Source organism: Pelmatolapia mariae, linkage group LG6, assembly GCF_036321145.2.
Source record: "Pelmatolapia mariae isolate MD_Pm_ZW linkage group LG6, Pm_UMD_F_2, whole genome shotgun sequence".
Taxonomy (NCBI): domain Eukaryota; kingdom Metazoa; phylum Chordata; class Actinopteri; order Cichliformes; family Cichlidae; genus Pelmatolapia; species Pelmatolapia mariae.
The window spans coordinates 9962283-10034371 of record NC_086232.1 but is presented as its reverse complement, the minus strand read 5'-3'; the positions used below and the strand labels follow the sequence as shown (position 1 = coordinate 10034371).

Below are 72089 nucleotides of genomic sequence, written 5' to 3'. Positions count from 1 at the left end.
CCTAGACTACCAGAAAACGACATGGATGAACTAGAGCTTAATATAACAGTAGAAGAAATTACTAATGCTATAAGGAACATCAAAGGGGGTAAAACTCCTGGACCTGACGCAATACCAATAGAAATATTCAAAATATTTAAAGATAAATTAATCCGACCCTTATTGGATATGTATCAGGAATCATTTGAATCTGGGTCTCTCCCCCCTTCACTTAATGTTGCAACAATTACTTTGCTACTGAAACCTAATAAGCCAGCAACAAATTGTAGTTCTTATAGGACCAATTTCACTGCTGAATTATGGCTACAAGATAGTTTGCAAACTATTAGCTATGAGATTAGAGACACTTTTGCCTAAATTGATTCATTCAGACCAGAATGGCTTTATCCAGGGGAGGCAGGGGTTTCACAATATACGGAGGGTCATGAATATCATTTATGAGAAAAAAGAGACCAGAGACAATGCGTTAATCTCAATGGATGCGGAAAAAGCCTTCGACAGGATCGAATGGCCATTCTTATTTGAAGTTTTGAAAAAGTTTGGTATTGGAAATAGATTTTTTAAATGGATTCAATTGATATACTCCAACCCCCAAGCAGAGATTTTAACTAATGGTCTTTTTTCCGCACCATTCAGATTATACCGTGGAACTAGACAAGGGTGCCCCTAGTCGCCTCTCTTGTTCACTTTGGCAATTGAGCCTCTTGCAATGGCAATCCGGAATCATAAAAACATATCAGGAATTAAAGTAGGCAATGTTGACCACCGTATTGCCCTATATGCAGATGATGTGATCCTGTTTTGTACTAATTTAAACAAATCAATACCATCCATATTAAGTCTCATCAACACATTTAGTACATTTTCGGGGTATAAAATAAATTTTGATAAATCCGAAATATTATTTTTGAATAAAAATGAACGACAAAATCCTCCAATCAATACTCCCTTTCTGCTATCTGAACATGGGTTTACTTATCTGGGTGTGAAATTAACTCACTCAATTGAAAATATTCTGGCATCCAATTATAATTCCTTAACGACGTCAGTTACTACACTTCTAAACAGATGGATGAAACTACCTATATCTTTAATTGGTCGTATTAATATACTAAAAATGTCAATTTTGCCAAAATATCTTTACCTTTTTCAATCAATACCTCTCTCTCCACCAAACTCTTTCTTCTTAGATTTGCAAAAACTATTCCGAAATAACAGAAGACCAAGACTCAGAATCTCATTATTATACCTTCCTTATGAAAGAGGGGGTTTACAACTTCCAAATTTAAAGTGGTACTTCTGGGCTGCTCAAATCAGAGCAGCAATGTTTTATTTTGTTAATGAGCAAATTCCAGTGTGGGTTTCTATGGAGTCTACAGAAATCAAAATTCCCCCTAACTTATATCTTTACTCAGCCGACAGAAAGACATTAAATAAGCACTAAGAACCCCTTTTTAAAAAACACTATAATGATCTGGTTTGAAATACATAACTACTTGGGAGAAATGATACAACTGTCTAGGTTTACTCAATCTCCGAGAGCCCTCCTCATAATATCAGGGGACTTCAATCATGCCTCACTGGACTCCACACTGCCCACCTTCACCCAGTATGTGACCTGCCCAACCAGAGACAATAAAACACTGGACTTACTGTATGCCAATGCTGAAGAGGCATACAGTTCATCACCTCTCCCTCCACTGGGAAGATCTGATCACAACCTGGTGCACCTTGTCCCTGTGTATGAGCCCTTAGTGCGCAGGGAGCCACCAGCCACCCGCACAGTGCAGAGATGGTCGGAGGAGAGCGAGGAGGCTCTTAAGGATTGTTTTGAGTCGACTGTGTGGGAGGTGATCTGTGACGACCACGGAGAGGACATCGACAGCCTTACCACATGCATTACTGACTATATTAATTTCTGTGTGGATAACACCGTACCTACCAGGACTGTACGGTGTTTCTCCAACAACAAACCTTGGATTACCCCAGAAATTAAAGCCGTCCTCAAGCAGAAGAGGAGGGCCTTCAAATCCAAAGACAAAGAGGAGTTGAAAAGGGTGCAGAGAGAGTTGAGGGGACTGATAAGGAATGGGAAGGACAGCTACAGGCAGAAGATGGAGAACCAGCTTCAGCAAAACAACGTTGGTGAAGTCTGGAGAGGCCTCAGAACCATCTCAGGCCACAAACATCAGAACTCTCTGCCTGGGAGGGATGTGAGGTGGGCAAATGAACTGAATCATTTCTTCAACAGATTTGATTCAGCCATGAGGCAGTCTCCAACATCGGCTGCAGACTCACCCACCCCCACTGCTGCTGTTCCACCTCTGACACCTCAGACACCTCACACCTCCTCTATTCACCCTGCTCACTCCTCCCCACCCCCAACAATAGCATCCAATACACAATCAACACAAGGCTCCAACCTGACTCTCTCAACCACCCAGGTTAGGAGGGAACTGAGGAGGATTAATGGCAAGAAGGCAGCGGGCCCAGATGGCATCAGCTCGAGGGTCATCAGGTCCTGCACGGACCAACTGTGTGGGGTGATGGAGCACCTCTTCAACCTGAGCCTGAGGCTGGGAAGAGTCCCACAGCTCTGGAAAACCTCCTGTGTTGTACCAGTGCCAAAGACTTCACGCCCCAAGGACCTCAACAGCTACAGGCCGGTGGCTCTGACATCCCACCTGATGAAGACCCTGGAGCGGCTGGTCCTGGCTCAGCTTCGGCGCCTTGTGAGCTCATCACTGGACCCACTTCAGTTTGCCTACCAGCCTGGCATTGGAGCGGATGATGCCGTCATTCACCTCCTACATCGCTCCCTCGCTCACCTGGAGACCGCTGGGAGCACTGTGAGAATCATGTTCTTTGATTTCTCCAGTGCCTTCAACACTATTCTTCCCTCGGTTCTGAAGGACAAGCTGGAGAACTCAGGAGTGGACCATCACCTCACTACCTGGATTTTGGACTACCTCACCGACCGACCACAGTATGTGAGGACTCAGGGCTGTGTGTCGGACAGGGTCGTCTGCAGTACGGGAGCCCCACAGGGAACGGTTCTGGCTCCTTTCCTCTTCACCATCTACACTGCAGACTTCTCCCACAACTCCACCCAGTGCTTCCTGCAGAAGTTCTCTGATGACTCTGCTATAGTCGGCCTCATCACTGATGGGGACGACAAGGAGTACAGAGGACTGACTCAGGACTTTGTGGACTGGTGCCAGCTGAACTACCTCCAGATCAATGCCAGTAAAACAAAGGAGCTGGTGGTAGACTTCCGCAGGCACAAACATCCTCCACTGCAACCACTGAACATCCAAGGTATGGACATTGAGGCTGTGGACAGCTACAGGTACCTTGGTGTTCGTCTGAACAGCAAACTGGACTGGACTCATAACTCAGACGCCCTCTACAGGAAAGGGCAGAGCAGGCTGTACCTGCTGCGGAGACTCAGGTCGTTTGGAGTGGAGGGCCCACTCCTGAAGACCTTCTATGACTCTGTGGTGGCCTCAGCCATCTTTTATGGTGTGGTCTGCTGGGGCGGCAGCATCTCTTCTGGGGACAGGAAGAGACTGAACAGGCTGATCCGAAGGGCCAGCTCTGTTCTAGGATGCCCTCTGGACCCAGTGGAGGTGGTGAGTGACAGGAGAATGGTGGCTAAGCTGTCATCCCTGTTGGACAACATCTCCCACCCCATGCATGAGACTGTGACAGCACTGAGCAGCTCCTTCAGTGGGAGACTGCGGCACCCACGGTGTGGGACGGAGAGATTTCGCAGGTCTTTCCTCCCCACTGCTGTCAGACTCCACAACAAAGACTTTAACTGATCAAACACACACATCCACAAATGTGCAATAACACTAAGTCCAATAATCTTTCTGGCACCGTTGTATTTTTACTCAGTTGTATATAGCATTTGTATTCTATTTTTATCCTATTGTATATTTTATTCTATTTTATTCTACTGTATATAGTATTCTATTTTTATTCTATTCTGTACAGTTGTGTACTGTATTTATTCTTATTTTATTTTATTCTAATTGTCCTTCATAACTTTTGCACTGTCCACTTCCTGCTGTGACAAAACAAATTTCCCACATGTGGGACTAATAAAGGTTATCTTATCTTATCTTATCTTATCTTAGACTTCCGCAGGCACAAACATCCTCCACTGCAACCACTGAACATCCAAGGTATGGACATTGAGACTGTGGACAGCTACAGGTACCTTGGTGTTCATCTGAACAGCAAACTGGACTGGACTCATAACTCAGACGCCCTCTACAGGAAAGGGCAGAGCAGACTGTACCTGCTGCGGAGACTCAGGTCGTTTGGAGTGGAGGGCCCACTCCTGAAGACCTTCTATGACTCTGTGGTGGCCTCAGCCATCTTTTATGGTGTGGTCTGCTGGGGCGGCAGCATCTCTTCTGGGGACAGGAAGAGACTGAACAGGCTGATCCGAAGGGCCAGCTCTGTTCTAGGATGCCCTCTGGACCCAGTGGAGGTGGTGAGTGACAGGAGAATGGTGGCTAAGCTGTCATCCCTGTTGGACAACATCTCCCACCCCATGCATGAGACTGTGACAACACTGAGCAGCTCCTTCAGTGGGAGACTGCGGCACCCACGGTGTGGGACGGAGAGATTTCGCAGGTCTTTCCTCCCCACTGCTGTCAGACTCCACAACAAAGACTTTAACTGATCAAACACACACATCCACAAATGTGCAATAACACTAAGTGCAATAATCTTTTCTGGCATCGTTGTATTTTTACTCAGTTGTATATAGCATTTTTATCTTATTGTATATAGTATTCTATTTTATTCTATTCTGTACAGTTGTGTACTGTATTTATTCTTATTTTATTTTATTCTAATTTTTGCTTCATAACTTTTGCACTGTCCACTTCCTGCTGTGACAAAACAAATTTCCCACGTGTGGGACTAATAAAGGTTATCTTATCTTATCTTATCTTAACAGCTTAGAAATCCCCACCTACTCCTCTCTAGAGAACACAGTTATAAAGCATCTAAATGGGAGAAGAAGTTTCTGCACTGTACAAATTATTTATGGAAAATTCCAAAGAATCAACACAGTCTATTTTAGAGGCTTGGAGGAATGATTTGCAAACGGATATATCTGATGATGAGTGGTATAAATCATGCTCCTTGGCCCAGAGTCAGACAATTAATGTGCAATCTCAACTTCTTCAATATAAATGGTTAACAAGACAATATCTTACTCCGTCAAAAATGCATTATTTTAATTCAAACATCCCAGACACCTGTATTAAGTGTGGAGTGGACAGGGGCACTTTATTTCACTGTATATGGGAGTGTCCACATGTGAAAATCTTTTGGGAAAAGGTAATAAATCTGTTGAGTCAAATTGTTGGTGGTGTGATTCCACTTCATCCTAAAATATGTATTTTAAATATATACCCGAATAATTTTGTACCTGCTGCAAACAATAGAGCTCTGTTAACGATTGGACTTTTGGAAGCCAAGCGCTGTATTGCTATGTGTTGGAAAAATCAAAAAATATGTGGACTATCTCAATGGCTCAATGGACTGACATCTATACTATCTATGGAGAAAATAACTTATGCATTAAGAAATAAACTGGACAAGTTTTGGGCTATATGGTCAAAATTCTACAACTTTCTGGAGAACTGCAACGTATATACTGTGGACTTAACAGCCTGAAACTCTAACTTGATTTGTACATCTGTCCTTCCCTTTTGTTATGGTTTGTGTTGTTTTGTTTTTGTTTCTATTACTATGTTGTTTCTGTTGTTGTTGTGGTCTTGTTTTTATTTATTTATTTTACTTTTATTATTATTATTATTATTATTATTATTATTATTATTATTTATTTATTTATTTTTATTTTTATTTTTATTTTTTTTTAATGCTCACGGTGCACCATGTAAAGCTGGTTAAAACCAATAAATAAATGTTATAAAAAAAAAAAGAAGAAGGGGGAATTATGTTAAAATGCTCTTCATCGACTACAGCTCTGCATTTAATACCATAATTCCTTCCACACTCACCACCAAGCTGGAGCACCTGGGACTCAGCTCATCTATATGTCAGTGGATCTCAAACTTCCTAACTGGCAGACCACAGGCAGTAAGGATGGGCGGAGATGTCTCAGCCTCCACCACTCTCAGCACTGGAGCCCCCCAGGGGTGTGTTCTGAGCCCCCTGCTGTACTCTTTGTACACATATGACTGTGTGGCCACTACCAGCTCCACCACCATCATTAAGTTTGCTGATGACACCGTCGTGGTGGGCCTGATCTCTGACAACAACGAGACGGCCTACCTGAAGGAGATTAGGAATCTGGAGAACTGGTGCCAGAGGAACAACCTCCTTCTAAACGTCAGTAAGACAAAGGAGTTGATAGTGGACTTCAGCACTAAGTAGGAGAGGAACTACCAGACCCCCGTCAACAACGAGTGCCCAGTGGAGAGAGTGGACAGCTTCAAATTACTCTTTTTAAATCGCATCTTAAAACATATTTTTTTACTCTGGCTTTCGAAACTGTAGGAGAGTTACCGATTCTTTTATCCTAATCTGCTTTTAATTTTTATCTGTTGTTGTTGTTAATGTCACTGTTTAATTGTTATGTTGTACAGCACATTGGTCAACGCCCTGTTGTTATTAAATGTGCTTTATAAATGAATAAATGAAATGAAATGAAATACCTCGGAGTTCACATCACGCAGGACCTGTCATGGTCCTGTCACATCAACACCGTGGTGAAAAAGGCCCAACAGCGTCTCTACCACCTCAGACGCTTGAGAGACTTCCAACTGCCCTCCAAGGTGCTCAGGAACTTTTACTCGTGCACCATAGAGAGCATCCTGACGGGAAACATCTTAACCTGGTTCGGGAACAGCACCATGCAGGACAGACAAGCTCTACAGAGGGTTGTGCGATCAGCTGAGCGCACCATCCGCTCCGAGCTCCCTGACCTGCACTCAATCTACAGCAGGCGGTGCTGGACCAAGGCCAGGAAGATCGTGAAGGACCTCAGCCATCCCAACAATGGACTGTTCTCTCTGTTGAGGTCAGGAAAGCGATTCCGCTCCCTGTAGACCAACACAGAGAGACTGAGGAGGAGCTTCTTCCCGCAGGCGATACGGTCTCTCACTCACACCACCACATAGTACTGACCCACACATATGGTTCTTACACACACACTGGACATTCTGGACATTGTTTTCTCTTCATCACTTAAATCACTTTAAGCATATTTGCACTGCACAAGACACTTACAAATGTGGATTGCACAACACTGGACATTATATTTCTTCATTTCCATTTAATACTTGTACAGCTGCTGTTATTGTATATATATATTTATATTTCTTCATACATTCTTATATATTTCTATACTGTGTATTGTGTATTTTGCTGTACAGTTATTTTATTTTCAACTTTAATTTATATATTTTATTTTATTCTTTCCCAGTTAAATTTACCCTTCATTCTAATTTGTGTTGTACAGTTATTTCATTTTTAACTTTAATTTTTATATTTTATTTTATTTTATTTTATTTTATTCCTTCCTAGTTAAATTTACCCTTTTTAATTTTCATATTTATTTCCTATCTTATTCATAGCCTTTTCTTTTTTCTTTAGGTCACGAGCAGTTGTGTAAGCATTTCACTGCATATCGTACTGTGTATGACTGTGTATGACTGTGTATGTGACAAATAAAATTTGAATTTGAATTTGAAAAGAGCTGATGGTGTTTCAGGTGGGAGTGGAGGAAACTTATTCTCCTCCTTTTTCCTTCTGTCCTCTTTCTATAATTTTTCTTGTGCCATCTTTATATCTTTTCTAAATTCATCTCATGTCTCTGTTATCTACCTAATTTCTTACTGACTCATCTCACATCTACCCTCTGTACTCCGCATTATCCCAATTTATATTTTTCTTTCCTTTTCCCCATGTCCTTCTCTATTCCTTTTTCATTTTCCTTTTCCGATTCCATCTTATAATATTCTCAGTCACAGCGTCTCAGAATAAACAGTCAATATGATCTGTCATCAAATTTAAAGCCTGAACGTTAATATTACAACAACTTCTGAAATACCTTATATAATATTTTTAATGATTCATTAATGATGAATTAAAGACATTTTTAAAAAATGATAAAAACAAAGTGGGCTAAATTAAATGTTTAAATGTTTGTGGTCAAAGTAAATTATTGTGTTTGTGTGCAAAATCTCAGTCATAAAGAGAGCAGCCTACAATAGTCCATTGTTAGTATAACATTTCCTTCATCAAACACACACTGAGTATAAGTTAATGCATAATGCCAGCTTGCCTCTGTTTGATAAGCTAACTGTAGGTGAAGCCCTTTCACTAATAGAGATAAACGTAAGCACCTGCCAACCATCTGCAGGCAGACTAGATGTAAAAAAGCTGCTGCAAACTGAAATTATGGTCAATGATCACAAAATATACTGACACTGAAAATTGAGCACAGGTGCCTCCTGTTTCCACTGATCATCTGTCAGATGTTTCTACAACGTTTTTGCATAAAGTCCCATGGTTGACAGTGCATGCAAGAGTACAAACCAGGCCATGAAGTTCAAGGAATTGTTTGCAGATCTCTGAGACATGATTGTACTGATGTAGACATCTGAGAAAGGGTACAGAAACATTTCTGCACTATTTAAGGTCTCAATGAGCAAAACTCCCTTCATCATATGTAAATGGAAGAACTTTTGGATCCACCAGGACTTCTCCTAGAACTGACTGCCAGGCCTGATATTGTTATATAGGTGTCCAAGTATCCAATCAATTCAATTCAAATAAATTTTATTTATATAGCACTTTAAAAACAACAACTGTTGACCCAAGCACTGTAAAATAGAATAATCAGAAAAAATTTAAAAGCAAAGTAAAATCAAAGGATAAGAAAATAATAAGAATAAAATAATTACAGTGTCACGACTCTTGGTCATTTTGACCCAGCTTCTTCAGTTTCTTATATTTTGGTATTTTTCTGTATTATGATTTATGTTCTGATTCTTTAGTTGTGCTGTTTTGATTATTATTCTAGGTTGAGCTCAGTGTCAAGTTTGTGTCTTTGTGATTTGCTTTTTGTTTCCTGTTTTACTTTGAAGGTCCATGTCTTATGTCAGTGTATTGAGTTTTATTTACCCTGTCTCGTTAGCCCTAATTTCTCCCAGCTGTGTCTCCCTCCTGTTCCCCATTCCCTGATTAGGTCTCTGTGTATTTAAGCCCTGTGTTTTCCTTTGCTCTCTGTCATGTCGTTTGTTTGTCGTGTTCTAGTGTTCCTGTTCTGAGTTTTGCTTTTGTGATAGTTATTTATAAGGAGATTTTTCTAGCATTAAAACTGCGTTTTGAGCTCCAGTCCCGTTTTTGAGAGTCCTGCATTTTGGGTCCTTTTTCCTGCCTGCCACACAGCCTATGACGACAGACAGACTCGTACTGACTTGAAAGCCAAGGAGTACAAATGGGTCTTTAAACGAGTTTTAAAGTATCCAGTGTTGGAGAGGTCCTGATATGTAAAGGCAGTTTATTATTAAAATAGTGTTTTCCAAAGCGATTTTAACAAAATGAACGAACATGTGTAGATTGAGTCCAAACGGTTCTCATGTTTTCTCATTTTTCCGATGTCATCATTTAGGAACGTGTTGGGGAAGGGGAAAAGCGGATCATTGAGTGAACCAGAATTGGTTTGTAAAAATGGTGCAACTTCAGTGATGTGGAACTGGTTTGGTATTTGTCCGTCAGATACCTACCAAAGCACTTTTTTTTTTTTTTTTTTTTTTTTTTTTTTTTGTAGAACATGCAGACGGGCTGTCATTATTGCCTTTGTCTCACTGTCCCCAACATGGTAACCCCTCTTGAACAATTCATCACACAAGGCGTAAGATGTGAAAAAATTGTCACACACTCAGAAAAATAAAGGTGCTAACTGGAACCAAAAGTGGTTCTCTAGACTGATGCCATATAAGAACTTTTTTTAGAACCTTTCAAGCAATGGTTCTTTGAAGAACCATTTTTTTAAAAAGTGTGTGTGTGTGTGTGTGTGTGTGTGTGTGTGTGTGTGTTACACACACACACACACACACACACACACACACACACACACACACACACACACACACACACACACACACACACACACACACACACACCATCAAACCTGGATAGCTAAGGATGAAGAACCTTTTGTTATTTAAGCAACCATTTGTAATAGCTGAAGAACCATCCACAAAATAAAAAGGTTATTTGATGTATGATAGTTCTTTAAAGAACCATAAAGTCATCTGAAGAACCATTTAAGAACCATAATTTTTCTGAGAGCATGTGATATTATGCCCATGTCAAGCACCACTCTTTTGCCCTGATTTGTTTCTGGTGCTTCACCAGAGGATTTGCCTGTGTAAACTTGCATATTCCAGGCAAAGCTGGACTGTACATCACATGCTCCCAATATTTTGATGCCACATTTGGCAGGTTTACTTTGCATATATTGCAGAAATAGACAGCAGCCACGAAACGCAACCAAGCACTCATCAACAGTCACATGGAAGCCTGGATTGTACAGCAGGGGTAAACGCTGTACCCACTTGTCCCACAAATCCCTTATCGCCCCATGTTTGCCACATTCTTGTCGGTTCTGCCTTGTTTCCCTGTGATCGAAACACGGGGTAAAACTTGGAAGGTCTTGAGAGACACAGTGGCTAAAAATATTGCCCTTCCACTCTTAGGATTCCAAAGGCTTGCTGTTGCTTCACCTTTTGACTTGTAAACTCTTACAGTATATTAGAATACTGTGGTCTACTGTGTCAAAGGCAGCAGTTAGGTCAAGCAAGACCAGAACAAAGAGGTTACCAGAATCACCTACCAGAAGGATGTCATTAAAAACTCTGCAGATTCTGTGCTATAAAGGGTTTTAAACCCTGATTGAAAAACCTCAAGGATGCCATCATCATCTAGAAAATATTTCAGTTGACGAAAGACAATTTTCTCTAAAGCCTCGGAAAGTAAAGGCAGCTTGGAAATAGACCAATAATTAGCTAAAACTGTGTGATCAAGGCCAGGTTTCTTAAGCAGTGGCTGCACTACTGCATATTTGAAATTTGAGGAAGCACACCAGAGTACAGACTGCGTTAAATAATGTGAAGAATTGACTGCGCTATACTAGGAAAAATTTCTTTAAAAAAATGTGGAGGGAAAGGATCCTGGGGTGAACCTGTGGGCTTAATATGGCAAACCACATCCTCTTAAGTGGAGAGAGTCACAAGTTCAAACTGAGTAAAAACAGCAGTGCAAGGGACAAAGACAGAGGGGTCAGAGTCAGCAGCTGTGATAAGAGCCCTGGTGGTGACAACCTTTTCAATGGAAAAAGTTCAGAAAATTCTTGCACATATCAGGAGAAACTTCCAAACAGACACTCGCTGGAGTATTAAGAACATAATCAATGGTCTTAAATAACACACGTGGGTTGTGACAGTTGGAAGAAATAATATTTGCAAAATATTCCCTTTTTGCGTCTTCGACAGTGTTCTGGTAGCGATGCCAGCAGTCTTTTAGAATTTGAAATGACACCTGCATTTTATCCTTCTTCCATCTGCCTTCTGCTTGATGACATTCCCTCTTAACAGCACGAGTTCTGTCATTAAACCAAGGCTGATTAAACATTAAACTGTAAATCTGAAAGTGTGGTTTGAGTCTGCACATGTTCAACATACCACCAGGAAAAACATGCTGTTCTGTATATATAAAAAGTATAAAATATATAAATAAGGATAGAGTATAGATGATATCAGCAGCTGTGTCAAAATGAGAATTTTATATCCCCCATAATTCAGTATCAGCATTCACTCCAAAAGGTCACATGTTGTGGAGAAATAATGTGAATCTTTTACGCAATGAAATGTTTTATTTTTTATTTTAATAATAGCACAACAAATAATACATTTGTTAATAAATCTTATTCAGACACAAGTTTGCTTGTTGCTTGCTTCCTCACATAAAACGACCATTTCTGCTCCTTACATTCATCACCCTGAAAACAGTGAACAAATCATACTGAAACACTGTGTTTATTTCAGTTACAAATGTTATTTTTATTTGAGGTTTCACAAAACACATATATATTGTTGGCAGTACTTTAGATGAAGGCAGCATGCTGCTCTCAGACTTACACTTAAACTCAAAGGGTAAATCTATAATCTCTAAACTGGTATATTTTACAAAGAAACTCTGTCTGCTGCAGCATCTGGATTTGGACTTAAGAGCTTGTTGGCATTTCTATAACAATAGTAAACCTGCACACCGTACATTTTGTTTTTTGTTTTGTTTAAAGTTGTAGATATACATTAGAGACATGGCAGAATTTGCATATATTCTTCAGGGTCTGCAGTCCTTTTCTCTTCTTCTGTACTCCTGTGAGAATCTAAAACAAAGGTCACATAAATCATGGGGTTAAATTGATGCCTGTGGGACAAAATTACTCCAACAATATTTAGGACAAATTGATTTTTCCTCTGCAAAAAAGTGAAATTGAGTACAAAGAAGATGAAACATTTTCTCTTCTGTCTTGTGTTGTGTTCATTTATATCTTTTCTTTTCTCTTTATTGTCTCTGTCCAATGTATGTGTAAGGACAAACTTCTGAATCACCTCTTAGTGATAAGTGTCTACAACAGCTTCACACTTATGATCAAGGAAAAGAAAATAAGCCCTCAAACCTCTACTCTCCTTTATGTGTTCATTTAATGTTAACTTTGTTTCTCTCTTCTCTCAAATGTCTAATCTCTCTCCCTCCTCTTCCTCTGTGTTTTCTTCAGTCGTACCGTTTACAGCAGCGAGCAGGGCTTCTTCTTGACCTTGGCGGGCTGAGGGCAGAGGACGGCGCGAATGGCCTCATCAAACACAGTCTTCAGACCACGCTGGGTCAAGGCTGAGCACTCCAGGTATTTAACTGCATCTATACATGCAAAGACACATATACGTTAATAAAAGAAGACAAAGTAAGAGAAGAAAGGTTGGCTGAGTTCAACTTTCAAACAGCATGAATGAGTCAACTACAGGTACTATACTGTTACTGTGATACCAGGAAACGAGGGGAATAACAAAAAATTCAGTCAGGCTACAAAGTTCTCTAGCATCTTCATCTGCTAGTTTCATATCATCACTGGTGAGGAGAGCTTCAAATTGCTTTTCAAGCAAATAAAGTAAGAATGACTGACCTATCTCCTTAGCCAGAGCTAGGCCCTGTGGATAGGTGATAGGCGCCAGCTTCTTGTCCTTCAGTTTCTCAATGGTGTCCTTTTCATCCCTCAGATCCAGCTTAGTGCCTACCAGGATGATGGGCGTGGAGGGGCAGTGGTGACGGACCTCAGGGTACCACTGGCAGAATACAGAGTAAAGGAAGACTAAATAAGAGGTGAGAAAGGGGAACACGCAAAATCAAGGAACGTGTTAGAGGCGAAAAACAGAATCGAAGGTGAAGGGAGATGAAGCTCTGACGCCAGGTGTTAGAAAGGTGGATGAAGACTTAACACGAAAAACAAATGATATGCTGTAGCTGTGAAATGAGAGAAATACATCATCCAACTTTCACCCACAGCATCAATCATTCATTCACATTTATTTTCAGACCTATTTTAGCTTTTCTTCCATTTTTCATCCAAGTAACTATTATTTTTCTCTATAATAAATTACTGTTTTTCTCTATTCTCTTATTTTCTCAATTAATCCACAAGCCAGTGATTGTTGTAGGCTAAGACTGGTAAATCTAAGCTGCGTTGTGGAGTAGCTTGCTCACAAAGCAGCTATTTCCATGGGGTTTATGGGTATTACCTGACGAGATCTACTGCTGTTTCTTTCAGTCACTTTATTTTCAAAGTCTTACCATGCTCATATTTAACCCACTGTGGAAGTTTTGATAAAGCACAATTAGAAATTTGCATATTTTTGTTCCATTTGTTCCTTTTTACATTTTGTTCTTTGGCAGCTGAGAGACAAGCGTCATACAAAAACGGCCAAAACTCACCTTAGCTCTGACGTTCTCATAGGATGCCGGGCTAACCAGAGAGAAGCAGATTAGGAAAACATCCTGGATGGAGAGACAAGGAGACAAAGAATTAGAATAGATGCTGGGTTTTAGGTGCTGCAGTTTTAATTAGCTGACAAATTATACAAGTTCTGTCTCTGCAACTTTAAGTCCATTACTTCTTGCCAAGGTCTAGAAGTTGAGTTCTCACACAACTGAAATGCTTTCCACATTACATCTGGAAGGAAGAATATCTTGCTTGCGTTTTTTTTTATATTTATTCTAACATTTCTAACATTTATATTTACAATAAATAACGTGTTTTTCATTTATTTTCTTGATTTTTTCTACTGTTTCTTCTTTTCCGACAACTGGGCAGATATCAGACTGAGCAGCACTCATCACTTTGGCAAGTTTTGTAATACTGACAGAAGGTCTATATTAACCTAAAACTAATCAATTAGTCATGATGCCTAAACCCAAATAAACAGAAACATGCAAAACTAAACTGCAACCCATAAAGTCATAAACTTAACTAGTAACTAATGATAACTAATAAAGAAACTAATAAAAATGATTCAAACCCCTGTGTCCTTACTGAAAACTAAGTCTAACTCCTACTTTGGACTTTTGTGGTCTAATAAAGTCGGCTTTTTTTATTAGGGACAAAGTTGTTGTTTTTTTTGAAATGTCCTTGAGAATGCAGTTTCATTTCATCATAACTTTTAAGACAAAGTGCTGACTTAAAATATTTCTTTCGAAAGGAAGAAATGTTATGTTTCGTTTCTACTGTGGAGAAGATCAGGTTAAATGTACAACAACTACTTCAGCTACTTTACCACATGTTGTGTGTTAATCGTAGTTATCTCATGGCTAAAAGCATGACAGTAAGTGTTACATATGATACACATCATGTAAAACACATAATGTTAAAGCCCCCTTGTTCTAATGAGCTGTACGAGTGCTTTGTGTGTGTATGTGTGATTCTGTACCGTCTGTGGGTAGGACAGTGGGCGGAGCCTGTCATAATCTTCCTGTCCAGCTGTATCCCAGAGGCCCAGATTGACCGGCTTGCTGTCCACCATCACATTAGCTGAATAGTTGTCGAATCTGTGGGGTGAGAAGTGAAGGTCAACGATCAGTCGACCAGTCAACCAGTCATAGGCAGCCTTCATTTCATTGGTTATTCATTAATTAAACAATCCTTCAGTTCACTGATTGTTTAACCAGTGAAACTCCTGTAATGGGGGGGTGGGGGGAAACAGGACCATACTTGAAATACCACTGTTCACGAAAACACTAACCAGCAACATTACTTTGGTTAGTTTGACACAGAAGTCATACTAACCGTGTCTAGTATGAGAGCATAACACATAATGAGGCAGGGCTGCCCTCGTGTGGTCACAAAGAAGCATAACAGTGTAATTTCTCAGTGTTGGTGTTTATATTTCTGGGCTTCCAGTTGCACCTGAAGAAGTAAATGTGGTGACTCATAGTCATTTTTATGAAGTTCTGGTCCTTCATGTTGCAGAGTGCAGCATTACATCATTGAAGATCTGAGGTTTATCATAACCTGTGTAATAATCATTTATTATGCTTCCCTAGATCTTGTATTGCCTTCATTCTAATATGGCTTACATGTAATATTTGTGGACTGTGTTCCTTTATAAGGTTTTATTTTTTCCATTTAGACACCAGCACCCACTGGTGGAAGAAGCATTCAATTTTTTGCTGAGGTAAAAGTGCTGATACTGCATTCATTTTATGTCTTTCAACATTTATTTCAATATTCAAATGTCCTGCATATTCTGTGTAGGGCTTAAATTTCTGACTGTTTACATTAGAGATTGTGCTAATTATTAATTTGCCAATTAAACCTTTTAATTTTTTTATTTGGGGGGGGGGGTAATAGAACTGTAGAAATAGCAAGCAAAGTGATTAATGAGAATTAATGGACAAAAATGGCCAGAAAGGTTGTATAGTGTTTTAAACCAATTGCCCAAACCTCAAGAGTATTTACAATAAACAGGAAATATTCAATAAATAAATACAAATGAATAAATGTATACAGGAAAAGGGATCAGATTGGATTTGGAAAACAGTTGCTAATGGAGTAATATTGTTATCTTATTTTTAAACATTTACTATAGAGAAGGTTAGTTTATATAAAAACAATACATTTAAAAATACTTCACATATTAGATTCATATTTAGCTGAATTTTACATTATGCTGTTCAAATTTCCATTCAAAATGTAGCGAAAGTATTGTGTTGCATGGACCTACAGCACTCTAGTATTTGACTTGTTCAGTTCCAGCGCTGTCAGGACCTCAGGTGCACAGCAATATTTATTGTTAAAAAAAAAAAAAGCCCATCTTGCTTCTTTCCTCTTTTCTTTCACCGTGTGCAGGAACAAGCTGACTTTTGATCAAACATGCTTTGAAGCACAAATATGTTTTAATAACCTGCAGGCTGCTGCCAGCCCAAACCTGCCTGTGTTACAGTCGGATATCTCCAGATGGACTGCAGCACATGTGTGCATTTTCTCTATAATATTTGTCTGTGTGTCCTAACACACTGCACGACTGATCATGTGTACCATGAAGACACGCGCATGTACCTGTAGGTGCCTCACAGAGAGACCACGAGAGTGTTTATGTCTGTATTTCTGTGTGTGTAGATGTGTGTTTGTAGTACTCACACAGTAGGAATGTACTCTCCAGGGAAGGCATTGGTTGTGTAACTGATGAGAAGACATGTTTTACCCACAGCTCTGAATAACACAAGTAAAAAGACAGAGGGAGAGGTCAGGAAAGAGACATAGACACAGTAAATGTTACTCTACTATTTATATATTTTAAAACACACACACACACACACACACACACACACACACACACATACATATATATATATATATATATATATATATATATATATATATATATATATATATATAATGTACTGGCAGGAGATGATGCAACATGCACGCCTATACACATCAGTCACACTCCAAGTTTAAAGTTGTTTTCTGGAAGTGCAGTATATTTACTCTGTGAGCAACTCTCCCAGTTCCTTTGTTGACGTCATTGTTCGAAAATACTCACGGTCAAAAACAACACATTCAACAAATACAGATTTCATGGGCACACTGACATCTGTAAACAGTGTTTTTGTGTTTCTAATTTGCAGAAATTCAGTGATCTGTGTTCAGCTTGTCCCAACATCCACAGTGATGAAACTGCATGGCTGCCTGCAAGGTGATCCAGCAAGTATCAACTAGCCTGCTTCTTAGTTTCCACAGATTTGCTGCCAGCATTTTCAACATCAGCACACAGAACTCGAGCCCTGGTTTCACCGCAGCACTCATATTTCATGTTGATTACACTCTGGATGCATCTGATTGGGCATAAGCTAGGAGGAGTGGCTTCAGCCTTTTTGTTTCATCAAACAGAATTCTGTAGAGTCTCTTATCTGACAGACGGAGATCAGAATCCCTGATTGGATCAGTCTTTATCACACTTATTGATAAATAACCTTTTTTTTTCTTTTGCTTACATAAATAACCAAGCAAATCCAGTCTGCAAGGAACCCATCAGCTCGTCCTTTTTTCTCAGTCTGGCTGTGACTCTGTGCCATAAAATACATTTGTGACGTACAAGCGTTTATCAAATAAAGCAGGTTTGTACTGGTGTTCTCGATGGTTTTGCTCGAAACTCTCACATACTCCCACCTTTTACTCAAACCACATTAACACAATAGAAATATTTTAAAATCCCACAATAAGATTAATAATTTTGTGGAGCTTTGAACTCTTATCCAGAAGAAATTGAGCTTCCCCCATTCTCTCCCCCCAAAAACCTTTTTATGTTTAATATGTAAATCAAATAAAAATGTTGGCATATTTCTCTTCTACAAAATAATTTTTGGTTTTCATCCTTAATTCTTTTAAGTATTATTATTATATTGTATATTATTAAAAGTAGTTATACAAAAATATGAAAGGGATGACACATCATTATTATCAACTGACGCTTCCATTGAGAGATCTGTGGGTACACTTGTTAGCAAGTTTCTTTACTTTCCTGGCTGCTTAGTACACTTGTACTATAACACTGAGTATATATTTTAGTGTTTTTCAGCACCAACATTAATAACAACAACAACAACAACAACAACAAACTTTTACAATATGTGGCTGGTGAATTAAATTTTGTAGTAATTATAAAATCCAAATATGTTCTGACTAGAAAAAAAAGCATGACACAGAAACTACAAAATGGCAATCATTCCATAAGTTAGCATTTTAAAAAGACCAGCCCTGCTGACGAGATGACTCAGTAGTGATATGAGCAACGCAGATAACAGCTATAAAAGCTGTCAGAGTGTGTGTGAGCATTTCTGTCTTTGTGAGGACAAGTCTGAGTTTTAGAGGTCGAGTCTGATGACATGTTGTCAGTTTATAACTTTTTCCAAAGGCTCATGTGGGTTTAAGATTTAGTCTCACTGTTAAGGTTAAAACAGGGTTTAGGTCGAATGCAGAGGTTGAGTCAGGGATGTGGGTCACACATTAAATAATGCCATTAAAAGCTCTCATAAGTATAGCATTACATGCGTGTGCCTTGTGGTTGTGTGTGAGTCAAAAAGGAACCGCGCTGTTTCAGAAGCATCGGTTTGAGCTGAAAACAGGAACTAGCCACACCGAGCTTTCAAAAAAAAGAAAGAGAAAAAGATTTCTGCCTCACGTCTCTCTATCTGCTTCATAATCTGCTTTTCCATAAACATGTTTTATCCTATCGTTTTCACCTATTGTGACATTTCAATTATTTTGGTCCCGTCTAAAAAGACTAAAAAGTGAATATATGGTGATGAATGGATTCAACCAGACTGAGGCCAAATGGTGTCAGTTAGCTAGCTGCATAGCTCTACAGCTGCATGTAAGAAAAAATAAAACTGAGTAAAGTTTAATTTCTCAAAGGGGGCTTAACTTTTTTGTTACTCATTATGTTTACTTTATTTTAAAAAATTATATCTGTAGCTGTATAACTGTTGTGCTTTAGTTGTCATATAACTGCTAACTCAGCACTCACTTTAGCAGGAGAAGTGAATTAAATTAAATTTTATTTATACAACATGAAATCACAACAACAGTCGCTTCAAGATGCTTTATATTGTAAGGTAGATCCTACAATAATACATACAGAGAAAAACCCAGCAATCATATGACCCCCTATGGGCAAGCACTTTGGTGACAGTGGGAAGGAAAAACTCCCTTTTTAACAGGAAGAAACCTCCAGCAGAACCAGGCTCAGGGAGGGGCGGGGCCATCTGCTGCGACCGGTTGAGGTGAGAGAAGGAAGACAGGATAGAAGACATGCAAGAGACTGTCTAATATAACAAGAAGTACAAATCTGGGCTTCCACCTTCATCGGGATGCTCACAAGTCCTTAAAAATGTTGTATGTGCAGCAACCAGTGGTAAATTACCTTTCTCTGAGTTTTAGGAATGTGACAGCACCACGAGCCACTTTCTAACATCTGACATTTTGACTTCAGGCATGAAAACAGCAGCAGCAGACAATTTCCTGACAGAGGTCAGCTTCAACCACCACAACCAGCTACTGCTTATACACCCCTGTAAGTTTCAGAAATGTTTATATACACTTGCACACGGACGTGTTTCTGGTTTTAAGTCCTTAACTGACCTGCCAGCAGATAGCAACAGAATGCTAGCTTTTTACGAGAAAAAGCAACTTCGCTATAAGAAACACAATAGACAGAAACTTCATTTTATTTCAGTTCAGGCACATTAATGATGCTTTCTTTGAAAAACAGCAAGTTAGCTGCCTTCATCTCTACTTTTCAAGGACTATCTTGCAAACCTGTCAAATTATGTACAATACAATTAGCTGTGGTGTGGCTCTCCAAATTTATTTTCTTTCTAGTGTTATATTTAATTTAACATTTATAACCCGCTGCCCCATTTGCCTTTAAATTATTTATTATTATTTCAAATAATTATTTCTTATTTATGGAGTAAAATGGGTTAAAGAAAATGGATTTTGCAACACAGCTGATGAGCTCTAATTGCATCCTCAGCTCTAAATTCTCTACTTATGCCAAAGATCATCACAAGTGTCAAGACAGCTTGCAAATTTCTTATTTCATAAAGTTATTTTACTTTTTGCTGAAATTTTAGAGCACTGTTTTTATACTTGAGAAAGACTGATTGTCTGCTATAATGTCACATGAAGATTTGCCAGTTATTGTTGAGCCAGTGAAGATTTTAAAAGCCTTTTAAATGCTTGTGCTGTTAAACTGTAAATACCACGACTCTCGCAGCGGACTTCCCTACAACATGAAACCGACTTCCTCTTCTCCATCAGCAGTTAAGTTTAACTACTGTGCGTATGTATCTATATATACACTGTTAGCGCCTAGCAGAGGTGATCAAAAATGAGAAATAAATGTGGAAATTACCACCACCATCATTAGCTTTCTGGCTGTCACATGAAACAATACAGACTTTCAAAAAGGCTGGCTGGGTTATTTGCAATGTATCTTTCAAATATTTTAAAAGGCAACATTTTGAAAACCTTTTCACAATATTTCCTTTTATTCATGTGGCCACAGGTGTAAAACTGGGCACATCTCCAAGCTCTTCTCAATTTTTCTTTTAAACAGAAAGAATGACTTCCTCCTGCTTGTGTAACCCACTGAAGTGAACCGATTGCCTTTGTCTTAGTGTTGTGTTTTTAATAGAGGTGAGCGAATTAATCCAAATATTGATACCAACACAGATATTGGTATCAGATTGATTCAGTGCTTTAAGTTCAGTCTGTAGTCCATTGAATTTGTTAAATAAATTATTTCTTTTGCATATAGCATATTATTCCTTAAACAACCTATTAAAAAACGTCTAAACCTTTTTGTGTTGTCTGCAAGTCTGTTTTATTTGTACCCTATAGAACATTTAAACAACAGAAGCTGACCCAAAGTGCTTTTGAGACATGAACATTAAATTCTGGATCTCCAAAAAATCTAGTTTGAAAATTCACGAGAAACTAAAAGGTGTGTTTTATTGTTTTATCTAATTATTGTGGAAAGTAAAAATCATTAAAATGTGTTCAGAATTTGCAAATTAGTAATGACATGTCATGACATGAAGTCATGACACATTGCACTTCCCTATATAGGCTTTCCTTATAGGTTAAAACTATAAGTATTGGTATGCGCAGTACTGGCTCTGTATTTACTTGGTAACTGGATCGTCAGATGTGCAGTACTAGTTTGTACACAGCACTAGTTTGTAAAGAAACAAGTAATAAAGGCGGAACTGAAATCTAGGTCAAGTTCTGGAGCGAAGTCAAAAGTAATAAAATAAGATCTACAAAAAGTTCAGCTTGTTTACCTCTGCAGTGTTTATTGTAGCAGCGTATTTTCACGTCAGAAACTGTGACTTATTATTACTATTGCTTTTTTTTTTGTTTGTTTTACACGTTTTGTCACTTATTTTTAGTGAACTGTCTTTATTTACTTTAGCACTCTTGAATTACATAAAGCCTTTTTTAATGGAAGCTTTTGATTGGCAGCTACTAAAAAACAACTTCTTAAGAAAAACAACAAAACAAGTTATTTAAACAAAACAAGAAATGTATCAAAGTATGAATACGTTGGTTAACATAAAACCTGACTACTGTTGGTTTCCTGTTGACAGCCAACAATTGATGCTTTTTTTGATTAATTATGACTGTTATTTAATTATCTATTTATTCCAAATACTGTAGTAGTAACACTTGTCACTGTAACCATAATGATGAAGGTGCCTTCATGAATTCATATATATATATATATATATATGTGGGTGTATATATATGTATATATATATACATTTGCTCCTTTCATACAGTTCTCAAGCTGAAGCATATTTGAACGCTACAAAAAATGTTAGAGAAAACACACAATTAATTCTTTTTGAATGTCAATATTTAAATCATGTTTTGGATTTGTTTAAATCACTTGAACTGTTATTTTTCATGCAAGGTCTTTTTTATTAGCTGACAATCAAAGGCTTTCAATTAAAAAAAAAAAAGGTTTTATGTAAATGTAGCGTGCTAAATGAAATAGAGCCAACACCACATGATTCCCTTTCCAAATATTTACACGCGTCACTGTTACGGCTTCTCTCTCTGCATTTTTTTAAATCAGTGTCACACACCAGGAAGCTCTGCACACACGCTGCAGTACCTGTGTGCTACCTCTGGATGGTTAACTGTCTGTGTTAAAGTGTTTACTGAACTATTTTTGAGAAACAACTGTAGAACTTCCGCTTTACAATTTCCTTCACTTTGACAGCCAGCCATTTTGCCCCACCTTCAACGATAAACGCATTTGATGGCAGACGGTGGCTCATCCAAACTTCTTACACGAGCACATTTCATCCTTTAGGGCAGATATTCAACAACTTTTCAGATGTCAAAAACACAATGAGGTTAATCATTTACACATTTGAGCTTCTGCTTCTTTATTGCCTCTTCTTTTTTTAGTCACTTTTTCCCCACCTTGTTTGTATTTTCTGAACTGATCTTTGTGGCATCTATCGGATTTTCATCTTTGAAGAGGAGTTCTGCTGCTTTAAAGCATTTTCCTGCATGTTGTGGCCTGCATGGCTCATCCAGCGCGCTCAGTGTGAATCACCGCTGTCAAATACACACCTTAAGATCTACATGTTAACACTGGACATAAAACACAAGTACAGAAGTTTCTTTTACACTTTTACGCTGAACCGCACAGCAATCTCGCTGAAGTGGGTCAAACTGTTGCTCCTACCATGTGACAACCTTTGACAGCTCTATCTGATTACCCTGAAATTCAGAGCCTGGGGCCAATTCCCATTTACGCGTCAGCTGGGCGACCACTGTGTAATTCAAAGCTTGAAGGCCTCTTTAATTTATAACACACTGGTTAAAATTAGTAAAATAATAGCATACCCATCTCCCACGACCACACATTTGATAGCCTGCATCCTGTTCCGCTCAGCTTCGTCTGTGCTCTTCACTCTGAAAGAAACAGACTCAGAGAGGAAGGCTGCGAGACGCTGAAGAGCATGCAACTACAGGAAATTGTTGCACACCTCCCTCCCCCTTCGTTTGCTGCCTCTTTTTTTTCTTACTCAGCCTCTCTCCCTTCATTTTTGCACTCATCTCCTTCTTCCTGTTTTGTTTTTTTCTTCTTTCAAACAACAGACCTTAAGCTGAAAAGCTACCAATACCAATAAGACACCCATAAAAAAAATTCATGTGAAGGGTGTTGAAAAGCAGTCTCTGTTGCAACAGAGAAGAAACTGTGAAATGGCTACAAAGAGGAAGGTTCTGTTAACAATAAGAGCTTTATTTAAAACTTCCTCTTCTGTTGGGCATTTACCATTCAGTAAATACAGACCAGCATGTCCGGAACATATGGAAGCTAAAATTAATTTACCTCAAATTTCATTTTGCTATAAAAAATTGAATTCCATAAACCTCATTAATTAAAGACATGCACTCACACGCGCTGTTACATTTCCCTTGGTTTACACAACCTAACACTGACTCACATTCACTTCCTGGTGTTTTCTGCAGTATGTGTCTAATGGCTATCTTCATCTTAAAACAACATTAAATCTTGTTATCCCTCCTGGTGCACTCCTGATACTATAAAACATGTCCCCACAGTGTGAGTGATACAAGTACCCACCTGCAAATAAATGTTTATTGTCGGTTAACTTCAAGTTATGTGTCTGTAAATTTAAAAGGAACAGCATGGTGGTGCAGTGGTCAGCACTATTGTGTGACAGCAATAAGATCCTGGATTTCCTAGTGGTATTGTGATGCTAACCCAGCATCCTAAATGCTCTCCTAATGTATGCATGGGCACTCCCACCTCCTCACAGTCCAAAGACATGCATCTAGTCAAGTTCAAATTTACTTTTATAAAGATTTAAAACAACAAGTAATGCACATGAATGCTATACAAAATATACATAAGATAAGATAAGATAACCTTTATTAGTCCCACACGTGGGAAATTTGTTTTGTTAAAGCAGAAAGTGGACAGTGCAAAGTTACATAGCAAAAATTAGAAAAACACTGGAATAGAATAAGATAATTTCACTAGCTGGGCCCACGTCCTCATCTTTAGGTTTGACAGCGTTTTAGTAGGTAAAGGTGAATGCTTTGACATGAATTGAGCTGCGGTTTGGGGAAGGCCTCGAAAAGGGACTGGTGATGGCTCCTGGGCCTGGCAGATCCCCATGAACTAAATAGAAGCGAAGAAGTTAAAGAATGGAGAACAAGGAGGGAGGGAGGGGCACGTAAACGAGAATGAACAGCTTGCAGAACTGGGGGAACCTATATAGATGACAGCCAGAAGGAGCGTATTTGGAGGTGTGGTCCCTCTCCTGAAATTCCGATACATAATCTCCAAAAGAATGAGAATAAAAATACTGTACACAATAGAATTGAATAGAATAAAATACTATATAATAGAATACAAATAGAATACAAATACCATATACAACTGAGTAAAATACAATGTTGTCAGAAAAAGAGAATTGCACTTAGTGTTATTGCACATGTGTGGATGTGTGTGTTTGGTCAGTTGAAGTCTTTGTTGTGGAGTCTGACAGCAGATGGAAGAAAAGACCTGCGGTATCTCTCTGTCCCGCATCGTGGGTGCCGCAGCCTGACACTGAAGGAGCTGCTCAGTGCTGTCAGAGTCTCCTCCATGGGGTGGGAGATGTTGTCTAACAGGGATGACAGCTTGGCAACCATTCTTCTATCGCTCACCACCTCCACTGGGTCCAGAGGGCATCCTAGAACAGAGCTGGCTCTCCAGATCAGCCTGTTCAGTTTCTTTCTGTCCCCAGCAGAGATGTTGCCAGCCCAGCAGACCACCCTGTAAAAGTCATAGAAGGTCTTCAGGAGTGGGCCCTCCACTCCAAACGACCTGAGTCTCCGCAGCAGGTACAGTCTGCTCTGCCCTTTCCTGTAGAGGGCGTCTGAATTATGAGTCCAGTCCAGTTTATTGTTCAGATAAACACCAAGGTACCTGTAGCTGTCCACAGCCTCAATGTCCATACCTTGAATGTTTAGTGGTTGCAGTGGAGGATGTTTGTGCCTGCGGAAGTCTACCACCAGCTCCTTGGTTTCAGTAGTGTTGTTCTGGAGGTAGTTCTGCTGGCAACAGTCCACAAAGTCGTGGGTCAGTTCTCTGTACTCCTTGTCGTCCCCATCAGAGATGAGGCCGACTATTGCAGAGTCAACAGAGAACTTCTGCAGGAAGCACTGGGTGGAGTTGTGGGAGAAGTCTGCAGTGTAGATGATGAAGAGGAACAGAGCCAGAACAGTTCCCTGTGGGGCCCCCGTACTGCAGACGACCCTGTTCGACACACAGCCCTGATTTCTCACATACTGTGGTCGGTCGGTGAGGTAGTCCAGTATCCATGTAGTGGGGTGATGGTCCATTCCTGAGTTCTCCAGCTTGTAACAATACAAATCAACAATAAACATGCCCTGAAATACACAATAAATCATGAACTCTAATAAATTTAAAAAATGCCATCAAATAAAACAATAATAGAAAAAAACAAGACCGTGCTTGCACAATAAAGGCCAGGATGTACTGTACCAACAAGAATAAGTAGGTTTTTATAGGCGTTTTAAAATAATTGGGTGACTGGGCATCTCTTATGTGAAAAGGTAGGTTGATCCAAAGATTAGGGGCCACCACCAAAAAGGCTTTCTCACCTCCCATTTTTAAGCCTACATTTAAGAATGTACAAGAGCAGTTGGTTCATAGGCATCATTGATGTAGTTGGGGTGTATGGCTATAAAAGTTCAGTAGTAAAAAATGGCAATTTGAGGTGGGACTTGTGATGGTGCAATGCTGTTGTAATCATCCTGTTTCTTTCCTCTCAAAAGACAAGCTGCTGCGTTGTGTACAGTTTGCAGGTGATGAAGCAACGTGGTTTGTATAGGCAGATATAGTTGTAGATCATCTGCAAGGCAAAGAAAGGAGAAGTTGTGCTTTTTAAAAATTGACCCGAAGGCAATCATATACAGAGAGAGCCCTCAGTTACCCCAAACAGTTAAAAGCCTGTCATTAAAACCTCTTGAAAGGGCTTTTTTCTGTGTAATACTCTGCTTGAAAGCAGTCTAGATTTTTTCAGAGATACGACCTAAATCCAATTATATATATTTGGATCTATTTGAATCCAATTATATATTTCTATGCTCTTTTGCCAAAGTCTGAGAGAAGGACTCTTTGAGATGAGTCTGTCCTAAATGTTTATAAGCTTTAGATCAACAATACCTGGCCTAAAGATACTGTTTCCAGGAAGCTGTAAGATGACGGCAAATCTTGAACTGTTTCCATTAAGCAAGACAAAAATACATCTTCATACAACCACGCAAGAAAAACAGCATTTGTGATGTTCATCTACAACCACTAGATGGCACTTTAGCAACAGTTTTTGCTATTGACTCACTTTTAAAACTCTGAGCTTGTACAGCACTGTTGCTCTTCCTTTATCTATCACAGTTATTTAAACTATTGTTTTTCTTAAATTTGTTTGACTTCTTACTTCTCACTTTTTTTGAGAATAAACATTTTTCAGAATATACATTAACACCTCGCTTTTATAATAGTTATAATGTCAGGTTTAATTATGAAGACTTTATATTCATATGCTATTTTCTCCTTCTGCTAATGTTCCTTGGATTATTTTACTTCCGTTTCCAGAGTGTGTTTAAACTACTGTAAAACCTCAGTTTGTGTATGGTTGCCTTGGCAGGATGCAACATGCAAAATTCAACCCGTTAACTACTCGTTGGTTTTTCAACAGTGCAAACTTTCAGCTGTACACTACGTTAAGCAGAGCAGGAAAGCCACACAGCCTTCAAAATAAAAGTATCACATTTTAGTTAAATAAAGTCACCTGTAATTGTGGTCACATTTTCCCGCTGAAGGGTAAAGATATCTCTATCAAGGCTTCGTGGCTCACCTCATCATATGATAACATGATAGTAATGCTTTCCAAACTCGTCTCCTAGCTAGTTTTTTTTTTTTTCAGCTTTGACGTACAGAAAACACTCAAAGATTCAACTACATAACAGTGGAAGATATCTGCAGCTATCTAAGGCCCACAAAGCTGTGCAACAAAAGGACTTTTTTTCTTTTCTTTTCTTTCTTTTTTTTTTTACATCTGTGTTTTACCCCGACTGTTTATGTTAATATGCGTTTAAAAACAAAAATGGAAAAGTTGACTTCTTGTATCCTGAAAGGAAACATGAAAAAAGACCCTCTTTGATCAAATTAAATCTCTGACAAATTCGTTTATTAACCGTTTTATTTTGAAGGGTGACCTGTTTGCGGACTCATGTATGAGCGGTATTGTGACAGATGGGGAAGAGGTGGGGTTGAAAGACAGCATCCACTTCATTCAGCTGTTAATTCACTGTGTGCCAAGGCAGCCTGCGTACCTTGATACATCGACTTTGTTTAGCTGTTTTTGTACTGATTTTTTTCCCCTCTATCCTTGGATATAAATGACTGATTGCCAAATGGGTAAGACTTGGTTTAGTTGCCTTTTTATTACTGATTTTAATATGTATTTATTTAGTTAATATTTACAGAGAACGGAATCGTTTAAATTATTGGTATTTCAATGTAGGTGTGATTTTCAGAGACTGTCACTGGATATTTAAAATTAAAAGGCTCTTTCATGCAATTTACCTTCATAATTTTCTTTTAGTATACTCCTGATGTGTGATACTCTTATTATAAAGACGCTTGACCTTATGACATGAATTGGATCTTAAAAAGTTGCCCAGCTGTTTTATAGGGAAGCTTCAAGTTTCACACTGTCATGTTTCGAACTAAACAGCTGTTATTTGAAGACAAATCATTAGAAATAAATACTGCTATTCCTGGTGCAAACCTTCAGTGCATGCTGAGAACAGCTGGTGGAACGTTTTAGTGATGGTACACTTCAGCATATACCACTTCTCACTGTTTAACCCTGTGGTCATACATTGTGGTTCTCAGCAGCTGAAATGGGGAAGAGACTCATATTCACATGCACGTCACCGACTGTAACATTAAAAAGGAAGTTGCAAAGATGCCTAAACTACTTTAAAACGTAACTTAAAGTCAGCGGTTATTTTTCAGATTGGTAATTCGGTATCTAAATTACCTAAACAAAGGCTCCAATGATTTAAGCATGTCAGCTTTGTTGCACAAGATGTGTAAAGGAAGGGTGGGGAAGTGGAAGCGCTGTGGTCACATCATTAACAGCAAACAACATATCTCTACAGGAAGTATTGGCAGTTAGCAGTCTTTAACTTTAAATATACTAAAAAAGATTTATTTTCTCAAAGGATAAATGTTTAAAAAAAAAAAAAAGGTTTTACACATTCAGTATGGCCTGAATGCTGCTGAGGAACCACAGAGTTCATACACTTTGCTTTGCTTATCATGACATCTCATCATCTATGCTGATGATAAAAATATGTTGCTTTGTTGTTGGTTTTTTTCTTAAGTAATGTCTCTTCATTTTCAAAAATCTAAAAAACAGGTGTTTAATTTTGTCTTTATGTGTGTAAAACACAAATTCAGAGAAAATTAAATGGAATTTGCTGAGAGAGGATGTTGGGTAAACCACCAAATGGTATGACGCTTTTGTTAATGATTCATTTTTAAGCCAAACAGGAGGTCAGTGCTCTTTTAAGATGATGCAACTTCGGTGAGCTGCAATGGAGCTGCTTTGCAAACTGATACTGCTACAAATAAAGCCTCAAAGACAAAATTCAAAGTGCACAAAGAATTAAAAAAAAATATTTGTGCCTTACTAAAAATTGACCTTACCTTGATATTAACCCTGACCCTTGAATATGTGAAGGCGGGTGACACTGGCTATCATTAGACATGTTTCTACTGCAGAGAGTTGTGAGTTGGCATGAACATTTATAGAAATGGTAATAGTAATGGTGCCTCTTTTTTGTTTCTGAGGCTTTGCAGTAGTGTTTCAATTATGCTCAGTTGTGGGCGTAGGAAAAGGGCTGTTCAGTCCCAAGAGGACCCTCGTACAGTTGTGGCTGTGAGAAAGTCTAACCCCCACCTAAGCTGGCCGCAGCTTCTTCATGTTTCTGTCACATTCAAGTTTGTAAAATGGAACAGGAGTGAGGCAAATGAATGTGGTTGTTGCTTTGCTGTTTATTATGTGTGTTTATATGGCAAACCGATGGCCATGTTTGAGTTTAAAACTTATCAGTACTGATCCATACCCAGAGGTATTTCAAAGACACTCGGAAGCAGCTGTTTCCAGTGGAGGCGCCTTTTTTCTCCTCCGGAGCCTGGTTTGGAAATTCTCCTACAGGTGCAGACAAAGCGCAAAAGTGTGGGGGCTGCTCTAAAAGGGGCCCTCAAGTTTCCCCAGTGGAAAACAGTCTATCACTACAATGTGAAGATGAAGGAAACTCTGGGTCATTAAGATAACGAACCCCTGTGACGCAATGACCACATGAGACTGATAATTGAATCTAAAATTATAATACGTTAAAATATTATCTATAACCGAGCAAATTTCCAAATACTATTTTCTTCCTTAGAATTAATGATCATTAAAAAAAAACACTTCATGCTATGGCTCTGTTTCTGTTTAACGGAATGGAAATATGAGAAAACTCTCCATGGATTTGCAAGTGTTTCTGTTTTCGAGAAAAATATTCACAGTACTGTTTTGTGGTGACAGAAATCATTCATGAAAAAACCACAGCACCTGTCTCACATATCTTCCAGAGAAGCCGTCTTCCCTGTGTTGTGGTTGTTTTTAAATATACTCCACATTTTCAATATGCAAATTATCATTCAAATTATTCAAGAACAGCTCCGTTCTGCGCATTTGTTTTAGAGTGGATATTGTTGTATTTGAAGAACTTGTTGTTAGAATTAGAATTCCTCAGAATCTGTCATAATTTTGTTCCACTGTTTGTTTAGTTTCCTCAGATTTTACACCAGAAGAGAAGATGGAGATCAAAACCATCAAGACATATAAAAAAGACCTTCTGGATGATATCCAGGTAACCTGTATACATATACCAAGCATGTCCAAGGTCCAGTCCAGGGGCCAATAACAGCCCTAGGGCAGATTTTATATGGCCCCTCGCTCCCACCACCACAAACAGAATTAATAAAGTGTCATTTGTCTTTTCACCTCATGGTAGCAGCACCAGTTTAAAATGAACCTGAGATGCATCTTCAGCAGATCTTTATGTTATTTTACTCCATGTGTAAATGAAAAGCAAATTTATTTTGTTAAGGCTTGAACACCTGATCACCATAACAACAATTCTTGCATTATTAAAAAAATAAAATGTGAAAAAAGAAGCATAATGTTTAAAAAAAAAAAGGTGAGAAGGATTGGGGGCCCCTGGGTGATCTTCCATTAATATGGCACTCTTATAAAAAAAAAGTTAATACAATCATTGCTTATTTTCGTGTTTTCGTGTTTTTCATGTTTTTTAAAACAATATAAAATACTTTTCTTTCTCTCTGTCTTTTCCAGAAGTTAAAAATGGAGATAGACAATGTGATGGCAGAAATACTCAGCTTTGAGTCAGCAGAAGAAAAGTAAGTAGTTTTGTTGTTTTTTTTGTGCAAAATGGGAAAAACCCTACACCTGCATCATGCACGGAGGTTTCTTTGTCGTGTATTTAGAACACCTACACAATGCCACTGCCAAAAAAACATGTAAATGTCCTACATGACTCAGTGACACAGTGCCTTTCAAACAAGTTTCTCTACTTCCAATGATTACTAACACTTGAAAAGAGTTTTCCACTTATAACATATTGATTAGCTATTTTTTTGACGAGAAAACTGTTTTTTGTTTCACAGTTGTGGGCAAAATTATGCAACACTTTCCCCCTAATTACAATCACTGATCCAAACTAGGCTGATTGTCAGTAGAATGAAATTCACGAAACGAAATGTTTATTGTGCATCAAATGTGCCATATTGTGCAACTTCCAAAGATTTGAGGCAGATGTAATTTCGTCATATTTTGCTTCCAAAGAGCCAAACTTTTCCAGTGGTTCTCCAGGCTTTCTGAAGGCTTTTAAAGTTTTTCATTAGACATTGGCTGCTTTTTCACTTATTCTCTGTCCTGTCCCATCATTAGTCGACAACATGGCATATCTCAATTCAATTCAGTTCAATTCTATTCTCTTCTATCTATATAGTGCAAATTTACAACAACAGTTGCCTCAAGGTGTTTTATATTGTAAGGTAAAGACCCTAAAATGATACAGAGAAAACCCCAACAATCAGGGAACCTTCCATGAGCAAGCACTTGGCAACAGCATGAAGGAAAAACTCCCTTTTAACAGGAATAAATCTCTGGGAGAACCAGGCTCAGGGAGGGGCAGTCATCTGTCACGATCTCGGCACGGCATGCATCATATCCTTAAAGCAATTTGAGGAAACTGGACAAGTAGAGGAAAAAAGAGGAAGTTGAGGGCTGAAAGACAATCTACAGCAGATGACAGCAGAGTCATGTCCTTAAGAAATATGAAAAAAAAAACAAAAAAAAAACAACTGACACATCGACTACACTGACTATCTGCTCTTTGGTGAAGCTGCTTCAGAAATGGTCTCAGTGGAAGCGTGTCCATCAAGAAGCAATTCTTAAGGAAGGGAAACCAGGAGAAAAGACTCGGATTGAAAATCAGTCATAACAGATCTTATGGAGCAATAAAGTCATAGTTGAAGTTTTTGGTTCAGATTGTAGTCAGTATGTATGTAGGAAATAAGAAAAGAGGCACAGCAATGAGTGTCTACAGCCATAGTGGAGGCTCTGACCTGGTTTGGGACTGCATTTCAGACAGGGGTGACAGATTCTTTTGAAAACTGTGGGAATTATGAATGCAGAAAAGTATTGTCAGGTCTTGATCGACCATGTAATAACATCTGGAAAGTGCAAGTCCCAACAAACTGACAGTGCAGTAAAACAAACCTGGATAGAAAAATATACAATGAAGCACTATCATTCATGAATTGGCCTCCACTGAGACTGGACCTCAACATTATTAAAGCAGTTTGGGATCATCTTGATAAAGAATGGAAAAAAAGACAGCCAATATCCAAAGAGGAGCTTTGAATGTCCTTCAAGAAGGCTACACATGCAATCCTGTGCAGTTGTTTTGCACCGAGCATGTGTGCAAAGAAAATGAAAAAGAACAAATGTAAGACTTTTGTCCAGCTCATTCAAGATGTCTCCCACTGACATTTTTCTCATTATTGTTGATTTTTCAGCAAAGCAATAGAGAAAAACAAACAATTTGCGAATGGGAAGAAGAAATTCAACATGGACCCTAAAAAGGTAAGCTGGATCAACATACTCAACAAGGAATAACTTTTGTTTATTCCTGAAGAATTAAAAAACAAACAAACAAAAAGCCTCTTTGCATTTCGCTGTCTGAGCTTTTGCAGCTGAGCACCTTCATCCAACACAGCAGCTTGTGTATATCTTTCATGTCTGTCATACTGAAGGGGCCGCCGTGTCTGTGAACAGAACAGACACCCTGGCCCACACCAGAGTTTCTGTGGTTTTGCTTGGAGGTCAAAGTTATGACTGCTGTGCGTGCAAATGTTTGCAACTACTGATACAATGAATAATTCTTATCATGGTTTACTTTCTTTTTTGTTTAGCTTAACTTTACTACAACTTAATATAACTTGACACACTTATATAACAGTGTTCCACTTTAAACCATAGGCAGTCTAAAGTAATATAAACATGACAATCAATGTGTAATCAATGTTGGATTACAAGAAGAGAATTAAGGCAGCATGTAGCTGCATGCAGGCAATAACTAAATGCTAAACATTGTTTTCCTCTTCAAGCACAGTATCGAGGAGAAAGAGGAAGAGATAACTGAATTTAAGGAATTAGGATTACAGATGCTGTGAACTTGCTGTGTTTTACCACCATGAGATGAGATCATTGTGAAAGTAGAACACATTAGCCACAGCAGGCAGCGCATGTGTTCCTGTGCATATTTTAAGTGCTATGTCAGAAGCTAAAAATTCTCCTTACCTGTGCAGTTTTAGTGGTAAGGACAAACAGAGCCCAAATGTGAACTTCTGTGAAATGATCTGCTTGCTTGCAGGGAATCAATTACTTGTTGGAGAGTAAGCTGCTGGATGGAAGTGCTCAATCCATCGCCGAGTTTCTCTACAAGGAAGAAGGACTCAACAAGACAGCCATTGGAGAATTCCTTGGAGAAAGGTGAGTGAGGCAAGGGAGTGTGCAGACGGCAGTAGAAGGGAGGCAATGAGGATGGGAGTGAAGGAAATGAAAAGGTGTAGAATCAGAGTGTGAGGAGGCTAAAACAGAGGATAAGTAAGGATAGGGCTTGTATGGAAAAGGTGAAAACCTTTCTTTTGTTTCATGCCTTTTCCCTCACACTCCACCCCACAGGGAAGAACTCCACCTTCAGACCCTGAAGGCTTTTGTGGAGCTGCACGAGTTCTCCGACCTCAACTTGGTCCAGGCTCTCAGGTCAGCCCCTCTTCATCTGCTGTCTCATAAACACAATTTTTCTTCATGATCATTTTACAAGGATGTTTACATACACATATGTAATAGTATAATGGATAACACCAATAGGAACCTGACTAAATGTAGACTTGCAGACTTGACCTTTAAACTGCTAAACAAAGACAAAAGGCCATAGAAGGACATAATTGAAGTTTAAATGTACCTACATGGTAATATTTGCACTTATTTATGAGCAAAAACAGAGAAAAAGAGTAATATGTAATCAGAAAGCCTTTCCACAGTCACTAAACTGTAACTGTTATCAGACAAGCGGCAATATATAACTTGTTCACAGTGTGGACAGGCCCAATGTTCACTCAGAGGTATCAGGAGCAGGAAAATTACTCCAAACCTTTTGCTACAGAGACAGGCAGATTTAGATTGCAAATGACGACGGTGGTATGGAGGAAAAAAAGTATTCCAAAAGTATTTGTAAAATTTTGATTTCCAAAGAAAAGGGTATTGATCAAAAATGTTAAGATTGTGTAGCAAATTAAAATGTCCTTTATCCAAAACAAAAAAAATGTATAAGGTTAGTCATCATGGTGATAAATACTCAGGATGGAAACAGTTATTTACTGTTGTTTACTATGCTTCCAGGCGTTTTGACAAGTCAAAAAGAAAAAATCTACCTAATGTTGCACGGTAACAGTGATGTCATCTGGGTTATCCTGTCTGGTTATCCCTCCTTTCCTTGACCTTGTTAGGATCAAGTAAAATCAACCTTTAAAAGGAATTGACAAATAATTTTAAAACAAAAAGTAAAGGAGAAATAAGAACCACGGTGCTTAGAGTTTCACCCTTTCATTTTACAGCAGCTATTTCTGACACAGGTCCGCTCTAAACCACATTGTTCTAAAGATACATTACATCTGAAATGAGTTCTTACTGTGTTATTTGCAGGGCACAGACACATGGAGAAGCCAGTGAATGGCTTGATTCCTTTAGTTATTTGATCTACTTCAATGCCTGACTGTATAAAGGCACCCATGACACAAACTTAACTGACATGTAAAATGAACCTAAAAAGAGGACATAACCAATGCAAATGCGAAACTATATTTTCATACAGCTATTTTGATGGAGAGCACTTCTCTGAACTCATGTAACGAGCCCTTCCCACATGGCCACAACTCATAATGACCAAACTTGACAAAATTAGAGTATATTAATAACTTTCCCTGATGACCAAGCAATTCCAACCCAAGTGTTGAAGATGAAATTTGTCAGAATTTCACAAGCAGAACAGCCAAACTTGATTCTCACATTAAATGTAACCTTTCCTGTCCTTGTATGCTGACGTTAACATGATATATAGATGACTCCACCACAGGTCACACTGACCGATCCGCTGTTAATCAGTCCTTCAGCACAAAAAGCAGCTATAAAGTCCAGACTTTGAGACTTGCTACAGACAGACAGTGCGTCTCCTGTCTACTCGCTGATAAACAGCTTCACGTGTATTGTTAGCATACTGAGGTGTTCTGCCTTTGCGGTGTGTATGTGACAGACAGTTTCTGTGGAGTTTCCGTCTGCCTGGTGAAGCTCAGAAGATTGATCGTATGATGGAGGCCTTCGCCACCCGCTACTGCGACTGCAACCCCGATGTCTTCCAGTCAACTGGTGGGCTTCAATATGCATTCTATATTCATACTTCCTGTTTGAACTGTGTGTCAAAAACAAGACTGTGTGTGAGAGAGCGGAGGTTTTGTTTTTTTTAATTACCACACCATCTTTGTATTTTTGATATTCACGTCTTCCTTTCTACTTTGTTTTTTTTGTGCTTTCTCCTTGTCACTGATTCTGTATTTTTCTATTCAGTACCAAAAATGCATATGTGAAACACTGGCTCAGGCTTCCTCTTATTCTTTGTGTGCGTGTGCATCTTCCTCTTAACACCAGACACGTGCTACATCCTGTCTTTTGCCATCATCATGTTGAACACGAGCCTTCACAACCCCAACGTGAAGGACAAAACCACTCTGGAGCGTTTCATCTCCATGAACAGAGGCATCAACAATGGAGAGGACCTACCCAATGATCTGCTGTCGGTGAGAACCTCTCAAAAAACAATCACAGCGCCCACGTAGACACCAAGAAGCAATTACCTAAATGGACACACAGCTAACATTTTAGCCTCTGCACATACATACCACACATTTTCAGCTCCCTAGTGATGTAAAAGAAACGGCTAGCTCATATTGTGAATAATAAGAGGAAGGTGAACAAGAAGAGATTGTGTTAAAAGTTGGTTTTTTTTAAGTCATTGACTGGTAAACGTCAAAATGAAACAGAAGCTAATAATAATATTATTTATTACAGTATTTGTAACAAAAAGTAAAACCACACAGTTCCTTTTCTCCTCGAGAAAGTAATACCTGTATTTCATAGTCGCCACTAATGTGGAACTGAAACACACACAGACATGAAAACATCCAGGTTGCTCTCATGCCAATCTTCCACCGACAGGTCAGTCGAGGCCGTCAGCGGGTTACAGGAGGCTCAGGATCATATTTTATATTCACCTGCAATTCATTTAATGGTTGCATTTCATTTCATTTCACTCTCTCTACGCACAGAAACTGTACGAGAGCATACGCAACGAGCCCTTCAAGATCCCAGAGGACGATGGGAATGATCTGACTCACACCTTCTTCAACCCCGACAGAGAAGGATGGCTCCTCAAACTTGGTAAAATCCCACCCAGAAAACATGCTTAAACAGTGGACTTTTTTTATGTTTTGCCCCGCTGTGTGGCATCACATCTTAGTAATTTGCTACACAAACAGGAAAGTACAGAGGAAGCACGGAGAGAATGACCCAATACTGGAAGATTCTCATGTGTGCTTGCATGCAAGTGACACAATATCCCCAACCAATTTTTGGTGTCTCTCTATTTCAGGAGGTCGGGTTAAGACGTGGAAGAGGCGATGGTTCATTCTGACAGACAACTGCCTCTACTACTTCGAGTACACCACTGTAAGGCCTCTATCAAACTCATCATGCTGTCACTGTATATTTGTCCTTCTCTTGCTGTTGCTAAGCTCTTTTGATGAATCAGGTGAATGGCATCATAGGTGGTAGGGTTTACTCAGTTTTTTTTACATATCACTGACATCAAAGTTGTAGTTATGAAAACCTAACTGGAACGTAACCATAGAGACGGTTGTGCTGAAAACGCCCATGTTTTATTAAGTGTCTTTTTTTTCTTGCCTAATATTACAGATCAAAATGACACATTAATGCCTTTAATCTTTGAAGATTGACCAAATTCTCAGTGAGTTACGTAGTATTACTCAGGCTTTGAATAGCAAAATGTAATTTTATTTCCAGTAAAAGTGTCACTTAATAATCTTATATCAGGTATCTATCCCTATCTTTTCTGCCTCCGTTTTTTTTCTGACATTGGTAACATTTTTTTACATTTTTTTGTTTTTTTACCCACCTGACTCATCAATAAATGTCTTTTGGATCTGCCTGTAGGATAAAGAGCCCCGAGGCATCATCCCCCTGGAGAATCTCTGTGTTAGAGAAGTGCATTACCCTCGTAAACCGGTAAGATCCTGTCAGCTGTTCAAGCAGAACACAAACACATCCTGCAAGTTGATAAACTGATAGATTCTCAGAGTGACTTTCATGTTGATGGTCTTGCATCGTGTAGTACTGTCTGGAGCTGTACAACCCCAACAGTCGAGGGCAGAAGATCAAAGCATGTAAGACAGAGACGGATGGCAGGGTGGTGGAGGGGAAACACCAGTCCTACACAATCTGTGCCTCCAGCGCAGAAGAGAGAGATTCCTGGATTGAGGCCATCAGGTCAGACCACACACACACACACACACACACACACACACACACACACACACACGCACTTACACGCACTTCTTTCAATTAGGTCAATGAAGCTGAATATGTTCAGCTATTCACACCGGATGTTCGCAGAACAGCCAGTCTTATCTCATTACTTGCTAACAAAGTTGTTTAGAAAACACACATTTGGTGCCTGGCTATTTAGAGGCAGCGCTGCAAGTACAACACAAGCACACAAAGGATTAGCATTAGTGCTGTGCAATATTGCGAAGTTTTGTATCTAGAGGGCCACTATTACAGATACTAAGAGCAACACTAAAGGCAGCTTATGTAGGCAAGAGGAGTGCAGTATCACTTATGAGATGAATCATCACCAATTTCTGATGCTGAACACATTTTAACGACCAATACGTCACTGTGATTTTTACTTCTCATAATAATTAAGATAAGAAATCACACTTTTTCAGCTTTTCATGTATTCATGTAGGCTGTAAATAAAATAGATTTGACAGTAAACATTAAAAGTTTCAGACAGTTTTCATAGCACTTTGCAATAATGTCTCAATATTAAGCATGTGTAAGGTGTAAGTAAGATATTAGCAAGTGCTTAATTCGTCATTCATATATCATTACTCCTCCTTAGTATGTCATTACAGATTTGTTTATTTATCCATGTGTTATTGTTACACCATGTAACTATGTACAGCTATTATTCCCAGTAATAATCATAATCATTAGTCATAATAATAAAGCTATATTCATAAATGGCATACTAAAGAGGAATAATGATGTATAACTGATGAATTAAGCACTTGCTTATACCTCAATAATGCTAAATAGACATTATTATAAAGTTCTGCTGGTATTTGGATCAGTCTCCCACTCTAACCACTAGTACTTGGTTGCAGTCATGCTTGTTGCTGACTCTTCTTTTAGCTATATTTTTGGTTTTCAGCAGTTTCGGAGAGAGTCTCTCTAATGGAAGATGCATGTCTTTGTTCACTAGTGCCAGCGTTATATATCTGACTCATGTAGCTTTAGTTTGAAATCAGCACCCTGGTGCATTTTGGAACAGCAGCATTAGCACTGAGGACACTGCTTTAAACCACTGAAATAATAAACTACTGCCTATACCAGGATTAATCCGAATGCCTATTGAAAATGTGTTCTTCAATAAGCCAAGAGCAATACATAGTTATGTATTGTTATTTAACTGTATATTGTTATATAAGCTTTTGTTAACCTCCTATAAGCTAATGTCAGCCTTTTTTCTATCTTCAAATAGGGCAAGTATCACCAAGGATCCGTTCTACGACTTGGTCTCAGTCCGTAAGAAAAAGGTGATACACCAAACTCCCCAGGACTCAGCACAGCAGGATCCGACCTCGTGAATGTTCAGCTCACTCCACCGTGCACTGTGGATTGTAATTTCTTTTGAAAATCGTTTTAACCACCCTGCAACAAAGGGCAATGGAGGCTTCAGAAACACACTGACGGTGGTGGTTTAGACTAAAAAAGAGACTTCCCTTTCCACTTCTCCTTTCATAGACTGAGAAACACAGTGTCAGGGGTGAAAAAATGACTCATTTGTGTTGTTCATGGCATCAGCATGGCAGGCCAAGGAGCGCTTGGCAACAAATTCTCTGGGCCCACGCGAGGAGATATCTCGGTTTAAGTTAACACATTTGACAGTGTGTGTTTACTGCACTTGTTTTCCTCTCTGCAGTGAGAAGATGATTCTTTTGGTTTAATTTTCACCTAACCAAGTATCTCAGCTAAGGAAGAAAAATTAAACATGTGATGTCTCAGCAGTTCCTTGAATGCTATTAAAAGGCGCGTGTAGGGCACAGCGTCTTACTCAACTCAGTTCTCATAGTGCTCAAAAGCGGACATTTATAGAGTGACTTTATTTCTGTCTGGTGGACGGCTTTAAGTTTTACTGCAAATCCATTGGTGGGTATGGTGTTATCTCGGTGACCTGTTGAAGTGTGTAGTTTGTACAGAATCATTTTCACGTATGTAAATATGTTTTTTAGTTGTTTGGATCTTATACAGTCACATCAAATGCATGTTAATACACAGAAGCGTGCCTATGTTTTTGTCATGTAAATTGAAAGGACAGTGCAATAGGAACATGCATATTATATCCGCTTTGTAACAAATTTACTGTGTAAATTGAAATCATTTAACCATTCATTGTGTTTTGAGTCAGTCTGTATACTGCATATATTTGATCACTGTAAGTACTGTATTTTTTATGCTCTCATGAAATGATTATTTAATTAAAAAAAAGTGTTTATCTGTGCGTTTGTATTAAAAAGGAGGATTTTGTTTTCATACTTTGATCTTGACAGCTGTGTTTTCGGTTGAATGCGCACTGAAACCATTCAGCCACACCTTACTTCCTCATATTTATTTTGTATGCTGATATGTTTGGTTTACATCCTTGGGTGAAGCACCTAAAACCACCTCTGTGGTTTGATGTGGCAGGCTTGTCGTGTACAGAGGTTTAGGAACTGTGTGTGAGAATTTTGTCAAAACCATCTTTTTCATGGCCCAGATTTAAAACCATGAGCAACAAGCTTGATGATTCACAACCATAAAACTTGTAAATGACTCTCCTGTAACAAGCAGCTATTCTATCAATTGTTTAGACTTTTTTCTTTACCTTTGGGCCGCTTCCTTTAGGAGTCATCGTAGCAAATGTGCCTCACCACATTCATAAATCTTCCTCCTTTTCCTCCTGCCTGGCAGCTCAATCTTCAGCATCCTTTGTGCACATGTCCGAACCATCTCAGCCATGTCTCTCTAACTTTGTCTCCAAACTGCTCAAACTGAGCTGTCCCTCTGATGTGCTCATTTCTAATCTAGTCCATCCTGGTCACTCCCAGTGAAGCTCTTTTACAGCTTCATTTCTTCCACCTCCAGCTTGGCTTCCTGTCTTTTTGTCAGAGTGACCGACTCATCCTTGCTGCTGTATTTCTTTCATAAATGACCCCTGACACTTGTCTCCACCCACTCCACCCTGCCTACACGCTCTTCTTCACCTCTCTTGGGCACTATCCATTGCTTTGAATGGTCAACCCAATGCATTTAAACCTGTTCTCTTCATTACAGCTTCTCCTTGCAACTTCACTGTTTCACCAGGCGTTCTCACACACATGTATTCTGTCTCACGTCTGCTGACTTTCATTTCTTTTTTCTGCACAGCATACAACCAGGTTCGCTCTGGGGTGGCTGTAGCTCAGGAAGTAGAGCAGGTCATCTGCTAATAGTACCCCTGGCTGCTCCAGTATGCATGCCAAAGCATCCTTGTGCAAGATACTGAACCCTAAGTTGCTCTCTGATGCGTTCATCAGAGTATGAATATGCATGAATGTTAGACAGCCAGAACTTAAGCATATGAAAAAGTGGGTGAATAAGGCATGTTGTATAAAGTGCTATATAAAAATTTACCATTCCACCTGCTCCCTATGCTCACTTCAGATCACAGCATCGTCTGTGAGCATCATAGTCCAGTGTAAAACTGGAAACAATTCAGATTAGTACTTAAAAACTTATCATTAGAATCTAACATATAGATTATACCTATAGAATGTGGAAATGTTTATTATGTTTACAACATAATATTGTTTGTGTTGTACTCATATGCTTAAACCAACAGGTGCATTTTGACTTCATAGCCAAGGCTTCGGTTCACAGTGCAGGCTAAGTAATGACAGGACTGAATTCTGGTGTAATTATGGTCAAGTTCCATGAGTTTGTCTTTAATTGTAATTATTAGTGATTGCAGAAAACTCAACAATAAATTAATACTGCTTCATCAGTAATTGAGATAACATAATGAATATGCAGAACGTCATATTTAGACTTGTTGTTATGGTTATGATAACGTGCATCCCTTCAATCTTTGTACTGAGTAAATCAAACATTTATGTTTACATCAATCTATGAACATCAGCCTCGTGCTCAGGGCATAATGCAAAAAAGCAGCACTCTAAATCTGCACACCTGAATGGACTGAAGTGTCTAAATGTCTGTTGAAAACAAATAAACACGAAGGGCTTTAAAGGAAGCATGAATACGCAAGTGACAGGAAACAATGTATTTTCATCCTTGTGCACTGGCAACACACAAAGTGTGTGAGAACACCTCTTCCTGCTGCAGTCTTGACTTCCTGTTTTATTGCTTTTAGTGTTACACCAACCATCAACCCTCCCACCCCCACCCCGAGCCTAACCTCCCCCACACTACCCTCAACTCAGCCCCGAGTTTGTCATCAGGCCTGTGGTTCCTCTTTTTCTTTCCGAGTGGTTAGCAAATGCTAACCGATAAGAGAACCAGAGGGAGAAGCAATGGCGGCACCCAGCGGACGGGTTATGTAATGCAGTCACCAGTTTTTGACCCCTCATCCTAACCCTGTAGCAAGTGTATCATATTTTGTAGATGGCTTTTTTGTGAGTTTTTCAAACTTCTGCATCATTTATAAGTCATAAACTGCAACAACAGCAATAATTTATGAATTATATGGATATATGTATACAAAATAAAAAGTAAATTGCAGATGTAGCAAAAATATTGTATGGAATTTTTTTTATTTTTTTCAGAAAGCTCAATAAACACTCATTTTCTGCATTTGCAAAAAAAAAAAATAAAAACAATTTTCTGGCAATTATTTCATGGTTCAGACTTTGAAAGGACAAACTATAGACTAGTACTTGCGCATCACCACTAGAGGGAGCAGCACTCAAATTTATGGCTGGCGCTCGTTTAGAGATTTATACTTATGCACAGTTTGATGTTTTTTTCTGTATTGCTGCAATTTTTTCTTACATGACAATTCCTCACTTCAAGAACTGAATAAAAGGCTATATTTATTACAGAGTTGCAACATAAAACAAAAGGTATGTAATATTTAAACTGTAATCTGGGCCTAAACTCATTCACTGTCTAATAATATCCTGCTTTGGACTGACCATGAGTGGCTATCAACCTGAACTGTGGCCTGCATTGTGAAGCAGGATTTCATAGGTTCAGTGTCCATCCTGGGTTTTCTGTACTATGAAAACACTTCTCTTCTTACTGGGGTATACTGCCATAGTAACCTAACCTAACTTGCAGCTGGATTAGAGATTATTACAGGTATGAAATCACCGCTTTCTGACCAATTTGTTCCATATCCATTCCTGGAAGATCCTGTGGAGCGTCTGTGCATGGACTGTAGGAGTGTCTGAAGTTTTTCAGTTTCCCCAAAACGCAGTAAGAAATATAGATTATTAAACAAAACTTTATTCCTTGGGGGGGGGGGGGGTTTGTTTGTTTTTTGTGTTGGTTGCAAACATTTTGACAACTATTTTACTGTGCTACCTATTTGTAGTGGACGCTGCATGTAGTCAAAGTCTGAGTTTGACTTCTGATTTTATATTTATTTATTCAGACTCAATGACAGAGCTGTGATACTTGTATGTTAACTCGCACTGGTGCCAGCTTTCCTTCCTTGATTCAAACAGGCTAAACTTTATTCATACTGCAGCTCTCTTCCACTCACACTGAACTATTTCAAGCACACAAACGTCCATACAGAACATTCAATACTGAACTACTGTACACAGCTTTTCATTTAACACATGATCACACTGCTGCTTTGTCTGTAGCAGCTGTGCTGCTTTGAGCCTCTATCATGTGCTTAACCTTCTCATATTTTATCTGCTCCTGTGTTGCAGTACTTATCCATCTGATTGGTGAGATGCTGTCAGCACCAACACCTTCATGCAAACGTTCGTGTGAAAGCATATCTTGGTTACCGATTTAAGGGTAAGTGGACCTATGTAATGGAAGGACACCATGGTTGTGCTAAACATGGTTTGTTTGCATGGCTGAGGTGAATGTGTGTGGTTAAGAGCGACAAATAACCCCATATCTGGTGGGATTTAAAGTTCCCGCTGTGTTACATTTGGCTTGATCTCATTCTCACTTTGATCCACCTTAAAACTATACATTCAGTGTCCAGAAGAGAAGAACCTGGAAGCTAACAGTGTTCAAAGCAAAACAGGATGAAAGTGCTCATAACGAAATCTCTTATTAACCCACTCTGCATTCTAACATATCATATAAAACTTAAAACTCATTTATTGTACATTTGGCACCAAACAAGAAAATGACTTTATCTCGTCTCTCTGTGAGACGCTGGGTAAAATTCTTCAGCACAATCAAACGTGATGTTAATGTTCATGTGACTAAAGTCATTGTGTGTGACTCTTCTGTGGAGATGGGCAGCTTCAGCTCACTTTACACCTTCCTTTATGTTGACTTTTTAAACCTGTCAGGAAAAAGAAAATAGAGAAATGATTACATTACCCTCAAACCTCTTCACATCACTCAGGTTAGATTACAGGTTATAATTCATTAGATTAAAATGTGTTCATTGCAGATTTAATCTTCATATACAAGCTAATATTCGTGACTTACTCATATTGTCATGTGAGGCATTGACAGTTTGCTCAGACATTGACTTCCGTCCCAGTCTAGACGGCTTCTTACTAAATTTGGATGGAGATAACACAACCACTTCGCAGTTATCCTCATTCTCCTCATCCTGTTTAGTTTCTGGGGGTACAGGTTCCGTGTCAACAGGAAGTTTATTCTGGGATTTCCTCTTAAAAAGTCTCTGCCTTAGTGTGGGCCGGCTTTTTATGTCTGACTTGACTCCATTTGTCCTCTTGAAGCTTTCGCCTGGGGATTCTGCCGGCAGTGGACTCAACCGATCCATCTTCTCGCTGCTGGCCAACCGTGGACTCCCTGAAGCTGCCTCCTCTGTAACCTCAGGCAGACCTGAACCCCTCTTGAGTTCGTGCAGAGATCCTGTTGGACGGGGAGTATCCCCAAACGCTAGTGCGTATTTAGGGTTGTAATATTTGTGTGCTGGGACCTGGATTTCATTATTCCGTGAATCCCCTAAGCTAACCTGGAAGCGGGATGTGGTTGCTGCTAATGGCGGGCGTTTGGTACTCGGTTTAGAGCGAACTGTGGAGGCCACGTGGGCAGCAGGAGGGCTGACGTGAAACTCTTTGTAGAGGTTCATTTTCTCAGAGATGGCATACAGCTCACGGAAGTCCCGGTCAAAGAAGTCGACTGGCTGTCCCGTCATCACAGTGATCATGTTTCGGTCCATGAGAGACGTGCACCAGGAGAAGCTGGGAGAAAACAGCATTAACAGTTAGGAACGAGCATATTCTCTATGGAAAATCTTTGTGTCTCTAGCACAGTAAGCAGGTATCAAACAGACTACAACCACATTCCTATGGCTTTGATCATTATTTTTCTGATTAAAAGCATTAGCAGTATCATTAGCATGCTACCAGAACAAAGTTAGTTGCTGACCTTTTTAGTCCAGGCTAAAATATTTAAACAACTGCTAAATGTACTCCCCTAAAATGAGGTCACCCATGCTAGCATAACAAGCTGCCTATAGAGATCATCTACAAAAGTCCGAACACAAACAGAATAATTAATGTCTCAATCCTAGACAGAATTTAGCAGTAGCTATTGATGGAGCCTGTCATAAAACGAAAGCTACATTTTGTACTCAGGCTAGAAAAGACCAGCCTGATCGATAGCACAGCAAGTGATCTACACGGGCATGCCCAAAGACAGACAAGTTAGGTTGACTGGCTGAATGTGTGTGTGTGTGTGTGTGTGTTCACACACACACAGCAGTCACTTGTGAGGACACACAACCCGGTCCTCACATTTTTGAAGGCATTTAAAGGCATTTTTGAGGCTCAAAATGTGGTTTTAGTGTCAGGGTTATAATTAGGTTATGGTTAGGTTTAGGGTCAGGGTTAGGGTTAGGCATTCATTTTTAATGGTTAGGGTTAGGGTAAGGGGCTAGGGAAAGCATTATGTCAATGAGGGTCCTCACTAAGATAGCTGAACGGGGTTGTGTGTGTGTGTGTGTGTGTGTGTATGTGTGTATGTGTGTATGTATGGATAGATAGATAGATAGATAGATAGATAGATAGATAGATAGATAGATAGATAGATAGGTGTGTGTGTGTGTGTGTGTATATACACAATCAAAAGTAAATCAACCGTATTCAGAAAAGTGGATAAGCACCTGCTTATCCACTTATCTAGCTGCATGTCTCTTCTGACCAGATCGCGCTACACTTGGTGCTTTGTTAGAATTTAATGGAGTACGACATGACTCAGTGCACGTAATGGCACAATGAAGCCACTAAAATGTTAAGCGTGCATGGTTACAAGAATGCTGCTGCAACTGCCAATTAAGAGACACAAGCATGTCTTTACAGTAAGTCTAAAAATAGAATTAACACAAATGGCATCAGAGTGATTATTGCTCTGTTAAAAGAGAAAGTGAAGAATTATATCCAAGAATGATGAAAGTATTCAGAGACAGTCTGAGTCTTTCACTCACATCATTTGACAAAAGGAACCCAGGTTGTCAGTCTCTAATCTTATACACAGCGGCAGATAAAATTACTTAAACTCAGATTATTAAGTTTAATGGAACATTTTGCACAATATTTCCTCCTCACCTGTAGGAACCAAAAACAACTTTGTCCCCGTCTACCAGCATGTATTTATTACAGAGTGAACCAGGCAGCCTGCCAAACGACAAATTGAAACCAGTTCCTTGAAGTGTTCTGGCTCTGATGTTCTGCAAGGACACAGGGTCAGGATGAGGATGAGAACATAACCAACAATGTCAAGACGCAGGCAGTTTAACAATCATTTTGATGGAAGCAGCACATAGTTTGATTTTTACAGCCATACTCTTAAAAATCAGTCCACCCAAACCTCCTACTGGTTGCCTACGAAATATGTGGCTCAGCAATCCTAGCAACTGATTCAATCATACAATCTTTAAGGAAGTGATAAGATGTTGTTTTACTACTATTGACCAATCAAGTTTGATGGTCTTGGGCCACATCTAGATATACAATCAGCTGAAGAGGACAATGGAGCCACATCAGCTGAAAGTTAATTTTAAAACCACTGGGGAGTGACGATTTAGCCTTTTGTTAGCTTTTTAAATTTTATCTCCATTCATAATCACACAGTAATTATTGATCAGCACATGAAACCAGTTACGTTTTGATTGAAGTGCATTATCGAGATAACTCCTGGCTACACCTGAACCCCAAAACCTCCTACAGCTAAATATGGAGGAGAAGGATACACTTGAATGCTCTATAATAGCTGTCCTTTCCAATTCTGTTACTGATTTTGTGTGAGTTCAAGACATAAGTGGAAACAATTAATAATTTAACTAATGGGACACTTCTATGTATAACTGCTTTAATGCAGTGGTGAAAATAGCATGTCAGATTTGGTCATTTCATTACTAGGATGGGTGTTATTTTGTACCTGCATTCACAAAGTTAACTATTTAATGATGGCACTGATGCACTTTGAAATTCTGCATCAGTGATGAAATCAGATTTTTCTGTGATGTCGCCATTATTTATATCAAAGTAAAGTGGGATTACAAGACTGCCCTTCCAGTTTAGGCAATATTCGACAATGGTTATTGGTTGTGACATGAATTATTGAGTTGAATCAAATTATTGAGTTAATTTATTTAAACAAACCAATAAAACAATCCATGACCCTCTGAATAACTGAACCTACACTAGAAGATGCAACTCTTTAAAATAAGCTCAGATTATGAGGTTATTATTTTTCTCTGCACGGCTGATATACTGTCTAAAAGTATAGTCTTACCCGAAGGTGTTGTGAGCCAATCTGCAGCCTGGAGCACATGTCCAAGAAGTGCGGCACACCATGTTCATCCAACAAAATATAAACAGGCACCATGCGACGTGACGCTGCATCCATCAGGTCCTGTAGGATGTGGATGTCTGTGAGGATGTCCATTACTATGGCGATCACCTGCAGGAGAAATAAGCATTAGTATTTTATATCCAGCACCCAAAGGGCCTGAGTTCAATTCCAAAGCCGGCCGGCTGGGGCATTTCAGTGTGGAGATTGGTGGTTCTCCCCGTGACTGTGTGGAGTACTCTCCAAAGTATGTGAGGATAACTGATGATTCTAAATTGGCTATAAGGGTGAATGTGAGCATGAACATTTGTCTGACTCTTTGTGTTATAGACTGCCACAGGTTTTTTAACCCCTTACAGCATTTTAAATAAATAACCCCTTGGCAGAAACAAAGATGAACACACTGCACCAACAAGACAGCAACGTAGAGAGAAAGAAAGTGTTGCAACATTTGAGAAACCTGAATCTCAGCTCAAGTTCACTGTCAGCTACTCCTCCATGTTACCTCTCTATAGGAGGATGGGACAAAAATCAATGCATTGCTTGAGGGCAAAATGACTCCAACAAACCTAACAAAGGAACCATGAGGTGAAGCTAATCTGTCTAGCTGAAGCACTTTGCCACCTGTTAATACACCAACCTTGAAGGCACTGCTGGGCCTTATGAAAGAGTCTTAGCTGCTAGTCCAATAAGAGTGGGGGAAGCCACTGTGTTATCCTTCTGCTCTGTTCCACTCAGACTGACAGATCACACAGATAAAACCTTGTAACAACAAAATAAGATCATCTGGGGAATTTAGGTCTGTCACTGTCCCATAAAGCTCTTTCTGTTCTGTGAGTACGCTGGAATTAGTCGAGGAGGTACGTCCAGACAGAAGACCTATCCTCTAAACCACCTTGTGACTAGTACAGAATCACAAAAGTCTTGTTCTTCAACACGTTCTGTCATGTTTGCCCACAGCGACAGAGTGCTCTTCAACTGGAAATAGTTTTAGAGACTAAAACAAGCTGACCAGTGGATTTATTAATAGCACAATGTTTCTACGTTTCTCTAATGGTTTTCAAGCAACATTCAATGGTCACATGTTGTTGTTATGTGCCATGTTCATTATTGTGTCCATTAACATTTTACATTGGGGTTACTACTGCCTTGACATGATATATAAATCTTTTGGTTTACGTTGCCTGCAAAGGACTATGAAGACAGGACTAACCGTGTATTTATTGTTGTTGTTGTTGCAGGTGTGACAGTGAAATTCTTGGCAGCTTAATATTCACATACAGCCCACATAATTTAGGCGACAAGCTGTAACTAGTTAGTATACTGTGCAGAGGGCATTTTCTTCTCTGACAGGTCACAGCATGAACTGTTGACACAGTGGTTTAATCTGACATTGTGCTTACAGATATATTCCTATTCTTAAGGCTGATCTAGGAATCAAAGTGAAAAAGCCACTTAAGACAATTAATTGCTTTGTGCTCAACACAATTTGGAAATGTCTTCCTTAGGCTAAATTCCTATGATGCATCCTATGATGCAAAAAGTGTTGCCAAAAGGCCACCTGACATCTGCATATCAATCATTAAAGGGTGTCTTTTTATGTAAAGCATAGCCAAATACTGAAGTCCGTGTATGTGCAAGTATAATCACTGTGAGCTCAGGCTTCAGAGTGGTCAGTGTTTATCCAACCCTGACTTTTCTGTGCTTGTGAAAGGAGGAGCGTGTAAACCTTCTTAAGTACATTAATAAATCATGCTCTCTCTATATATACTCTTTAACAACAAAGAATACAAGGACCAGCCGTCTCTAAGCCGAGTTTCTCATATTGTGGATTAACAAAAACTCCAGTTGAAGATGGTGGAGGGCTGTGGGTAACTGGTTAGCAGCAAGCGGACTTGAACAGTGTTGCTGTCACAGAGAGACAGAACAAACAGAAAAAAAGGGACACATAACAGAACACTCATAATTTTCTAGCAAAAATAGTTTTTTTAGTGATGTTCTCGATGGTAGTTTCCCTAATACAGGTATCTCAGGCACACAGCTGTACCCCCCGCCACTCGGATAACCCCACCAACCTGCAATCAATCTGAATGAAGCTGGCTTAAAGGCAAGTGGAAACCAGATTTGCTGGTTTCCTCTTGTTTGTGTTAGTTCTTTTCACAATAAAAGTCCTTGACGTATTACACATTGTGATTGTTGTACATACCATGGTTTGCAGAAGTGTGTCGAAACACTTTAAAACTAATTTTAGGATTGCAATAAAGTTTTACCTTTGATCTCAGTTATAAAAAGGACAATTTCCTTTCAAAAAATATTTTCTTGTTAGGCTATAATTAAAACAGAAAATGATATTCCCCTTATCAAATAAAACTTGTTTTGGTAAAGAACATTTGTGAAGCTGATTTTGTCATCTGTGCACTATTTGGATGAAGTAAGCAAAATAAAAAAATGACATTGGGTAAGTATCAGTAACATCTGAAAAGTGAATACATTATTATTTTATAATGGTACTGTCCCATTAAACATATTTTAATTCAATGGAGGAAAAAATGCACAGGCACACAAACACAAAGAAGGAAGACAGAGTGCCACAATAGAAAAAACCCCAACTACTAACAGTTCATTGAAAAAAAGGCTAAATAATTACACCATGTACATTTCACACTTATATCGACGTGAACATGATATACAGAAAAAACAAACATAGGTTTCAGCCAATGACCTTGTGTCGGTGTGGGTCTCCAGGATACCACCAACTACAGATGACAGGGGACCTGCATGTCTTTATGTCAGGTGTAACAATCCTGCCTTTACACCCTTCACCCTCTCCCGCCACATCACACAACCAACTCCCCCTTGCCAACCCCTAACCCATCCTTTCTAACACCTGACCAACTCATGAGATCAGAAGGGCACCAGCCCTAAACTGTGTGTCTCCCTCTGGCCTCAAAGTCTGCACTGACCAGCTAGCCCCCATCTTTACACTGACCTTAAACAGATCCCTGGAGCTATATGCAGTCCCCTGCTGTTTCAAGCACTCCAGTCATCGCTGTCTCCAAGAAACCCCCTATAACTTGGTTAAATGCTGTAGAGCTGTCGTCCTGGTGTTGACATACCTGCAGGACATCACAACCTGCAGAAGGTCAACTAGTGGAATCGACCTTCTGCAGTTTGCTTTCCAGTCAAACAGGTCAGTGGACAATACCATCAATATAGGTCTACACTAGATCCTGCAAATCCTCGGTTGCAGACCCATCACACCCTGTACACAACCTGTTCCAACTCCTGCCCCCTGGTAGGCGCTACAGAGCACTGTATACCAAAGCAACCAGACATCTGCGTGTATATTATACAATAGCCCTTATTCCATAATTTTTTCAGCACATATGAATATGCCTGTGTCACGTTGCTGTTGTCTGCCCTGCCTGTTCTGTTTACACTGAGAGCAAGAAAAAAAGTGGAGCCTAATTTCTTGTATGTGTACACAAACTTGGCCATTAAACCCAATTCTGATTCTGCCTCTGAATAAATCAGTACAACATGATCACTGTTGAGTCAGATTTATGAGAAAAATACCTAAAGGCACCATACTAAAACACAAGTTTTATGTAAAGTCCACACAGCCCAAGGGAGGGCAAAAAACAAGACATGGTCCTTTCAAACATGAATGGACATGTTACGTGCAAGGCAGAGGTGGAGAGTATGGAAATGTTTATTATTTTACTGTTTCATCGTCCTTGAAAAGCAAAGTCATGGAAAAAATGTCTCTTTAAATCTGCAACAAATGTTCCTCTGTTAGACTGAAAAAAGCCTGGTGTTTCCACTCATAGTCTCACTACAGAAAAATGCTGAGCCAACCTGAAAGCTCAACAGCAGAGATACAGGCTGAGACTTGAGGACAGTTAGGAATCAAAGCTAGATCATCATCATCCCATAAGAAAGAAAAATGAAAGAATCACTAAAACAAATAAAAACCAAAAACTAAATCACTGTTTGCATGCAAACAAGTTAGTACCTGAAGAACTGGTTGGTCAACATGTGTTATCTTGAGTGCTATTTTTGTAAGAATAGCTGCTTGTCTTTTTTATGTACTTTTTGTACCAATCCTAAAGCACCTACTGTTTAACTGTTTGTCTTCTTGATCTGCCAAGTTTGGAAAAGACCCAAAGGTCTTGGTATGGCAAATTGTGAAAAGAGGGAGTGAACTACTAAACAATGTCTTACTTTATCAAATGAAAGAACAGTAGGCAGGGCAACCAGGAAACAAGGTAGTGTGTCATTCTGTTAAGAGCCAGAGATCCTGTTTTTACTACCTCCACTACCTGATCTCTACCCAGGAAGAAGGAAAGGGGTGTTGTGAAAGGGAAAGACCGGGAATTTCAAAGAAAAGCTGAGAGAAGTTGCACAATTCACAAAACCCAGAACGAGTATGCGACATGTTCCTGCAGCCCTCCCTGACCCACTTTTAAAGAGAAATACTAAGGAAGCGAGTGCACAGCAGAGCCTGTCACTGCATTGTAGCCTGAGCACGGAACAGATGACTCAGCGTAGATCCGGCATCCTATGAGTAAACATGACTATCACCAACTCACATTTAAAGACCCACTTCAAGCCTTTAGTTGCTATGTGAGGAGCTATTAATCACTCAAACTGGTGTTCACCCCTCCCTGACCCCTGTGGAGCTAGCTCTACGGGACACTGCAAAGAGCAGCAGCCTTGTAGTTTTATCAAACTACAAAAAAAAGAGCGTGGACAGTGGTTTCACATTTCTTTTCCGGGCTTGAGTTTCATGATTCTGAGCCCTCATTTTAAATAAAAGCTTTAACGTTTCCCACACAGAGCCTTTTTAACTGGAACAAATTCCTGCAGTCTATCTAATGAAAAACATACACAAGTGCTGGAGGTTGTTAGAGCACCCTGGATCCATTTGTTACACAGTTACCACCCACCTATGTTTGTGTATGTATTATTATTGTCAATTTTGCATTAGCTACTGCCATTCACAGCAAACAATCACCTGCACTATTCCCGCCCTCCACCTATTCTCAGTCTCATTTGGGTATTTTCGTATGATCATAGTTTGCAAGCCAAATTATCTTTTTTAAAAGAAAAAACTAACTAAAAGAAAAAATAAATCATGCCTACAGCCATAACCAAACTAGTCTTTTGAGTTCTGCATTCTGAACCTGCTTGCCTCTTTTTCCTTCAGATCTGTAATTTTATTAATATTGACCCCACTACTTGAAGATTGTGAAGCTCATTTTTATGACAGTAGTAAATAGCCTAGCATGCTGTGAGCGTAACTGGAGGAAACTGAATTCCAAAGGGTGGTAAACGGATCGTACCATCCTGTCGAGGCTGAAACAAACAAGCAAAGCTTAAAACTGTGTCTTCCACCCCCATTTTACACTCTCACACTCACTCTTGACTTACAAAACACCCACTGTTGCTCCTCCACTTTAGGCTGTACTCCATCACTACCATCAGCGCACCTGTCCAAATATCGACAGTAGTGATACCTACCTTGTTATTAGCTATAGATCAATACCATGTTTCTATCCTCTAAGTTCAGTATGTAGCCAACTGAATTGTGTTTAATTCATAATTTTGGGGAAATGTAAAAAAAAAAAACACATGTAAAAATGTGTGAATCTTTTGTGTTGACCGGCACACCTATACTTTTTTGTTTACATAAAGCACATGTAAACAAAAAAGTAGCCCAAAGTCCTTTGGAGATGCATTTACATCCAGATCTAAAACAAAACAAAAAAACTGCTCATTACTATAATGACATCTCTCATAATGATACATTGCTCTTCACTACATGTTCAATGTTCAAAGTATCGGTATTGGTATCAGCTCTATTTACCAAATTCTGGTATCTGATCGATACCAAAATTTGCAGCATTGGACACTTGTCTTCTAACAGGCAATTAATCTTTACCTACTAACTACCTATTAGCAGAAATGTGATTAATTGTCGTAAATGTACTCCATATTTTTAGTATTGCCCATGTTATTGGCTGTATTTAAAGTACTATCATAGACTAACATAAGACTATGATCGTTATGAATTTATAAGGATACCCGTTATTAGCCATAAACTTTTAAACAGGTTGAATCGGACCCACACTCCTCACCTTGCTAGCCTCTTGGATGAGCCGTCGCACCACCTCCTTAATGTGCGGTCCGTTGTCTTTGGGCGGGTGTGTGTGCACGGAAACTCGGGTCACCCCTTTAAAATAAGCCCCGCTGGGCCACCCGATATCCAGCGGCGGCACCTCTGTGTCCGACATCTGGGGCCAGTAGGTGGAGTGGACCCCTGAATCCGCATCGGTGCCGGTGGCGCCCTGCTCCGACCCGGAGGTGGATGCCTTGCTGTCATCCCCTGAGTCGTACGGTCTGAAAGTGTTCGTTAACAGCTTGACTTCCCTGGCAGACAGAAAGTCCTTCGTGTTGTCCTCTTTAAGTCTTGTTTTGAAGGCGCCATCGCCCTCCTTCAGCAGCAGTTCAATAGCGGCTCGCTGCTCTTCACTGTAGTAAAACTCCGGCTTGGTCTCCGGGACTTTGACTCCTATGCGCCCGTCCTCCATAACCGTGAGCTGGGATTCGGCCATGGTGGCTTTAGCGGTTTGCACCAATAAAGGTCAGAAACTTTCTTAACCCCGAGCAGGGTTTGCTGAGTGACACCTACATACAGGTAGACTACAATAAAACTGGGAAACTTTTCTCACCTGACCGGAATTCTCACCGAGATTGAGCCGAGACTTTGGACTCTTCACTTGCCATTGGAATGATGAAGACGAGACACTGCAATGGGCGTTAACGTCTGTGAAAACCTTTGTGTAACTTTCGTTTTGGAATTTTCATTGTGGAAGCCCAAATCATACCAAAACACATCCAGAGAGTCTTAGAAATGAATATGATTAATAATATACATTTTTAAATTTAAAAGTGAGGATGAAAAGATTTCTGCTTTCAGTCAGATTGACCAAATTACACACAGACATTGAATGCACCACGTTTGTCCTGAGAGCTATAGAAACACGTACTCTGAAGCTATTGGGAGTTTTCTTTTCTTTCGTAGCAGCCTTGATAAGGTCAGCCCAGGTAATAAACTGAACAAACACGCACTTTATATGTGGGCCAAACAAGATAAGCAGTGTCATATGCCCTAAATAAAGTGAAACAACTTCTGGGGTCTATTTTGAGAATGTCTAAAACACATTTGTGTTGTTCTTAAAATACTCTGGCCACAACCGAATACTGAAATACTGGAATATAGATCTGCTTTATTATTAGTATACGGTACATGACACACAGGAACTTTTACTTTTAGACTTCAGAGTGTCCTAAAATGCTTTTATTACTTTTCAGACATGGACACACACATGACTGAACCCACTGGATGGTTTACTTATAATATGTCTGCGCAATACCTTTTTGTTGTGTGGAGTCTGAGCAATCAGCAACAACTTCAAAAGTTCATAAATTACGGTAATAAAACATGGGCCTTGTTAGGAATCCAACACCATGATGTGATCAAAAAGTACAACCAACTTAATCATAAGGCTGACAAAAAAAAGTTTACAGAGTAGCATTCATGTGGTGCACTGATCATGCATAAAATGCATTTGTAAATGGAATGATTTCTCTCTGAAATAGTAGCATTAGGTACCTTACAATTGAAACTTAAATACTTTTCCAAATAGCACTGAATTAGACATCACCACTGGGCAGGACAGATCGATACATGAAATACTTTTTCATTAAAAAACAGAAAAAAAACATGTTTTAATCTTGACTTTGGCTTTTTATGTTTTGTCAATGACAAACATGAACGCTATCCTTGACATGATGAAAATTAAAATCTCACATGCTTGGTGTATTGGTGAGCCTTTTCCTGCTAGCAGTTTTGAGTTGCTCTAAGTTTGAAATTTAATCTCAAAAACACAAACAAAACCAGCATTAGACGTTTGACTAAAAAGTTGCAGTAGTTTTACAGATGTTTGTCTGTGGGCGGTCCTCTCAGATGGGTTTGGTGTAGTTGGAGGGGAAAAGGCCTTTTTTGCCCCTTAGCTGACCTTTCCACCAGGTCTGGTCAGAGACCTCCAAAACCTCAATGATATCCCCTGCACTGAACTCCAGCTCGTCCGCCTCTTCTGCCTTGAAATCGTAAAGGGCTCTGACCTGCGTTGTGTGGGAGGTTTTGCGCTAGATACAACAGAGGAAGATAGAAGACATAGATAAACTAATCAGTACTCTATATGTTATCAGCTAACTGTCACTGGCTAATTTTCAGCCCAATTTTCAAAGTTTTATTTACTATGTGCAGAGATTTAAAGAGACAGATATGTCTGAATTTGGGCAAAAATGTAATTTAAAAATGCCCACTGGGGCTTATTATAATTGTTATTCTAGGCTCCTTAGAAGTTGGCATTTACATAAAAGTGTACAGCAGATCAAAGGTCAAAGACTTAACTGCTCTGACTAAAGGTTATGCATGCACGCCTGAAACTGAAACTGTACAGTCACACAGTCTATATGGACAGGGATACACTGTATCTTACACACATTTCACAGATCCACAGTCATCAGTGTAACCACAGACATACGCACAGAGTTGTGTACCTGTCGTGGTGCTGGAGAAGGCGCGCGATCAGAAGGTGAAAAAATAGGAAGAGGAGGTAGAAGCTTATTTGAGTCTCCTCTTTCCTGTTGGGGCATAAACAAGTCACATTAGCGTTTCCTTTATGGCTGCCTTGTCATTCTGTGACTCCTGTTAAATCCACTGACAGCACCAGATGGTGACAGCACTAATGACTGTGTACATTTCCAGGCAGGTTTCAATCTTTAGCCCTTACCTCTTTTTGTGTCTCTTTCAGCAATAGTAGACTCTGTTTGGAGATGGATTTTTTTTTATAGTATTCCACCAGCTGATTGAGTGAGGGAAACTTTTCTGACCACAGGTAGTACTGCCCTCTGCTGTCACGCATCACCCTGAAGTGCTGAACATCTGCTGGATGTCTAAAAGGGTATAAGATGAAAACTAGGATCCTTTTTATCTGCATTTCTGTATTTCATTCCATGTACTACAATGACTTCATTGATGATTACAATGACTACTTATGTTTGTTCCATCCTTATAAAATGTGAGACATTGTGCTGTTATACCATCACCAGCCATTTTATTAGGTACTCCTATTCATTTGCTCATTACCATAAGTATCTTTTCAGTCAATCACAGTGCCGCAGCAGAAAGTATTTAAGCAATTAGACATGATTAAAACAACCTGCTGTTGTTCTAACTGAGGATCAGAATGGGGAAGAAAGGGGATTTATGTCACTTTGAACATGGCATGATCGTTGGTGTGCATCTCTAGCATTTACAGAAAATGGTCTGAAAAAGAGAAAGAATCCAGTGAGCTGCTGTTCTCTGGGTGGAGAGGAGCTTCAGGCTATTAGGAAGGCAACAGTAACTCAAATAACCACTTATGACCAGAATGTCTCTGAGCACAGAAGTCATTAAACCATGAAACATATGGGCTATAGCAGCAGAAGACCACACCAGGCAGCCTGTCTGAGTATTGTTCCTGACCATATCCATCCCTTTATGACCATAGTGTACCCATTTTCTGATGAGTGCTTCAAGCAGTATAACACGCCATGAAATCATCACGCACTGGTTTCTTGAACATGACAGTGCATACACTGTACTCAAATGTCCTCCACAGTCATCAGAGTTCAACCTAGCAGAGCATCTTTGGGAAGTGGTGGAAAGGGAGATTCACATCATGGAAGCGCAGCCAAGAAATGTACAGCAACTGTGCTATTGTGTCAGTATAAGTGAAAAACTTTGAATGTTTCCAACACTTTGTCCATTCAGAAGGCAAAATTTCAACCTGGTATTAGCAAGTTCAAACTTATCCAGTAGCTGCTGAGTGTCCCTCACACATAAAGGAAACTACTATTGTAATTGGGCCAGAGTATTTTTTTTTCTTTTGTCCTCAAACAAACAGCCACTATCTCATTGCAGCAACTAGCCACACAGAGGGAGACAGGTAGATAAGGTGAATAAAACAATGTATGCAAATCTAAAAGATGAAACGTCTTTATAATTGTAATTATAATTATAATAGTTACATAAAGTTTTTATATCAAAATTAATTATTAGTTATTTGCTCAGAGGGTTCGCTGTTGTCTGATTAAAAATTTAGAGCACAGACATGCATGCATGCACACACACACGCTGACACACTCGCACTCACACACACACACACGGACACACAGACACACCGGCAAGGACATGGACACACACGGATACAGACACAGACACACACACGCCCACACACAAACACGGACACACACACACAAATGTATGCTGCTACTATATTGCTTCAGCACTCAACAGTGAAAGAGAAAACATTGATGAACCTATGGCAAACATACAAAAAAGACCTTAAAGACAAGTTTTGTTAAAATAAACAACACAATAACAAAGTCTCTGTAGTTTCAATATAAAATTTGAATGCCTCAGGTATTCATCATTTTAGTAGTATCGGTCTGGACCTTAAAAGATTAGCTCATCAATATCAGACTGCTGCAAGCAGGTAAGTTTCAGAGAAAGAACGAAAGTGAATCGTCTGAAGGAAGTGGTTGACTCTTAATTAGTACATATTCATACTTCCTCTTGCCCACAACTGTGTGACGGTGAGAAAGACTGACAAAAAAAGAATTCCGAGAAGAACAAAATTAAATGGTGAGCAGTGAACATGCAAGGCAAAAACACGGTGTGGGACAAAAAATAAACACACACACACACTGTGTAAATTGCCGTACTGGAAGCCAACATGATAACCACTATAGACAAAAGCGAGCCATTCATGTCTACTGTAATTTCTTCACCCTGAATACAAGACTACATGTCATGTCTTGCAAAGGGGAGAAGGCGTGTTAAATATGTGAGGTATTTCTCCAAAAACTGGAAAAATAGGAGCTCTGTGGAATCCCCAGACAAAGGCTGAGTCACTACATTCCTACATGAAAGGCATCACCAGTGGGTGACGCTCCCCCTCACAGTGACCCTGTGTGACTGCATTTGAAGAAACATTTGCCTCTTTTAAACTAAACACCAGCATTGCACATTGTTAAATATATATAATGTTTGTGAAATGGAAGAACAGCAAATGTATCATAGAGTTGGCACAGAATTGCAAATGTTAATAGTCTAGCTGTTAGCAGTTGTTAGGCACATAGATTTCTCTCTGATTTCTCAGACAATTTCTCTGATTTAGATAACATTTACATTTACAATAATTGATTACACAGCAGTGGAGAGTAGACTTTATCACAGTAGATGTCTTTCTGAAAGCTCTGTAACTAAGTTTAAGAATATAATCCACCCACTGTTATCATCTTCAATGCCCTGTACCAACATAGAGCAGAGCAGCTATCTGAACGCTACTCCAACAGAGGTCGATTATCTTGTTAATAATTTTACCTCCTCACTACGTATGACTCTGGATACTGTAGCTCCTGTGAAAACTAAGGTCTCAAATCAGAAGTACCTGACTCCGTGGTATAATTCTCAAACACGTAGCCTAAAGCAGATAACTCGTAAGCTGGAGAGGAAATGGCGTCTCACAAATTTAGAGGATCATCATTTAGCCTGCAGAAATAGTTTGCTGATTTATAAAAGAAAGCCCTCCGCAAAGCCTTACTTACTCTTACTATTCGTCACTGATTGAAGAAAATAAGAACAACCCCAGGTTTCTCTTCAGCACTGTAGCCAGGCTGACAAAAAGTCAGAGCTCTACTGAGCCAACCATCCCTTTAACGTTAACTAGTAATGACTTCATGAACTTCTTCACAAATAAAATTCTTATCATTATAGAAAAAATTACCAATAATCATCCCACAGATGTAATATTATCTACAGCTACTCTTAGTACCATTGATGTTAAGTTAGACTCTTTTTCTCCAAATGATCTTTCTGAGTTACCTTCAGTAATTACTTCCTCCAAACCATCAACGTGTCTTTTAGACCCCATTCCTACAAAACTGCTCAAAGAAGTCCTGCCATTAATTAATTATTCGATCTTAAAAATGATCAACCTATCTCTAATAATCGGCTATGTACCACAGGCCTTCAAGGTGGCTGTAGTTAAACCTTTACTCAAAAAGCCATCTCTAGACCCAGCTGTCTTAGCTAATTATAGGCCAATCTCCAACCTTCCTTTCATATCAAAAATCCTTGAAAGAGTAGTTGTCAAACAGCTAACAGATCACCTGCAGAGGAATGGCTTATTTGAAGAGTTTCAGTCAGGTTTCAGAGCTCATCACAGCACAGAAACAGCTTTAGTGAAGGTTACAAATGATCTTCTTATGGCCTCTGACAGTGGACTCATCTCTGTGCTTGTCCTGCTAGACCTCAGTGCAGCGTTCGATACTGTTGACCATAATATCCTATTAGAGCGATTAGAACATGCTGTAGGTATTAAAGGTACTGTACTGCAGTGGTTTGTATCATATCTATCTAATAGACTCCAATTTGTACATGTAAATGGAGAGTCCTCTTCACCCACTATGGTCAGTTATGGTGTTCCACAGGGTTCAGTGCTAGGACCAATTCTATTTACATTATACATGCTTCCCCTAGGTAGCATCATTAGAAGACATAGCATAAATTTTCACTGCTATGCAGATGACACCCAGCTCTATCTGTCCATGAAGCCAGGTAACACACACCAATTAGTTAAACTGCAGGAATGTCTTAAAGACATAAAGACCTGGATGGCCGCCAACTTTCTGCTTCTTAATTCAGATAAAACTGAGGTTATTGTACTCGGCCCTGAAAATCTTAGAAATATGGTGTCTAACCAGGTTCTTACTCTGGATGGCATTACCTTGGCCTCCAGTAACACTGCGAGGAACCTTGGAGTCATTTTTGACCAGGACATGTCCTTCAACGCACATATTAAACAAATATGTACAAATATGTACTGCTTTCTTCCATTTGCGCAACATCTCTAAAGTTAGAAATATCCTGTCTCAGAGTGATGCTGAAAAACTAGTTCATGCATTTATTACTTCCAGGCTGGACTACTGTAATTCTTTATTATCAGGATGTCCTAAAAACTCACTGAAAAGCCTTCAGCTAATTCAAAATGCTGCAGCAAGAGTACTGACAGGGACTAGGAAGAGAGAGCATATTTCTCCTGTATTGGCTTCCCTTCATTGGCTTCCTGTTAAATCCAGAATTGAATTCAAAATTCTGCTCCTCACATACAAGGTCTTAAATAATCAGGCCCCATCTTATCTTAATGACCTTGTAGTACCATATCACCCTATTAGAGCACTTCGCTCTCGCACTGCAGGCTTACTTGTTGTTCCTAGAGTATTTAAAAGTAGAATGGGAGGGAGAGCCTTCAGTTTTCAGGCCCCTCTTCTGTGGAACCAGCTTCCAGTTTGGATTCGGGACAGACACCATCTCTACTTTCAAGATTAGGCTTAAAACTTTCCTTTTTGCTAAAGCATATAGTTAGGGCTGGACCAAGTGACCCTGAATCCTCCCTTAGTTATGCTGCAATAGACGTAGGCTGCCGGGGATTCCCATGATGCATTGAGTTTTTCCTTTCCAGTCACCTTCTCACTCACTATGTGTTAATAGACCTCTCTGCATCGAATCATATCTGTTATTAATCTCTGTCTCTCTTCCACAGCATGTCTTTCATCCTGTTTTCCTTCTCTCACCCCAACCGGTCGCAGCAGATGGCCGCCCCTCCCTGAGCCTGGTTCTGCCGGAGGTTTCTTCCTGTTAAAAGGGAGTTTTTCCTTCCCACTGTCGCCAAAGTGCTTGCTCATAGGGGGTCATATGATTATTGGGTTTTTCTCTGTACCTATGAAGCGCCTTGAGGTGACTTTTGTTGTGATTTGGCGCTATATAAATAAAATTGAATTGAATTGAATAGATTAATCAGTCTGAATACACGATTTTTAGCTAGTCGGGTAAAGTTACCCTGCAAACTCAAAAACATGCTAAATGCACCTGACAGAGATGGAGAAGTCGCCTGGAGCTGGTTTTCGGCTGCTTCGTATGAGAAAGGCCCCCACGGGCTGTGACATCAGTATCTCCTGGGCGTCAGTGCGACTGGTGTTTTCCTGATACCAGCTGGAGTTATTAAGGAGACAGGGGAGAACAGAGGTAGGAGATGGGGAGCAGGAAACATAAAGTTCAAGTAGTGACACAAAACCTGATGGTGCTGAAGGAGCTGAGGAGGTAAAAATGCATAATTTGCAGGCAAGAAACAATATAGGATAAAGTGATCACATGCTAAAGTAAGTAAGCAAAGTAAGTAAATGTAAGTCAGCTACATAATGCACTTTGAAATTATTAACAGGTGTAAATACATAAATACAGAAGCTAGAAGGAGGTTAATTTGAAAAAAAAAAAACATATGAAAACATGGTTTTACCTGGGGATGTGAATGTCGATATAGTTTTTTGGGACAAAGCCCATAGCTCCGTTGTGCTCTGCTCTGTACCAGTTCCCAGAAGTTTGCAGAATCTAATTTACACAATCACACAACACACATATATGAAAACAGTCAGATCATGTTAACGATCCATTAAAATCTGTCTGTAAGGCCAACTTCATGATTTATTGGTCAAAAATGAACAAAAAGTCTTATTACTTAAAAACACTATGATTATTACAAGTGGTGTTTATTGTCAACATATAGAAAGTACGATATAAGGATTTATGTCACATTTGACCTCTGACCTTTCCTTTAAGGTTAATAGATTGGTCTGAAGGTCAAAGTAATAATAATTCTCCATAAAGCTGTTTAAATCTATGTTTTTTACTGCCATTGTTAGTATTGACAACATACAGACAATAGGGAATAATATATAGGGATTCTAAATATCGCATTATTTTATTATGACCTTATTAGGTACACTAAATACATAACAATTTGAACAATTTGTATTTTGGGGGGGAAAATAGAAAAAGTGATCAGAAATGTTTTCACATATTATTTATTATTAAACATTTAAACTAATTTACTTAACGATAAAATTAATGTGGCAAACATACAAAAGCCACATAGTATAAAATAAAAAATAATAACTGTAATCACAATTATGCCAAAATGAAGTATGTTAAAATGGTGAAACAGCCGCTCCCACTTGGAGCAATGCCTGATCTCTGTGCATCAGCACGCATACATGTCCGCCAATCAGCCACAAGCTTCAATTCACTGAAGGTGATGTGAACATTAATGATCTTTTTTACTGCACAGCATTCTGCTGGGAAACACTGGTTGTTGACATTTATTCAAATGGGTTTTGTTTACCTACTGCCTGATTATACACTGCTGCAAACCAACCACACCCTCCATAGTAATGACAACAGTCCAAAACTGCTCAACTGGAGATGATCCAGGCATCTAGGGGATTCAGCTAAATAACCGTGATCAAAGTGGGACCCACCCCACGACCCACAGGACCCAAAGGATCCTCTGTTATCCTGTCTTGAACAATAGTTTTGTGTCCATGTGCCGATAGAACAATTCTAGTTCAGTGCCACAAGAGGGTTCTTCACTATATTAGACCAGTTTTGCTAAAGGTGTCACTTACTGGTGTATACTCACAGCCTTCCACTTATTTGCAGATCCCTGTGTGCTGCCAACTAAACTCTTACAATACATAATGCAGATTTTGGAGTACAACTGAAAATAATATCACAAGCATTCAAGCTATAGCAGTTATAGTGATCTCTGGTGAATGCCAATCAAGTTGCATGGTCCTGGTCTGTGAACACAGGTTCTCACTTAATGACACTGGGCTCTGCTCCTAACAGTGTGGCAGAAATATGGACATGAGTGTCCCATGGGAGGTAATTTCACTGGCAGTGTTCCTCCTGCAGTGGCGGTCCTACCTGTTTGGTGCCCTGGGCGAACACCCCCTCTGCCGCCCCTCTACCCCAACCCTCCACCCCAACCCCCCACCGAAACATAAAATATATTAAGGATTATGTCGGAACATACTGAATTTAACCAGATAGACATAAACACACACACACACATATATATATGAAGAGAGAGAGAGTATGCATAGTATGCAAACAGCTAACAAACAGCCATTATAATTCATTATACAATGAGAATAGGACAAATCAACAATTGACAATGACTAATTAATATTGTGCTGAACACAGTCCAAAAGATTCAGTAAGCTACATCAGTGTCTACTGTTTTTTTGAAATTCTATACGCGAAAGCGCGAGAGCCCTCGGTGCGCCTGCTTGCTGCTGAAGTCAAAGTAAACTTTATTGTCATCTCCGCTATATACAGTACAGTATGTATTAGATGCTGCTCCAGCCAGCCAGAGAATCCCCCGCCGCCCGGCCCTCTCCTCCCTGTGCCGCAAGCAGCAGGCGCACCTCGCAAACGGAGGGCGCCCTTACTCCCCGCAAATGGCAGTAAGAACACCGATCGGTGCCTATGCCATCCCCAAAATGAGCTGGCATGATGTCGGGGCAGCATGGGTACGAGCAACGTTGCCCGTGATGCCGCACCCACCACGATGCCACCCCGGGCAACCGCCCATGTCGCCCCTGTCAAAAACCGCTACTGTCCTCCTGTTCCGCCTCACAGAAAGGAGCACATAAGGGTCGTGCTGCTGGGCTGATGCCCTTCTGTGACCCTATTCAGATCTCCCTGTGCAGAGATGGGCAGTAACTGTAATCCTATTAACGAGTGAAGTAATTGCATGCATTACTAAATCATGATTTTGTTTGTGAGAGTGTCTCATGAAAATGACATACGAGCATGTGACGTCTGTGGCAGCAACAGACGTGTGTAGATCAACAATGGATAATATGGAGTGTGGGAGAGAGAACGACCATGCAGCGTTTAAAGCTTGGAAGTACTGACATTACTTTGAGTTTGATTCTGTAAAAAGTGACAAAAACATTAACATTAGCTGTACACTCTGAGTGGGAAAAAACTTTTCTACAGCAAAAAAATTAAACTTCAAATCAGAGCAAGTACCTAGCAAGCCGCCACAGAAATGTGAAATTCACAGAGAAACCCCCGGATCCCCCCACTGACATGATCGCTGCAGCACCCGGCAAACCTCCACCCGCCCCACCTGCTAAACAGGTGAAAATAGATTTAAGAGCAACAGGACTCAGTGCGGCTGAATCTTTGATTTTATTTATTTTTTGTTGTGTTTTACTTGAGTCTGTTTGAAAGAGTGAGTGTAAACACAAAACATTGTTTTATCTTATATGCTGGAATATGCAGAAAATAGGTTTAAATTTCTTCAAGTCAAAGACTGTTGCATATAACTAAATTTTTGCTTGATGCAATGTGCATAAAGTTAAAAGATTAAAACTAATTAAAAAATTTTTTTAAAAGGAGACATTTATTTGATTCAATTTTATATGATGGATTATATAGAAAAAATAGAATTGGGCTGAAAGGTCTATTGCTTTATAATATGTTCAGGTTGTGTATCATGTTTTTTAAAAGTAACTAAGTAATAACATAACTAATTACTTTGGAAAATAAATAATCAGTAAAGTAACAGGATTACCCTATTGGACAAGTAATCAGTAATTAGTAACTAATTATTTTTTTCAAGTAACTTGTCCAACACTGTCCCCGTGTAACAGCCTGTCTCCTTGTATCTCCTTCTACACTCCTGAGACTGTGCTGGAAAACACAGCAACACTTACCTCCTGTAAGAGTCACACTACATGTACAACCTGAATGGGCTGCAGGTATTGTCTGGTGCTATCAGCAGTGACAAGGAAACGAATAAAAAGGCAAAACTCGAGGAAAATTCAGGGGAGCTACGGAGAAATCGCCTGCAAAACCATTTTATTTGGGGGTTGTCTTATTACTTCTGTATGTATCAGTGTATCAGTTGTCACTGTCACTTGCACTAACCGCGCTTTAAGTTTCCCTGAAGATGCATGATTATGTAGAGACTTTGTGTTTTACTGTGATGTTCAAGTGTTCCAGTAAAGCTTTGTAGAAGTGTTTATATCTATAGATATAGATATAGATATAGATATAGATATAGATGGGTCCTTTTAAGCCATTTACTAGGCCAAAGTACCAGATGGCCTACACTGTAGAAACTGAGAATATTTTTTCTCTCAGTTATGATTAGTTCTGTGTGTGTGTTTGTGGTTTGCCTGTGTGAGATAGCTGTGGGTGTCTGTGAAAGTTATTTAGAGGCTGAGTTTTTGCTGATCCATTTCCTTGTATACCTTTTGTGTATGTCCACATGCTATACACCAATACACCGATGGAAGTGTTTTAATGCCGGGTGCAGTGGATTTACCTGCGCTAAATGCTGCAGTGCACAAATAAAACTGGCTTGCCCTGCAGTCTCCTGTAACACCTTTTTACAGGAGACCTCACTTTTAACAGCTTTTCTGAGAGGTTTACACCGGAACAACATCGAAATGTTTTTCCATTGTTCACATAGTTTGAAACGTATTATAACAATAAAGCACCCAGATTAAGGTTGCAGGTGTATATACTTAAACTAATGCTTCAACAAGGTGCTGAGTTAACAAAAGCGATGTGTGAAAGCTGCATCAAGAGTCATTGTAGCTGTTTGTCTGCTAGTTTGATGTTATCTGTGCGTTCACCTCTGCTATATGATTTTACTTTTTGATTCTGTCAAGAAGATATAAAGATTTTGTTGCAATGGCAACGTAAACAGGAAGGAAACTCGGACTTAAGCAGCAGGATGCAGTCGTGGTTGGCTGCGCAGAGAACTGAAGAGGGCTTCAGAGAATAGTACAGTGCACCATTGTTGCACAAGTGTGATAAAACACTAATATACATGGAAATACTCTGCATTATACTCAACATATATATATAAAATCTGACATTTGAATGTTTTTGCATGCTAACAACATTTTATGACTTGTGTGAAGAGTGCTGCTGCTAAAAACAAACCAAGGAAGTGTTTGCATGTCTATGTGTGTGTGTGTGTGTGTGTGTGTGTGTGTGTGTGTGTGTGTGTGTGTGTGTGTGTGTGTGTGTGTGTGTGTGTGTGTGTGTGTGTGTGTGATCCTTACTTTCAAGCAGTCTCCTCTTTTGAAACTCAGGTCATCCTCCGCTTTAGCTTCAAAGTCAAACTTGGCCGTAGCCTCCATCGTAGACAAACCTAAGAAAGAATGAAGAAACAAAAGGTTAGAAGTACTCCAGTGTGTTCAGATAAAAATATTGAAATGATTAATGAGCCGGGAAAACAGACGTGTGTAAGTCACCCATCAAAAGAAACATGGCACTGACATCAGTTGGTGCTCTTCTAGTATCTTAATGGACGGAATAATTCCCCACTCAATTAAGGACAGTCGCTATGTCTTTTCCCTTGTGTCCTTTGAGACTACAACCTGTGTTAGCACCTCTACAAAATCCTTTAAGCGCCCGTAAAGCATATGTTCTCACCTTGAATTTTGGCCACACACACACACACACACAAAAAAAAAAAAAACAGTGTTATTTGAAGGGCTGTGCAATGTGTCTTCAGAGAATCAGGAGCAATGCGGCTGCTCGGAAAACAGGAGGGCAGCCGGCCGTAACTCAAAATGACGACCTGTCAAGTACCTCATCAAAGAGCCAAAAATGTTGGGTTTACTCACCCGCCTTTGTACAGTTCTCCAGACAGAGCTGAGTTCATGCGGCTTACGAAGAGAAGTGACAAATTTACAAAGAGAGATGACGAACTCCCTGTCAGTTCACAGGAAACACACTGTCACCTCTGGCCAGCATACACTCACACGCTCTGAAATACACACAGTGCAGAGATGCATACAAACAGATAGGAGCTCAGGCTCGGTGTCAATTAACAATATAAAGTGTAAGACATGTCAGTGTATGACAGCTAAATTTTAATGCTCCTTTATTAATGCTCATCTGTGCTGCAGCTGAGTATTAATAACTCTCATGGGAGCGCACTTTTTTTTGTAAACCAAAGACCCACATGTCATTTTTGGATCTTCAACCTTTACCCACACCACGTGACTTTAGTGGTAATAAAGATGGTCACCAAAAACAAATCTATCAAATCTACAGTTACTGGATGTTTGAAAGACTTCTTTTGTTTTTGTTTTTGTTTTTTTACTTACCATAGTTGATCAGGTCACATGTCCATTTTGTTCACCTCGATGCTTACTGGAGCTTGCTCACCTGTGAGTTACTGGGAAGCATTTCTCTGGGCTATAATCAGGTAGGTTCCCCCTCCCTCTCTCATTCGCCCAATTTGCTTGTCCCAGAGCTGGTCTGCTCCCTGTGATCAGCCAGAAAAAATATTCCCATCACAAAGTAAATACTGCAATCACTTTTTGGCAAGTGACTTTTATATATCTTAATTTTTCTAGGTTAAATGTCTCATTGACATTAAAAGTGTCTGGGGTTTTGGAGAGATCGGTCAAAAAAAATGCAGCAAAGAAAATTTTATAATTCTATAAAGTTATTGCAAACAGTCAAAATCAACTGGATTTATTATAATATAGATAAAATATGTAGGTCATTATTTTATATGTAACTATAAATCATGTTGCCTAAAGTTTGTTTACCTATATAAACAAAGACAACACAGGTTAAAAAAGCACAACAACCTTTTCCCAGCTGAAGCAGACAGGCAGGCCTTCAGCTGTGATAAAGTTATTTGTTTATTTATTTAAGACTCTGTCTGTCACAAGTGCCTGAGGTGTTGTTACACGTGTGTTCACTGACATACTATGGCTGGCTTGTGGTTGCACCCATGACATTTTAAGCACATTTGTGTTTCACCTGAAATGTTCTTGTGCTCTCTGGCAAAAAACTGAAGTATTTCATTTTTATTTTGTCTTTCTTTGGCTGATGTTGCTTTGTTACGCTTTTCTCCCTCTGGTTTCACAGGTTGCTTCATTATACAGACTTAGTTTTGTCTGGTTCTACTTGAAATTTGCACAATGACAGCTTTGTTTTTTTAATGTGGCCATTGCTGCTTCTCCTTGGATCTACAAAAACCTTCGCTTCCCACAGCTTGTCATTGTGTGCCAAATTTATTTTGGGGATTCTCTGTGTTTCTCATGTCAGAGGTTTTCCACCAGACAAGGCAGACAAGTAGCTTAGTATAGCTTGGATACGTGTTTGCGGGACAGGGATCAAGCAGTGGATCACCTGAGGACTGCCAGATAAGAGAGGATGGGTTAGTGGCACTTGGTGTCAGATATGACCCCTGAGACAAGGGAATGAACTTAAGAAGCCAGCTTTATTGCTCAACTTGGAAACTCAAACTAGGAAACTACATCAGGCCCAATTACCCCAAAGACTGCTAGTAAACTTCTACCGCTCCACCATCGAGAGCCTTCTGACTTACTGCTGCACACTCTGGTTCAACTGCTGCACCGTGGAGGACAAGAGGAAACTGCAGCGGGTGGTGAGGGCAGCAGAGCGGGCAATCGGCACTTCACTAACCCCCCTCAGAGACATCTATACTGGCAGACTTCAGCAGAAAGCCAGCATCATCATCAAAGACCTCTCGCACCCTGGACACTCACTTTTTTCCCCCCTTCCCTCTGGTAAACGTTACAGGTCCATCAGGTCGAAGACAAACAGACTCAACAGAAGTTTTTACCCACAGGCTGTCAAACATGCCCTACCTCCACCCTGATTAGGGGATAACTGCACTGCCAACACTCATGGACATTACACCTTATTTATTTATACTTGTTTATACTTCAATGCAACCAACACCCCTACCTCTTTAAACTGTATTTATTATAACCTTATTTAGTATAGTTCCAACAGCATGTGCAATATCACTGATCACACTGCACCTCTCAATGCACCTGCTAGTTAGATGGCATGTATGTGTATGTATATAGAAGTAACCGTGTATGTGGAAATATGTGTGTGTAGGTATGTACGGATGCATATATGTGGATATATATATATATATATATATATATATATATATATATATATATATATATATATATATATATATATATATATATATATATATATGTATATATATATATATATATATATATATATATATATATGTATATATATATATATATATATATATATATATATATATATATATATATATATATGTATGTATGTGCGTGTATGTTTGCAGGTGTATGTATAACTTGTACATATCTTTCTTGTGTAAATGTAAATTTGTCTGTTATTGTGTAAATACTTACGCTATTGTGTACTTCACACACATGGAGAAATGCCAAACTGCCTTTCATTGTTCTTGTAACAGTGACAATAAAAAGCTATTCTATTCTATTCTATTCTATTCTATTCTATTGTTGTTTGGAGGGACCAAACAGTTTGTAACCGCTGTGCTGTTGTGATTTATGTTGGATAATGTTGGATATTAAGATGAACTGTGGAACAGCAAATGCAATCAATGGTGAGCAATGCATGCTTAAGCTGACAGTATAAGCAACACTGGAGTTATTTGATTTTATCAGTACCTCAGGTTTTTATTCATAACAGTAGCATTGCGTCAAACTGGCCCACTAAACACCTCAGTGGCTTCAAGTGTAGGCTTAGCCTCTACATTAAACAATGGTTGGACCAACCAATGCTGGAGGCCCCCTGCAGATGTTTTGTTAGGGCCCCAACAAGCTTGTAAATTGGTTGAAGTTAAAGTGTTTTTGTTGCTTTCATCATGATAGTTGAGTGTCATGAATATTAAGCCAAGCTGCCATTAACGAAATCCAGCTGACAGTAATTTTACACGTTTTCATTTTTCCTCTTCGCTGAACAGGACTGGCTGCCGTTGACCAGTAATAGCTTGACCTTTATTATGCAGTACTTTGGTGCTCGGTTTTAGTGTGTGTTGTGTGCATGTGCCAAATCCCCCTTCTATGGTCCCTGTTGCCCTGGTCAGCCTCATTCAAGGTCTTTACTCATCTCAGAGGAAGTGCTTTAGTTTGTGGTATTTGTATGAAATTTCTGATAAAGCGTATTTTGGCATTAACTTGAAACTATGTATTTTTCCCCTTTTTTCCTCAGCCTGTAAAATCCCTAATGGTCAGACTGTCTAAGTGGTAATTTCCCCCATTAGTACCCCGTCACATTAAAATGGTTTTTCTGTCACATTAATTGTCACATTTTTTTCACCTAGCATGCAGAATAGTTTGCTTTAAAAATGCTTTTTAACAGACAGAGCTCTTTAGTGCACTTTTGAATTGTATTTGATTGAGAAGAAACTCTGGCACTCAGTTGACTCAGTATTCCGGCACATGTAACCCAAATAACAAAACCCCAACATGCTTAATATTAGTATGTGTTACGGCTGGGTGGGCCGGTGTGTTTGCGGTGTGGACCCAAATGCAGACATGTGAGAGAAGAACTGAGGTTTAAACAAAAATCGAGCCTGAGACCTGACCTGACACAAGGTAAACAGACAGACCAAGTCTGAACAGAGGAAAACAAGGGACTAAAATACACATAAGGATAATGATAATGACATGATATAATGAGAAGGATAATAATGAGGGAAGTTGAAACACAGCTGACACAAATGAAATGACACCACAGGGGAAGCAAAACTAAACACACCGACCATGGGAACACAAGACTTTCAAAATATAACAGGAAACATAATAGAACGTAGACATGACACACAAGCTTGACAACATGGACACACACACATGAAACACATGACAGACTGGACAGGAAACATGACAAATAAACCAGGGAGCATGGACGGTAATATTGACTAAACTAAAACTCAACTAGTCCCTAACTAATAATAACACCAGAACTTCACATTCTTTCTATATAACATAAGAAATCAAAAATACAACATAACTGTAAATGCTGAGTCACAGACCCAGCCCCCTGACAGTATGATCTAAAAGTTGGTAAAATGTCTTAAAATGCACATTAGAAGATATACAGAGTATACAGTGCTTAGGCTGGATAGATGAGTGGACATCTTTGCATTTTAACTTTTGTTTTCCTGGTAGGGTGCACTCTCCTGTGACTGGGGAATGCCCCATAAAGGTGTGCTGTTTGGCTGCATTGCTGAGGTAGGCAGTGCCTGTTAAACTAACATCCACATGAATGTTAGGGGTTCCCCCGCAGAACTATGTCCTTCAAAAGATGATCAGAAGCATTCACTTCATCTGCCGGTGCTTTTATTATTGTGGTTGATTGTTGGCTAAGAGCTATTTGCTAAATACACAGTGTTCACAGAGAAACATGACAAAGAGATGAAAGCATTGACTTCAATCTGACAAAGGTGCAAATAGAAAGGACGGGGATTTGCAGAAGAAAATCAAATGCTTAACCCATCAGAGAATAAAAAACATCACTAGTCGCAGACTTTGCCGTAGCACATCGAACCGTATCAACAATATTAGTATATCAAAGAAAGCCACAGAGGCACTGACATTTCATCAGTCTACCTCAGCTGCAAACTCAACAGGGGAAGTTTAGCTTCTGTCAAGTTTTCCACTGATGCATCTATTAAACATTTCTCCAGTAGGTGAACTGTGGTTTGAACTTTTCCCCACGGCTGGAGCGTCTGCTGTGGTGCAGCCGATGCTCTCACAAACACCATGCATGTGTTTAACTGTATTTACATGTGAAATTATTTTGTTTCCCAGGTGACAATGCTATAAAAAAGAACTTGGCAGGAGACGTGAGCTCTGAGAAATAACTGAGTGACAAGTGCAATAATTGAAGAGCCTTTGTTATTCTTTAATGTTCATTGTTTATTCTTGTTTGGCATGTTTGT

At 39.4% G+C, this 72089-nt stretch overlaps 4 protein-coding genes across 4 annotated transcripts; 1 reads left to right on the top strand and 3 right to left on the bottom strand.

The window, feature by feature from the left end:
- Positions 1 to 11933: 11933 nt before the first annotated feature.
- rac2 (Rac family small GTPase 2) lies at positions 11934 to 23147 on the bottom strand. The gene is made up of 7 exons (XM_063475788.1): positions 23039 to 23147; positions 16751 to 16822; positions 15042 to 15159; positions 14050 to 14112; positions 13244 to 13403; positions 12848 to 12981; positions 11934 to 12448 (listed from the first exon to the last, which is right to left on the bottom strand). Exons 1-6 carry the CDS (start codon positions 23071 to 23073, stop codon positions 12851 to 12853), a joined length of 579 nt encoding a protein of 192 aa, XP_063331858.1. The 5' UTR covers positions 23074 to 23147; the 3' UTR covers positions 11934 to 12448; positions 12848 to 12850.
- A 4398-nt stretch (positions 23148 to 27545) lies between these two features.
- On the top strand, positions 27546 to 39796 carry LOC134628448 (cytohesin-4-like). The gene is made up of 13 exons (XM_063475126.1): positions 27546 to 27653; positions 30084 to 30166; positions 30652 to 30716; positions 32400 to 32466; positions 33257 to 33375; positions 33568 to 33648; positions 35198 to 35310; positions 35590 to 35738; positions 36267 to 36378; positions 36590 to 36666; positions 37171 to 37242; positions 37349 to 37503; positions 38783 to 39796. The coding sequence occupies exons 1-13, from the start codon at positions 27635 to 27637 to the stop codon at positions 38886 to 38888; spliced, it is 1218 nt and encodes a 405-aa protein (XP_063331196.1). The 5' UTR covers positions 27546 to 27634; the 3' UTR covers positions 38889 to 39796.
- Positions 39797 to 43745: 3949 nt separating this feature from the next.
- LOC134628447 (protein FAM83F-like) lies at positions 43746 to 53918 on the bottom strand. Its single transcript, XM_063475125.1, has 5 exons — positions 53442 to 53918; positions 47245 to 47412; positions 46056 to 46177; positions 43966 to 44690; positions 43746 to 43816 (listed from the first exon to the last, which is right to left on the bottom strand). Exons 1-5 carry the CDS (start codon positions 53916 to 53918, stop codon positions 43776 to 43778), a joined length of 1533 nt encoding a protein of 510 aa, XP_063331195.1. The 3' UTR covers positions 43746 to 43775.
- Positions 53919 to 55233: 1315 nt separating this feature from the next.
- grap2b (GRB2 related adaptor protein 2b) lies at positions 55234 to 66483 on the bottom strand. The gene is made up of 6 exons (XM_063475658.1): positions 66406 to 66483; positions 61776 to 61867; positions 61349 to 61471; positions 56166 to 56328; positions 55933 to 56016; positions 55234 to 55515 (listed from the first exon to the last, which is right to left on the bottom strand). The coding sequence occupies exons 1-6, from the start codon at positions 66481 to 66483 to the stop codon at positions 55330 to 55332; spliced, it is 726 nt and encodes a 241-aa protein (XP_063331728.1). The 3' UTR covers positions 55234 to 55329.
- Between the last annotated feature and the right edge of the window lie 5606 nt (positions 66484 to 72089).

What these genes read in the sequence shown, in the direction of transcription:
- LOC134628447 (XM_063475125.1), bottom strand. Translation starts at nt 53,918, where the DNA reads ATGGCCGAATCCCAGCTCACGGTTATGGAGGACGGGCGCATAGGAGTC. An exon ending in TTGGCTCACAACACCTTCGG is followed by an intron (nt 46,178 to 47,244) that starts GTAAGACTATAC and finishes GTGTCCTTGCAG; the next exon opens with AACATCAGAGCCAGAACACT. An exon ending in GTTGTTTTTGGTTCCTACAG is followed by an intron (nt 44,691 to 46,055) that starts GTGAGGAGGAAA and finishes GTTTTCTCCCAG; the next exon opens with CTTCTCCTGGTGCACGTCTC.
- rac2 (XM_063475788.1), bottom strand. Translation starts at nt 23,073, where the DNA reads ATGCAGGCTATCAAATGTGTGGTCGTGGGAGATGG. An exon ending in ATGAGAACGTCAGAGCTAAG is followed by an intron (nt 13,404 to 14,049) that starts GTGAGTTTTGGC and finishes GTATTCTGCCAG; the next exon opens with TGGTACCCTGAGGTCCGTCA. An exon ending in AGCTCTGGCTAAGGAGATAG is followed by an intron (nt 12,982 to 13,243) that starts GTCAGTCATTCT and finishes TTGCATGTATAG; the next exon opens with ATGCAGTTAAATACCTGGAG.
- LOC134628448 (XM_063475126.1), top strand. An exon ending in TACCCAATGATCTGCTGTCG is followed by an intron (nt 35,739 to 36,266) that starts GTGAGAACCTCT and finishes CTCTACGCACAG; the next exon opens with AAACTGTACGAGAGCATACG. An exon ending in ACTACTTCGAGTACACCACT is followed by an intron (nt 36,667 to 37,170) that starts GTAAGGCCTCTA and finishes ATCTGCCTGTAG; the next exon opens with GATAAAGAGCCCCGAGGCAT.
- grap2b (XM_063475658.1), bottom strand. Translation starts at nt 66,483, where the DNA reads ATGGAGGCTACGGCCAAGTTTGACTTTGAAGCTAAAGCGGAGGATGAC. An exon ending in GACTTCTCCATCTCTGTCAG is followed by an intron (nt 56,329 to 61,348) that starts GTGCATTTAGCA and finishes ATACCCTTTTAG; the next exon opens with ACATCCAGCAGATGTTCAGC. An exon ending in TGAAAGAGACACAAAAAGAG is followed by an intron (nt 56,017 to 56,165) that starts GTAAGGGCTAAA and finishes ATGCCCCAACAG; the next exon opens with GAAAGAGGAGACTCAAATAA.